Source organism: Danio aesculapii, chromosome 19, assembly GCF_903798145.1.
Source record: "Danio aesculapii chromosome 19, fDanAes4.1, whole genome shotgun sequence".
NCBI lineage: Eukaryota > Metazoa > Chordata > Actinopteri > Cypriniformes > Danionidae > Danio > Danio aesculapii.
The window spans coordinates 10483289-10544236 of NC_079453.1; the positions used below are offsets into that span (position 1 = coordinate 10483289).

A 60948-nucleotide genomic window follows, 5' to 3' on the forward strand; every position below is an offset into this window, starting at 1 on the left:
GTGAGCAGCAGTTCTGTGGGCGCAAAACCCTTGTTGATGCCAGAGGTCAGAGGAGAATGGCCAGACTGGTTCCAGCTGATAGAAAGGCAACAGTAACATAAATAACCACTCATTACAACCGAGGTCTGCAGAAGAGCATCTCTGAATGCACAGTATGAGTTTTTGTGTGAATGCGAGAGTCTATGTGTGATTCCCATTACTGGGTTGGGACAGAAAGGGTATCCGCTGCATAAAACATATGCTGAAATAATTGGCGATTCATTCTGCTGTGGCGAACTCTGGTAAATCCGAGACTAAGCCAAAGGAAAATGAATGAATGAATGAATGAATGGTTCCTGGGACCTATTGACTTTTCCCTTCCAGTGGGTGACTTTTCAATACATCAAAAACGCGAATTAATTTGATTAAAAAAAAAACATAAAAACTGCTAATCAATTTGACGTCAAAACCTTGACGTCTATTTGACATCTACACATTGATGCCATTTTGACAACCAAATTATGACAGAAGTATTATAATATAAACTTTTATGCATCTGAAAGCTTCAAGTACAAATGACAGATTTGCCCTAAATGTTGGATCATTATAATGCATGTAAACTACCTTGATGTCAAAACAACATCAAATTAACATCAAAATTGGCTTTGAAATACATAGAACTTTTTTGACGTGATGTTGTTTTAATATAACTTTGATGTTGTTTTGACATTGGGGTACACTGTAAAATAAAAATCACGTAACATTTTACGGTAAAAAAAAAACTGGCAGCTGTGTTTGCTAGAAATTTACAGTAAAAAATACAGTTAAATGTTTTTCAGTTTACGAAAGCAAAAAACGTAAAATAGCAATAAAAAATGTAAGCTATGGTTGACAGAAATCTACCGTTAAAAATACGGTAGAGAAATTATTCTGTTTATGGTATATATAAAAAAAACTGTTATATTCACAGTAAAAAAAAAACTGGCAGCTGTGGTTGCCAGAAATCTATCGTTAAAAATGCGGTAGAAATGTTTTTCAGTTTACAGTAGCAATAACCGTAAAATTTATGGGGAAAAAATATATAAGCTGTGGTTGACAGAAATCTACCATTAAAAATTCGGTAGAGATGTTTTTCAGTTTATGGTATAATTAAGAGAACTCTGAAATTCACAGTAAAATAAAAACTGGCAGCTGTAGTTGCCAGAAATCTATCATTAAAAATGCAGTAGAAATGTTTTTCAGTTTACAGTAGCAATAACCGTAAAATTTATGGAAAAAAACGTAAGCTATGGTTGACAGAAATCTACCATTAAAAAAACGGTAGAGATATTTTTCTGTAAACTGTAAAATTCACAGTAAAAAAACTGGCAGCTGTGGTTGCCAGAAATCATTAAAAATACAGTAGAAATGTTGTTCAGTTTACAGTATACTTACTGTAAGAGAATTGTAGCATGACCAAATTGTGTTTGTATGTTTTTGATGTTGTTTTATGGAAGTCAATGGGTACAATAATCAGCAATCTTGAGAAGAAACAGAAGAAAGAAACTCATAATGGTTTAAAACCCCATGAGGGAGAGTACATGGTGAGGTACTTTAACTTTTTGAGTGGACTATCCCTTTAAGTATTCAGGTTAAAAAAACAAACACACAGAATAATCAAATGTAAATGAACACTCCATAGTCTTAACTATGTAAATTAAATACACTTAATCTTTTGTAAAGTTTCAGACATTACCGTTTCTACTGCCTGAATGCTTCCAACTCGAAAGGTTTACACAGTACGGGCCTTGAAAACACGTGTAAATGATAAACTTTCACTCAACTATGATCTCTGCTTGGCATCAAACATCCTGCACCGCGACTATATTCCAGAGGTACACGTTGTGATGTTGATGTTGAAACAAAATATTATGCAGCCATAATCTGATCGGTCAACAGTTGACTTCAGTTTGTGTTTTTTTGGGTGATTGTAATCCAGTGTTAAATCTTTGTGGTCACTTGGTCAACCAGATACTAAAGAAGAACTGACTGAAAACAAACACCACACCGTAAGTATTATTTTGGTTGAGGTGATTTAGAGGAAATGTTCACCCAAATGTGACTCATATTTTACTCACCCTCAGGCCAACTGAGATGTGGGTGATTTTTTTTTTTCTTCTTCTTCTTCTGTAGAGCATTAAAGAATATTTTTAGATGAAACTGTCATCCTTAATGATTCATAAAATGCAAGTCAATGTCAAATGGCTCTTTGAGAGTGAAAACATATACAGGCAACACAGACTTAAAAACTGTGGCCCCTGACGATACACTGAGGTCTTATAACCCGAAATAAAGTTCATTTTATATGACCTCAATGTGTCATTAGGAGCCATGGGAATTCATTTTGTTTTGCGTGGATACACATGTTTTACGCAGCCTATGCCCTGCGAGCTGCAACCCATCTCTGGGAAACATCCATACACACTCATTCGCACTCATACACTACATACAATTTAGCCTACCCAATTCACCTGTTCCGCATGTCTTTAGACTGTGGGGGAATCCGGAGCACCCGAAGGAAACCTACGCGAATGCAGGGAGAACATGCAAACTCCACACAGAAACGGCAACTGACCCAGCCGATGCTCGAACCAGCGACCTTCTTGCTGTGAGGCTACAGCACTACCTACTGCACCACCGCGTCGCCCGATGTCAAAACAACATTAAAAAATATGTCAAAAATGCGAATCAATTTGATCTCCGTTAATTAACCTGATGTCAAAACGACATCATATTGACATATAACATTGTCATCCAAAAAGGGGCAAAAATCGATTACAGGACAGTCCGGTGATAGATTTTTGAAGTTTTTTTTTATTGCCAATGTTTCCCAGCAGACACACAACGTCATAATATGTTAACATAAGGTTAGACAACATTCACATGCTGAACCCCTTTCAGATTAGTTTGTAAAATCATTTACTGAAGACTCGCTCTTAACACATCCAGCAGGTACACAACGTCATAAGACGTTAATATTAGGTTAGATATAGGTCATGACATCAGGTGACCAAAATTCAACATCTAGCCAGCATCTAATGACAACTTTATTTTGACATCCATTAGCAACGTCAAATCACGTTGATATTTTGTTGATTTTAGGTCGATTTGGAAAGTGACCAAAATCCAACGTTGAGCCAACATCTTAAACCAACGTCATATTGACATCAAATACTGACATTTATTTGTATGCCAACCAAAATCCAACGTCTGATAGACATCATAGTAGTAATGTCCACACAACGTCAAGCTGTAACATCATTAGACGTTGATATTTGGTTGATTTTAGGTTGTGTTGGAAAGTAACCAAAATGCAGTGTCTGTTCGAAGTTGGACATTGATTTTGGGTTCTGACATCAACCCAATTTTCATTTCCAAACAAACTGCAACGTCCCAATTTACACGTAGTAGTTTACATGCATTTAGGCAGTGGTTCTCAATCTGTGGTACACGTACCACTGGTGGTACACGGGCTTCTTCGAGTGGTATGCAGAAGACACTTTCAACCCTTTGACGCATACAAAACACTGAGACTCATGTGATCAGACAACATTGGCTGTGTGCTGAAGCGTACGATTACACCAATGTGCTTAAAATGTTTACTTTAGTGCATCGCGCCATCAGATGTTAAAAATCAAACTGCTTGGCGCAGAGCCAGAGGAAGATGCGCGCAGCGCTTGCGGAGCAAATACACGCCAGAGAAGCCCTTCTGCAGACCAATGCTGTTGTGGTGGCAATTCAGCAGTGGTGCAAAGTAACTAATTACAAATACTCAAATTACTGTAATTGAGTAGTTTTTCTCAGGAATTGTAATTTACTAAGTAGTTTTAAAGATGTGTACTTTTACTTTCCCTTGAGTACATTTTTAGTGCAGTATTGGTTCTTTTACTCCACTACTTTCCTTCAATCTGCAGTCACTACTTTATTTTTTACTGTCTATGGGGATTAGAAAAATCAGTCCTGTGATTCCTGTCCAATCAAATCGCACATAAAAGGTAAATTACATCATAATGAACTACCTCAAGACATGGGCGATTTATAATTGCAGAAAACTGTATGGAAGCATTAAAAGTGTCCAAGAAGACGTCCAAAATATTTACATGCATTGACCCAGAAACTGTTTAGAAGCATGTCACTGATGAGAAGATCATGGATCGGGTTGAAGTCAGAACTCAACGTCAGGCCAACGTCAATGTTCAATATCCAACCTAAAACCAACCAAATATCAACGTCTGATGATGTTACAGCTTGACGTTGTGTGGATGTTACCACTATGACGTCTATCAGATGTTGGATTTTGGTTGCCATGCCTGACGAATAAATGTCAGTATTTGACATCAATATGATGATAGTTTAAGATGTTGACTCAACGTTGGATTTTGGTCAATTTCCAACACTACCTAAAAACAACCAAATATCAACGTCATTTGATGTCATTATTGGACATCAAAATAACGTTGTCCTTAGACGCTGACTAGACATTGAATTTTGGTCACCTGACATCCCAACCTAAATCTAACCTAATGTTAGCATCTTATGACGTTGTGTGTCTGCTGGGCAATAACTAGATGCACTACAGAATGTTACGTTTACACTCACACATCCACAAATTACATGTAAATGCATCAGCTTTTCCCAGAGTAATACTCACTACTCACTACTCTTGAGTACTTTTGAAAGGGCTACTTTTACTCATACTATGAGTAATATTTATAACAGATACTTTTACTCTACTTGCACTACATTTTTAGGTAAGTAATGGTACTGATTTTTCAGTACTCTTTCCACCTCTGCATTTCAGTTATTGCAAAATCAGAAATCTCCCAATTTTGCATCATTGGTAAAATAATTGTTACAAATGTGTTTAAATGTGTGCTCATAGTTGTGTAAAATAATGTGTTTTCAATATATAAAGTTATTTGTTTTGTAAAGCAGCTTGGCTTTTGGTTTAGTTTGTTACCTCAGACATGAGCTAATTAATTTGAATTTAATTCAAATGATGCGAGACTCAGAACATAGACTCAAGCAACTTTGTCATGCTTGAAGTTTAGAGGTAGAATATGATTAAAGGTAGTATCCATGTGCACAGACGGAGGAACCATGCACCATAGCCGAGTTTGTTTAAAAACAGTGGTCGGTCAAACTTCACGGTTCACTTAAGATGTGATCTCATTGCACCAAATGATGGAAATACCGCACGTATGAGTTGGTCAAGCAGTGTATTTATGCATTTAATCACTCGCCTTTCTGACACACATAGGCCTAGTGTAAATGACGAGCAGTAAGCAGATCTAATTTCTAATTTAAATGTGTAATTCCTAATCATATATTAAAAATACAAGTTAATGTTTAGATTTCAAAGATATACAAAAATGTCATATGTACGTGCAACTTATATTTCAAAATGTATAAAATTATATATATGTATCACATATAGCCTACATTCATCAGGTCCAAGCAACATTTCCCGGTTTTTATGAATAGGCTACTATACATTAATACTATTATTTTAAAAGTACAGCAGTTTTCTTTTTACTTTTTAAGAACAGTGCCATTTTTAATTAATTTTTAAAAGCACATTTTAATTTAAACGGTAAAGTTTTGTTGTTTTATTACATTTTTTTTGCAAGCACAGGTACGGTTCCAACTATTTATGTAAGTGGCTGACAATAATAGATATTCTTAATAATTGGAATTAATCTGCCTGGTTTTTGAACTGTGCAGTGCTGTAGCTGCTTAATTAGGCCTACTGTATTTCAATACTGGTCATTATGGTGGTACTTGGAGAGACCATTTTTTTCTGAGGTAATATTTGGTGAGAAAAGTTTGAGAACCGCTGACCTAAGGGAAAGAAAATCCAATGTAAATTTGTTATTTGTAATTGAATCTTTCAGATGAATAAAACGTTTCTTATATTATAATACTTTGTGTCATTATTTTGGTTGTCAAAAGAGCATCAATGTGTGGATGTCAAATAGATGTCAAAGTATTGACATCAAATCAATTAGCATTTTTAACGTTTTTTTTTTTTGGTGCCATGCTTGATGTCAATCAATTGATGTGAATTAGATTTTTGACATCGAACTGCTCGCTATGATGGTGTCAATTATAGCCACTTTTCCACAGTCAAGCTGAACCATTTTAAGGTCAATCCAGTGGTGTTTCTTTGTAAATTTGGGCATACACGGTGCCATTTTGATTGTCGTATAAGCTTGCACTTGATTTTTTCCCATTAGGACAAGTCATATAGAAATCCTTGTCATATGGCATTGGCTTGTATTATGTTAATGCTTAACGAGCTGTAGGTTTGAATTCATAGGGTGTGCGCAATACCTTTAAAGCAGGGGTGCCCTTGGAGGGCCGGTGTCCTTTAGATTTTAGCTCCAACTTGCCTCAACACACCTGCACGAATGATTCTAGAAAGCTTAGTAAGAGCTTGATTAGCTAGCCCAGGTGTGTCTGATTGGGGTTGGAACTCCAGGACCGAGTTTGGGCACCCCTGATTCAAAGTCACGTCTTCAGTTTTGCGCTCAGGCACCGATTGCACTTACACCTGTAAACTGCACCTGAGCTCAACCAGACCATGCTCTAAAATAAACCTGGCCCACTTATTCCAAGTCAAACCAACCAGGATTTGCATGTCAAATTCACTTGGACACAGTTTGGATAGCCTATTGAGTACATATTTAAAGAAAGAGGATAGGTAATGAAATAGCATCCTGGTTTCCCGATGTGGAAAAGGAACCTGTATTTGTAGCAAACATTGACTGCTCATATCATTATTAAGCTCTTATAAAAGAGCGAAAGCGCAATAGAGTAAAAGAAAGAGAGTGGCTCTAAAAGTAATGTCTTCTTCTGTCCGTGTTTATGGTGCGGAATTTATGCGATTGCTTCGGAATTTCCCAGGTCATAAATTCATGTCATATATCACTATGTCTGAACAATTTTCACATGAACTCAGTCCAACCCAGGATCATTCTGAAAATGTACCTCTATATACAATTCTGGAAGTGCCAAATACATTCCAGGTGGGTTCTTTTGCAGTTTTTGTTTTCACAAATCTACCAGAGGCCACTGAGATCTCAAATTTCCTTCGCAAGTGTCATTCGCATCTGCTATTCTCACATAAATCCACTAGAGGCCGCTGTCAACTGACTGACTGACTGACTGACTGGCTTACCAATCGACTGACCCACCCTCCTCCTTCCTTAAACCCAACCAATAGTGTTTTCAAAAGCACAGATTGTCCCGCCCACCCACTTTCCTTAAAGCCAACTCACAGTTTTATAAACCAATCCAGAAAAAGAAAAGCCCTCGCCTGATTTTTACCACGTTTTCAGATTTTACCACATTCTCACTCTGTTATTTACTTGTTTATTTCATTTTTTTGCTTCTGGTTTTTTTTTTCTGGCTTTCTGGAACCGTTCTTCACCAGACTCAAACCCTGTTGTCGTAGTCAACTCCTCTTTGCACCTTAAATCCGCCGATGTACATGGCGAGCAACTGGGCAAACTGGTAACAGCGAAAAAGCCGTCCATACTGAGGTAAGCAGTCAGCTGGAAAGTGCGGTCATACAGCCCTCTATCGTTCGTTTTAAAGATGAAATGCACCCATACGTACCTCTGGCTACATAATTTGCGCTTTCCAGAAATGTATATAGGGGTACGTTTTCAGAATGTTCAACTGTTGATGATTGAACATATGATCTTTCAACGCAGTGGCGGATTTAGGCATGGGCAATATGGGCGATCACCCAGGGCGGCATCTTGCTGGGGGCGGCATGGGGAGAAAAAAAAAAGTGCACCGGAAACAGCTTTGAGATAAGATTTACTTTATGCAAGTGTATTAATTTATAATGGTTATCCCAGAATAAAGACGTTAGGGGCTATTCACATTTGTCGTCTTTTGCACGCGCAAGTTTGTTATTCTCTATGTGCAACGTTGCAACAGAAAGAACCCCAGATGAAAACAAATTGACGCATGTGCGCAGAAAGCCATTCCCGCGCGCCTCACATTCGCTGATCCTGATCCCGGTTGTTTACATGCAAACCGATATGCGTCAACATGCAAGCCGGCAAAACTAAATCATATGACGATAATGTTACTTCGACCAAGCATAGCTATGAAGCAGAAAGGAGGAGTCAGGGAGGTAACTAAGACTTCATAACAATAATTCTTAGCCATGAGTCAGGTCTAAGACAACTGATAATTCTATAAAACACATTTTTTTTTGTCATAATTAATATTCATGTAAAAGTCTTAGAATATCACTCGTTGTGTCTTTACATCGTTTTTCAGTTACATTTAGGATTGATTTCTGTTATTTATTTAGAATAATAATTACTAATAGACAAATTCTTATATTTATTGAAAATAAATAAATATATTTAAATGTATTTAGAATAATAATTTTAAATGTACATATTTAAAATATATATTTAAATATTTAAAATATATATAAAGTCAACCACAGTGTCTTTATTTCTTGGGGGATGGGGAGGGGGTATGTTTGGGGTGGTTTCGCTCAGGGTACCATTTAAACTGGAACCGCTACTGTTCCAACCATTAGAATTCACACTGTTCCTTTAGTCTGTACACTAGCACAAAAAAATCCTAATTTTAGGTCATCTGAATTCGTTGCAGACATATAAGACAAAATTCTGCAAAAATATAAAAAAAAAAAATTGTATTTCTATTCTGAGCCACTTCCAAATGTGAATTTTAATCAGATATACAGTATCCAGACATCCAACCTATTCTTATGACACAGATGTGCATGTAAGCACTTGTGTATGAAATCAAGGCTTGTCTTGTTTAGACGGAAATTTTGTACCATTCCTTCTTGCCAAATTTGTGGAATTTTGGCTTTCAGGTCTGGTCCACAGCTGTTGTGTGTCCGATGTGGAAAACATTAAAGCTGTCTTTAAGATGGCCGTCTTTAAAACACTCTAATTTTTTGTTGTTTTAATTGTTGTCTTTTGAAAAAATGAATTATCAAAAGTGCTTCTACCATTCAAGGGTCAATCATTGTGCTCATATTGAATGACTGGAATCTTTTTGGGCTGTAGATTAATGTAAACATGGATATCGGATAGGAGTTTAAGTGTAAACAGACGGGCAGTGTTGCCAGATTGGGCAGTTTTGAATTTGATTGTGCGGGTAAAAATGGCATAGGCTGTCCCTGAACTATTCCTGATTCCAGTTTTGCCAGATGTAACTGACTTTTTCCAACTCAAAAGCTGTCCAAAACTTGCTTGAAACTTATGACTGCATTCATTGCGTTTCATCTTCTGAAGTGCAAGTCAAAAAAGTGCCAGAGTAGCTTCTCCTACCATAGACAATTACATTTTTCTTTTTGATTTTTGGTGGAAGTGTATCAAGAAGTTACGATTTTGTTTTCATTGACTTATTGGATGGAAACGGTGCTTAATTCACAAAAGTTTAAGTGATATTTTGGTTTTTTGCATAAATCTAATTCGCATCTTTGGAAGAAATATTTACAGTTGAAGTCAGAATTATTAGCCCCCCTGAATTATTAGCCCCCATGTTTATTTTTTCCCCAATTTCTGTTTAACGAAAAGAAGATTTCTTCAACATACTTCTAAACATCATAGTTTTAATAACTCATTTCTAATAACTGATTTATTTTATCTTTGCCATGATGACAGTAAATAATATTTGACTAGATATTTTTCAAGACACTTCTATACAGCTTAAAGTGACATTTAAAGTCTTAACTAGGTTAATTAGGGTAAATAGGCAGGTTATGGTAATTAGGCAAGTTATTGTATAACGATGGTTCGATCTGTGCACCATCAAAAAAAAATTGCTTAAAGGGGCAAATAATTTTGACCTTAAAAATAAAATTAAAAACTGCTTTTATTCTAGCCAAAATAAAACAAATAAGACTTTCTCCAGTCTTTCTTATAAAAATATTATCAGACATACTGTGAAAATGTCCTTGCTCTGTTAAACATCATTTGGGAAATATTTAAAAAAGAAAAAAATCAAAGGGGGGCTAATAACTGTATACATAGCTAATGGTGTATGGTATAAATGCATAGCTAATGGTGACAATTTTTGGGTGAACTATCCCCTTAAATCTTACACTGGGATCTAAATGCACCCTAACTCTAAACTTTAGAAGGTTCAGTCTGATTGGTTGCACAGGATTAATCAAATTCACTAAAATAAACTACTAGTGAGCCGTGTCTGTGAAGTCTTCTCTATAAACATTCGTGACATTCCGAGTGTGAGTTTGAACTAGATCTTCATCACTTCAGGACAAAAGTGTCTGTGTCTATACGGTCTGAAGAATGAAAAAAGGTCATCCGGGTCAAACTAGACTCTCTCCGTCTCGGTAAAATGTGTTTATGGAAATTAATAAGTGATTGATGGTTTATTGTTCAAGCTGTCCCAAAGATGTTAAAGAAGTCGTCCGGCAAAATAAAAATCAATCCTTTATGTCATTTTCTAGCGTTACTTTCTTCAGTTCACCCTGTAAATTTACTCACTCCCAATGCATTTTCTCCCTGTCCTGCTCCTTGCATCTGTCAACCTTTGACCTTTGACCCTACAGGAGTGAAAAGAAGCATGTGTCGAGCGTGAAACCGATACCATCACTATTTTCTCTCTCTTATTTTCTCCTCCTATATAAAGGTCAACTGTTCTGACCTCTCCAGCTTCATCTTATCGCCTTCTCCATCTGCTTTCTATCTCTGTGCTGATGTTTATCTCTCTCGCTCTCCGTCGTTTCGTTCCTTCTTTTCTGGATGAACCCCCCTCCCCAATATGTCTACATGACCGAGTGTCCTCAGTGTTTGCTTGTTTGTCACATCTCTTTTTGTCCTTGATTCATTCAGTGTCCCCGTGTCCATTCAGTATAGTGATGTATGCACAGCTGTTCTTGACAGAGCGAGCTTGAACAAAAAAAAACATGTGTTTTCTTTACAAACCCCCTGTTGACGATGTCTCGCCTCGCCTTGCCTTTTCACTTTTTATGGGATCTGGAATTTTTACAGCCATGGTGTCTTTGACAAGTGTTCAGAATAATGCTGAAATGTGTGGTCAGATAAGGAGAAAACATTAAATACAATAAATTCTGTACTTATGAAAATATGTATCTATTCTGTGTCTTCTAAACAGTATTGCTAGATCTAATTACATTTCTGACTTTTTAATTGATTATGTTTTTAATTATACATTATATACATTATATATATATATATATATATATATATATATATATATATATATATATATATATATATATATATACACACAACAGTTCTGTCTGGTTCTCGAATCTGACTGGCTGATATCCATGCGATTATTCCCATAATAACAGCACTCATTCAGCCTCTTCACTCTTGTGTATTACTCCGCCCACATAGAGTGGCAGCAAATGAATAGACTCTCTACAGTTTGACAAATATTTCAGCTGTTGGACAATATAATGTACTTTTGAGGCTTTCAGGTGCGCATATATTTGTTTAGATTGCAACTATGCAGTTTATTTAAGGACAGTGCCTGCTTAGGGGAGAAAAACAGCGTAAATTTCAAACCACAGCTGATCAAATCATTATAAAATAGGTAAATGACATTCTGAGTCGATTATTTGTATATTGTAGTGCTGTATTTATACCATAGTTATTGTAGTGCATTGAATGTGAGATGATGATTTTGTGTTGGCCACTCTTTGTATGACACTGAGTTAAATTTTGGTTTGGTTACGTCTGTTTTGTTTCTAACTTTCCTTTTTTTGTTGTTGCAGAGTAGTTCAGTTAAAAATAAATGCCGCATGTAAACACAACAGTAATCTGCTAGTGTTTCTGCTGCTTTGGCTTTTTCGAGGTTAATTATTGTGATATCCGGATTGCTACAGAGAAATACTGGAAAGTATTTTTGTAGACTGATGGTATTTCATGGCGTTCAGTCTTATAAACTTAAAATGTGAGCAAAATCACCTGTTTTGTCATCACTTTAGACATTACCGCTAGAGAATCAATTAAATACTAGCTCTAAAGTGACGTTGGTGAATGAGCAACGACTTCTTCTGTCCTGACGTCAGCTGCAGATGTGAATGAACGGTGGAAGAAAGTAGTTCCTCATACAAAAAGGTTTTTAGAGTCTCCGTGTTTGATTTTCTTTTTTATATACACGATTATGTCGTCGAACTGTTGTATAAACGCAGCAATATTACCCCCCTCGTAGCAGCGCGATGTAGTTGTATATCGTCACTGGTGGGACACTAAGGCACTTGGCCTGGAGCCTTGTGCCAACACGCGCCTCCCACTAGTGCCGATATACAGCTATATCGCACTGCTACTTGTGTGATATTGCTCATATATATATATATATATATATATATATATATATATATATATATATATATATATATATATATATATATATATATATATATATACACACAAGCAATTTCACACAAGTAGCAGTATACAGGGTTCATACACATTTTTACTACTAAAATTCAATTACTTTTCCATAACTTTTTGCAGGACTTTCAAGTACATTTTCATGACCTAATGTTTCATGTAATGTTTATGTATACGTGGTTAACAATAAGAAAAACATTACACATTGAAAGTTAGTACACCATATCAAAAAACATGCAACAATCTATTTAGTTTAAACGAATCTTTATATCTATGTAAAATTTATTTAGATAATGCTCACACAGCACTAATAATGTGAGAGCATGTGTTTAGCCATGGACAGAAAAGAAGTAAAGACAACTAACCCATATTTAAATATACAGATATTTATTAAACTAATTTCCATGACTTTTTCAAAATTTTGTGGTTTTTCAGATTTTCCAAAACTTTACCAGGCCTGGAAAATGCCATATCAAAATTCCATGACTTTTCCAGTTTTTTCATGACCGTATGAACCCCGAGTACGTTATACACAGTGAATGACAGTTCAATATGACCATTACTGCCGTGTGTGAGGCCGCACGGGATTACGAAAATGTTCTAACAGCAGTTTGCTACAATACTGCAAGGGGGCACAAAGGGACAGGATGTGGATGTCAGAAATATACAGTAGCTGTAAATTCCCTGCTACTTGTAAATGAAGATAAAATAAAGAAACAAAGGATTATAATTCCTTTATAAATCTTTAACTTGTTGACAAGCTTTATTATCATTGTAAACTTAAGTAGGCTACAATGAGGATTCATTTTAGAAAGCAAAACAATATGTTTATATATATTGTATTTAGATTTCTTAGCTTTGGTAAATGCTTTTATTTATAATTTCACAATAAAATAAATAAAAAAAATTTTTATTATTATTTTTAATATATAATTAATATATTATTTTTTGTATATATGTATATATATATATATATATATATATATATATATATATATATATATATATATATATATATATATATATATATATATATATATATTATATAAAGTAAACAGAATACATAATAGTGTTAGTATAAGAAATTTATATCAAGTTTATTTAATTGAAGTTATTTATTTTTTAGCACAATAATACAAATAAAAACATTTGCCAAATGATTTAATGGAAATAAAATTAATTTTAATGAAAAATAAAAAGAATTAATAATATATTAATTAAATATTAATTATTATTATTATTATAGTAAAGTTAAAATGTATTATATATAACATTTATTTTTTTTATAATTTAATTTCATTGCAAAATTATACAAATTTAAAAAGCGTTTACCAAATGATTTATTCATTTATTCATTTTTTTTTTCGGCTATATTAATCTGGGGTCGCCACAGCGGAATGAACCGCCAACTTAGCGAGCATATGTTTTATGCAGCGAATGCCCTTCTAGCTGAAACCCTTCACTGGGAAACATCCGTACACACTCATTAACACACATACACTATGGACCATTTAGCTTACCAAATTCACCTGTACCGCATGTCTTTGGAATTCTGGGGGAAACCGGAGCACCCGGAGAAAACCCACGCGAACATGGGGAGAACATGCAAACTCCACACAGAAATGCCAACTAACCCAGCCGAGGCTCGACTGTGCTGCTCACTGTGCCACTGGGCTGCCCAGAAATAATATATTAATTATATATTAAAAATAATAATAAAAAATATTTTATTTATTTTATTGTGAAATTATAAATAAAAGCATTTACCAAAGCTAAGAAATCTAAATACAATAAAAAAGAATAAACATTACACACACACATTATAAATTACATATAATTAAATATAATAACACATATGTAAAGAAGGTCAGATAAATACAGTTGAAGTCAGAAATATTAGCCCCCTTGTTTATTTTTTTCCCCAATTTCTGTTTAACAGAGACAAGCTTTTCAACACATTTCTAAACATAATAGTTTTCATAACTAATTTCTAATAACTGATTTATTTTATCTTTGCCATGATGACAGTAAATAATATTTGACTAAATATTTTTCAAGACACTTCTATACAGCCTGAAGTGACATTTAAAGGCTTAACTAGGTTAATTAGGTTAACTAGGCAAGTTAGGGTAATTAGGCAAGTTATTGTATAATGATGGTTTGTTCTGTAGACTATCGAAAACAAATATAGCTTAAAGGGGCTAATAATTTTGACCTTAAAATGGTTTTTAAAAAATTAAAAACTGCTTTTATTCTAGCCGAAATAAAACAAATAAGACTTTCTCTAGAATAAAAAAATATTATCAGACATACTGTGAAAATTTCCTTGCTCTATTAAAAAAAATTTGGGAAATAAAAAAATAATATATAAATCAATATAAAATAATAATACAAATCAAAGGGGGGCTAATAATTCTGACTTCAACTGTATGTTTGATATTATAAATATAGAAACTCCATAAGAGAGTTTTATTATTAGAAATTCAGAACAAGTATGTTATATTTTTATTACAACCGCTTCTCATATCTGCAGTTGCAAGCAGGTGAACACGACTAAACGATTGTGGTTATTTTACACCATGGGAACAGTGTTAACCTCCTCATAGTGAGTTACGGACTCCCATCAGACGTCTGTCTGAGGGTGCACCTTTACTCCATCAACAACTAAAATCCACATTTAACACTCTGAGCTGACTGTTTAACAAAACACAAACAGCAATGCAGATCAGGCTATCAATAATTAAAAGTATTTCATCTCAGTGGATCTCTACTAATTGTGAATTCAGCTCTTTACTTCAGCATCTGATGAAGGTTTATTAGCGAACCCAGCTAAAAATAAAACAGATGCGCAGCTGAAACATAACTTCAGACTCGATGCTTCCAGATGTGATCCAAGACATTAGAAGCACACTGGAAACGGCGACCAGATGCTGGTCAAGTTCCACGGGGAAGCATTATACTGTATATTTGAGATGAAGTAAAACTTACTTTTGCTAGACAGTGAATCAAGGGGGTGGTTGACACAACTGACAGGATGAGGAGCATGATATTCTAATTAAATCTGGTTGTGTTTGCTCACAATGTTTACTAGTGTGTTTGATGAGTGTTCCTGTACTGGATTGAGCTTCTGGTCTATTAAACACTCCTCTAGGGAAAGCCAGCAAAACATGGCTAATTATAATCCCCGATTCATCTACTTGATATTCACATTAAAGCACCAATCATGCTGTTTTGTGTTCTTTTGGAGGACTCCTAACAATAGGTTTACATGCATCCAGCATTGTAAAAAATGCTCGGTTCACCACAATAGATTTCAGACAACATGAAGGAATTAAGTTAACTTAGTCGTTTTTACAAATCTAAGTGGACTGAACATAAAACTAGTAAGTTGTCCCAAAACAGCCTCAAGAATTGTGTCGTTTCAGCTTATTTTACATAAGTAGTTTGAACAAACAGCAAAAGTCTTTTTTTTTTTTTGATTGAAGGTTAAAAAAAACTTTCATTTTTCCCATCATGTCTATTCTGCTTTGACAAAGTCCCTTTAAGGCAAGTAATTTCACTCGGCAGCCATCTTTGAAATGCCTTTTGGGCAGTTTGCTCAGACATTCTGTTTGAATGGGAAAACATTAAATTCTCCTAAATTGCTTGCCAAGTTTATGATTAAATTTCATATTAGAAATAACCAATAAAATTAAACAACAACCGTCTCTTTTGATTCATTTCTAAGCGGTTGAATCTGCACAAACACTAATGGCTCGTTTACACTGACTGGTACGGTACGGTTCGGGTCGGTTTGGTACGGGTCACCTTTATCAGGTTTGTGCTTCCACAACCAAGTGTACCCTTTTGGTGGGCGTGGTGTATGACAGAAAGTTTCAGAAAGTGTCTGACAGGATCGGGTTTCAAAAGCACGTCAGTAGTCAAGCGCACGTTATTATCATCAGCTCAAGAAGTTTGTTATTTCAGATATAGACGCGCGGCAAGCGCAAGCAAGAAAGCGAAACCGCTCGCGCCTCAGACTGGCTCGTAAAAAAATAGGGGGCACAGTGTAAATCTGCTCTTCTTCTTGGCTTTGTGGCTGTTCATCATGACGACGACAAGGTTTGTTTGAGCCCAGGTCGACCATGGCTCGTTATTATATGTATATATAATTCCGCTGTAATGTCTCAGCTCATTGGCTGTGTATTTTAAACATGGCGAGTTTTTTGTTTTCATTCTGGCTTGTTGCGTAAGCGAATGACGTATCTCTGTAAACCTATAGCGTCCAGCTGCACATCTAGCTCCGCCTTTTGGTACACTTTCTCGTGTTTGGTACCCTTTCGAAAGGGTGCCGAAAAAGTGGTATGGTACGGTTTGGTTCGGTACGCCTTTTGACAGTGGAAATGGCCATAAAAGCGTACCAAACCGTACCGTACCGTACCGTACCGTACCACTCAGTGGAAACAGGCCATAAGGGCCCTATCATACACCTGGCGCAATAAGGCACAATAGGGCATGATTTGCTGCTATTTTCAGACTAGCGCAACTGTAATTTTCACGTTTTGCGCCATACATTGTACATTGTATTTTCTTTTCCTTATAATGCAGAGAGTTTTGAGGTAAGGGACGTTGTCCTTTGCCATTTACTAACAGTCGGACAGGCTCATCCAGTTCATCAAACTCCATCTTTTAAAATCGAAATTGAAAGCGGAATAAAACAGTCTCCTTATAAAAGCTGGAATATCATCGCGTTGATACATTGAAAACATATGATTCGATTGGTGGCTTCTGATTGGTTCTTGGAATATAGCGGCATTTGCTGTCAAAGCAAGTGGCGTGTAGCGGTATTTGCCAACAAACTGTTATTTCTGAATGAGCTGACCCTGGGATTTGGATGATTAGAAGCAAATCTATTTGTTGATGGTGTACTACATGCCTAAAACTCAATGTCATTATCCCATTTTTGGGGAGCGTGGCGTTTAGCAGCTTTTGCATCTGAATTCTTCATTATTTTTAATAAAAACAAGTTTAGATTTGTCCACCTGTCTGGGTTTGCAGACATATGCATCACCATATGGGGCATAAGAATAGGACGTGTGTTTGGATATAACTTGGAATTTAGAAATAGTTTTGAAACAAATCTTTAAACAAACTTAACAAGCTAAATTTAAATATGTAGGCTAATGCCTTCAGTGGAGTGAGTATCCGCCATTTCCTTATTCCCGAAAGTAAAGGAGTAAAGAGTAAAAGTAAAGTAAAGAGAAAGTAAAGAGGCCGAATTAAGCTTGTTCTTTATCCTGAGGCTGCAGATGGTCTATTTAACTGTTTTCTTACTATTTAAGCATTCAGTTTTTTCTCTTAAAAAAGTCTGCCATGTACATAGCAAATGCACCATGGCATGATGGATCTGACTCTTAAAGGGAATGTGAGATGAGGCTCTGATTGGTTTAATGCACATTATGCTCAAAACACACCCATAACTCATTAAGAGAACAAGCACAGCCCTTTTAGACCATGCGCTGGGGCGCAGACTGTATTTTTTCGTCCTTAAAATAGCAAAAGTGGATTCGGACAAGCCCTTAATGCTTTTGCGTCATGGTTAGATTGTTAAAATAGAGCCCAAAGTCTGCAGAAACTCATGTCTGATCCAAGCTCCTCCCTCAGAGAATCATCAGTCTATAGCGCTTGATGATTGGCTCCTGTACTAGAGAGCAGGGCTTCATTTGCCATTTTGACCGTTACACTTTTTCCCATTCAAAACAATATGAGTGACATGTCTTGGGTATTCTATAGTCTTTAGCTTTGATTGGGCAGATGGACCACTCTGTTGGAATTGGTTTACTGCACATGTCGAGGTCCAAACATCCATTGAGATTGTTGTGTCTGAAATCGCATACTACTCAAGTAGGTACAACATTTGACTTGGAATTTACTTCATGACTATTAGAAAACGTATGTTCTATAGCATTAGTATGATGGAATTCGGAGGTATGCATCTGTCATTTTTCATTTCCACATGACCCAATCACATCAGTTACACTCAGAAAATGACTTTTGCTGCTACTTATATAAAATGATTTAAACAACACAATTCTTACGTTTTTTGGGGAGGAAAACGTAATTATTTTATGTTCAATCCACTTAAGTTCGTAAAAACAATCAAGTTAACTTAATCGATTTGTGTTGTGACCACATGAAAGAATTGTGTGGAACCCAGCATTTTTTACAGTGTGCGTCGCTTTACTCCAATTCACAACTTCTCTTGTGAGGACTCATGGAATGATATTGGCATATGGTGTAATGTCCATTAGATCCACACTTCAGAATCTTGGCAGAAGTAGTAGGCCATCCAGATACTTCTTGTCTATTTCAATTACTGAGTTCGGATATACAGTACTACTCGGCTCACATACTATTTTTCATATACTTTATAGTCAGTGGTGGAAAGAGTACTGAAAAATCATACTCAAGTAAAAGTACCATTACTTGCCTAAATTACAAAATACATAAACTGTTAATTAACAGATATTTTTTCAGCGTATATTTAAGGGATAATTAATGGATTGCCATGCATTAAAAAAAAATTTCGCATGCCACAAAGGGAACTCTTGTAAACTATTTCACCTAACATAGCTATTACATTTACCTCAGGAAAGTTATTCAGTATCCAAAATGTACTTCTTTTAGGAAACAAAATTAACTCATTTATTATGACATTTTGTATTCTGTTATGTTCTCAAGCGGCTTTTACACACTACAGTAACAGTACAAATCACAGGGGCACATAGAATAAAGTAAATTTCACAATTACACTATTAAAAAATGCCAAATGTGCTTGTTTAGGATGATTTATTTAAAGTCACAAAGACAAAAAAAAGAAACCCAAAATAATCCCACACAAAGAAGCAGACTTGAAATCAATGATTGATGCTTCATATGTGATCATAAAACCAAGGTTACGCCGGAGCCTGCAGCGTGTTTTAACATTCATGCTGTATCCAGACCATGCGTATAGCTCATTTTCAGATGTTTGAAATGGTTTATTCAGAGGAGAGAACACCTGGAAGGCTCCACACACACAGTATACCTGGACTTCTCTCGTACTATATGATCTAAAATTGATGATTAACCATGGGTCGCTTGCAATGCAGAACCAAACAGGTGCTCTTTGAAAATGACTTACATATGATGTGCTGTCTGGCTAATTCACCAGTAATTAGTTGCTCAGATGTTCTCCTAATATTAGCGTGCAAGTCGTTTTTGCACAAGATGGAGCAAGGATAAATTTTTTTTACACATACTCAGGCTGAGGGTTGGGAAGGTTCTTTTTAAATTGTATTTTTTAATATAATCAAATACATCCTTTATTAATTTTGTAACATAATTGTTTACATTACTCAAGCTTAGTAACTTTTGATACTTTGAAATAAGATAAGTAGGGTTTTCTAAATAAAAGTGGCATCCACAAAACTTTGGACTTTTTTTCATATCTATTTTAGCATCCATCCTATAAAGAAAAAATCCAGACAACTTCTAATACTTAAAAAGGCGATGAAATTAGCATTCTGATATTAATAATTGGGGTATATTACTTATTTTCGTTCTTCCTGAAACATGTATTAACAGCTGAAGGGCAGTAATAAATAATAAAATGTCATCGTTAAACAGAATAAGGAAAATGTATACATCAACCTGTTCAAAAGCTTGCACCTCCTGCTTTTAGTGCATCGTGTTTCTTCGCTGAATATGTCTGTGAATGTTTTTACTTTTAGTAAACGTTATGTTTGAGTCCCTCAATTATCCTTTGCGTGAAAAAAATGGATGTCAAAATAACCATCATTGTTGGAAAATGGTAAAATATAGGCTGTAAACTTAAGAATTTGCAAGAGCTGGGAACTTTCTGGAGAACAGCAGGCGGTTTAACTGATCAGGACAAACAAGGCAGTCATTAACAACTGTGTGGATCATACAGATAATAACAGACAGTAAATATTCAAGAGCATGTAAACTTTTAAATGGGGTCATTTTAGAAATTCAACTATTACTTTGTCATTAGGGGTTTATGCAAACATTTGTTATGTGAAATAGCTTATACAAAACATTACTAAACCAAAACTGACATGCAGTTCTATGATCATTCTTATTTTGTTGAAATAGTTTACAATATTATATACAATATGAACTATTATGAGCAGAACTGTACCTCAGGGTTGTTTGCATTGTGTCAGAGTCCGACTACATCTAATCTACCTGAATCCAGATAAATTGAATTAGCAAGTACACTATCATTTTCAATCATTTCTTCAAACTGAACTGAATGAAAACTCTTTGGTCCGTGTACTGTACATGATTTAAGGGTTAAGACACTAGACCTCGTCACTTTCGCCTGGTGTTTATTTACTTTCAGGGCCTTTAAAGATTTAGCTGAATTGGTCACGAGACTTTAAAAAATGTATCATTGTTTTTGAAAGCCTTCGTTTTAGCATTTTTGAATTTATCCACTTTGTTGTGCATGTTTAAAAAGACGTTTTTGCTATTTAAAAATGGTCTCTGTGTGGATGGAAGGACAAAACGGAGAGGAGAAAAATATTGTGTAAGAAAATCTATTAGAGGGGATGTGTCCTTAAAGATTGCAGCTGGAAGGGCATCCGCTGTGGAAAACATACGCAGGGAAAGTTGTCGGTTCATTCCGCTGTGGCGACCTTTGAAATAGAGACTAAGCTGAAGGAAAATGAATGAATAAATAAATGTCCTTAAAGAAGTCATTAATTGGCAATTACAGTTTACATTAATGTCTAAATGAAATAAATGAGTTAAAATTGAGTAAAAGTACAGATACCCTATCAAATATTACTCCAGTAAACGTATAACATTCTCCTTTTCAATACTACTTGAGTCAAAGTACAAAATGACTTGATTTTTAGTTTACTTAAGTAATAAAACTAATAAAATACTTACTGATGAATATTTATTTTGCTAGAAAACCGAATGACCAAAACATCATACTGATAACTGAACTGAAAATTCATGATAATTCAAGTGACGATGTTAAACTATATTCACACACTGAACCTCTTTCAGATCAGTTTGTAAAGTTATTTACTGGAGACTCGTTCTGAACAGACCCAGCAGACACACAACATCAAAAGACTTTAATATTAGGTTATATTTTGGTCATGATGTCAGGTGACCAAAGTTCAATGCCTAGCCAGCGTCTAAGGACAACCTCATTTTGACATCCATTAATGACGTTGATATTTTGTTGATTTTAGGTTGTTTTGGAAAGTGACCAAAATCCAACGTCATATTGACCTCAAATAGTGACCTGAATTTTTCAGGTATGGCAATCAAAATCCAACATCTGACGACATAGTGGTAACATCCACACAATGTCTAGCTGTAACATCGTTAGATGTTGTTATTTGGTTGATTTTAGGTTAGACACTGGACATTAACATCGGCCTGATGTTGGGTTTTCACATCAACCTGATTTTCAAATGAAAACAAAAAGCAACGTCCCCACGATAATGGGGTACAACGTCAATCTGACGTCATGTTGATGTCCTGTGCCTGCTGGGGATCGTTTGAATCAATAAATCGTTTTCTGAAGACATTTTGAATCAATCTGAACAGATCATTTGAGTCAATGAATTGTTCACTCGTTCACAGATGTCAGTCCAATTCTAAATCTATTCATAATTATCAATATATTAATTAATCGGTGCAAGTGTGAACCAATTTAACAGGTTAACTGATAAAATTAATCTTATTCACAAATAAAACACCACTGTCTTATATGGACAAGTGATTATTTCTGCCTTTCAAACTTTTTAGATTGCATTCAGGAAATGCAGTGAAGTATACTTAGTTACTATCCTCCCACCACTGTTCAAAAACCATCACATTGGGCATCTAAAATACTGTTGGGATTTAACTATATAACTTAATTCCTAGGGCGGCACGGTGGCTCAGTGGTTAGCACTGTGAACTCACAGCAAGCAGGTCACTGGTTTGAATCCCGGCTGGTCCAGTTGGCATTTCTGTGTAGAGTTTGCATGTTCTCCCTGTGTTCACATGGGTTTCCTCCAGGTGCACTGGTTTCTCCCACAGTGTAAAGACATGCAGTGTATAGGTGAATTGAATAAACCAAATTGTCTGTAGTGTATGAGTGTGTTTGAGTGTATGGGTGTTTCCCAATAACGGGTTGCGGCTGGAAGGGCATTTGCTGCGTAAAACATATGCTGGAATAATTGGCGGTTAATTTTCGCTGTGGCGACCTCTGAAATAGAGACTAAGCCGGAGGAAAACGAATGAATGATTGAATGAATATTATTCCTACCCATTTTAAACGTAACTGCAATGAGCACACTCACCGCTATGTTGTATTTTAAATGTGTTATTAAATGAACATATTCCGTTAGTCTCTAAAACTGCTTGGCTGATTGTGAAATGTAGCTCAAATCTGACAAATGAAACATTTCAATCGAGGTCAGCCACACTTAGCTTTGCTCAGACCGCTGAAAACCTGCCTGGGCAATGATCCTCAAAAGCTTGTATTTATCTGTGGGGATTTACTAATAGCGGGACAGATGGGATGACTGTGAGGGAGGGTGAAGAGTTGAAACATTTAAACATGGCTGTCCGGCACACGAGAGGATCCATATGGAGACAGGAGAGTATTAGTGTAGCGTTCGTGTATACAGAGGGGGGGAAGGGAGTCGGGTGACGGCTTTACCTCTCAAATCTTCTTAGCAAGTAATGAAACGGGTTGATTTTGATCACCCTGCTTCCCGTTTCGTGCAGGACGAGGATCTGTCTGGAGTTAATAGTAATGCAATTTTTTAATGCGTTGCTTCCTGTTTGATGATTGCTGGGGAGTTTAAAATATGAGGAAAAAACTTTGAGATTTACTGCTTGGCCGTTATATAAGAGATATGTTTAAGTTGTCATCATTTTTATAGGTTTATTTCCTTATAAATAGCGACACTTGTGGCCATTCATCTGTGGATCTCAAATTAAGATATTTTTAGATGAAATCAGAGAGCTCACAGACAGCAAGGATCACAACACGTTCAAAGCCCAGAAACCAACTGAATTTTTCAATTGTAAGCTTATGAATCTATGAGAATACTTGTGCACAGTGCTACTGTATAAATCAATTCCCTGTACTAACCCTGAAGAGAAGAAACTATTTAATAAAATCATTGTTTTTTGTGGGTGTGTGTGCACAAAAGTATTCTTTTAAAATGTTAGCTTGCCGGGAGCGGCAATGACGTATCAAGCAGGGTCGGTGCGAGAGGCGCGAGGGTATGTTTTCTGCGCGCATGCATCAGTTTGTTTTTGATTACATTGATTTCACTAGCGTTGGATCAGTTGCACATAGAGAGAATAACATCTTTATAAAACAATAAAAGTCTTTAGCACCGTCTTTATTATAACAGAAAAAATATTCACAGTAGGATTTTTCTGCATGAGAAAATGAATGTGTGGCGTGAGAGTGTGAGAATACTGTCAATTGCGTGACTCTCACGCCGAATGCATGAGAGTTGACAGCCCTGGTTTAACACCTGATTTTCTATTGAAACTTTGGTCTTTAGATTTGTTCTGAACAGGAATCCTATTAAACATTTGCAATGTGGGGAACAACAATTTCATTTTTATTGCGTTAATAGCTAGCTTTAGCACTCACAGTAAGTGTTGCTAGCATGTGTTTCTAGCATGTTTAGGGCTTGCTGCTAAACATGTTCCTAGGAGTGCATTACAATCTAACACCTGATTTTCTATTGACACATTTAGTCTTTATATTTGTTTTAAACAGAAATCCTATTAAACATTTGCAGTTTGTGGAACAACAATTTGTTTTTTGATGGCATTGATAGCAAGCTTTAGCACTTAGCTACAGTAAGTGTTCTTAGCATGTGTTTCTAAAATGTTTGGTGCTTGCTGCTTTATTTTAGTATGTTCCTGGAAATGCATCACAGTGTAACGCTGTGTTCACACTAGACGTGGAATGCGTAAATAAATAGATTGGTGAACATTTTGAGTTTACTCACTTCATTCGCATGTCAAATTTGCTTTATTCTTGCGTCAAATTCACTTCACAATAGACGCGGATTCGCATCATAGGCAGGGCTTTTGTGTGCCCGGTAACTCTAGCTTCGTTGCTAAATGGCTAACATGGATTTTATTGAGAGAGCTGTGCTTTATGTGCTTTAGGAAGGCTGAAAAACAGCATTGATTCGTTTGGCGCCGTGTCTGAATCCACTAGATCCTTTCAGAGGTACACCTAGCTCTGTGAGTTCATCAACTCCTCCAGAAACTATACCTGGATGATGGAGGCTCTCAGCGGTGCTTCCGACTGAACCAAGCCAAGTTTTATAAGCTGTTATCAGTGTCTGCAAGAGGATTTTCCCTCAGGACATAATGTCATAATCACTCGCCTACAAGAGCAAGCTCCTGATTGGTTAACACTGAGTTTCAGATTTTGTAACTCAAGCGTTTCACGTGAAATGCTGCTTCATTCACGCAAATCGCCTCATTTGCACGAATCGTGCCACAGGATGTCTTTTAGTGTGTTTGTATTGACAACATTTAAATCACTTGTGCTTGACGCTTTATCCATGTCTGATGTGAACGCAGCATCACACTTGATTTTTATCTGTTGACCCAGGTGGTGCTTATAACTAAACATTACCACAAATATGCCTTCGAGCTAGAAAGTTAGAGGCAGAATAGACATTGGTTGTTTAATTTTATGTATATGTTTGTAGTCATATTGATGTGGTTTAGCAATTAGCTTAGCACAATTTAGCTTAGTGCCTAGTACAGCAAACGTTTTGCAGATAGAATTAAAACTTTTTTCAGTGTTTTTAGAAGTGTTATAATTATGTGAGTGCTGTTACATCTGTTTTGCAAATTTTGCACGTGTACAGTACAAGAAGCACAATTTGTGTAACTCTTTGCTGAATTTTTGTTGGCACCATTTTGCTACACGAATTCTGCTCATTTTTGCCGTGTACTGCTGGCATGTGTGCAATGTTGGAAGCAAATTTAGTCCCTTTGAAAGGATTCATTTTAGAAAATAATTATAATTTGGTAAATGCTAATTCCAAATGGTTGCTCAATGGTTAGAAGTGTCACCTCTCAGCAAGAAGGTTGCTGGTTTGAGTCCCGGCTGGCCCAGTTGGTATTTCTTTGTGGAGTCTGAACTAGGTGAACTAAATTGGTTTTAGTGTATAAGTGGGTGTTTCCCAGTACTGGGTTGCGACTGGAAGGACATCCGCTGTGTAAAACATATGCTGGAATAGTTGGCGGTTCATTACGCTGTGGCGACCCCTGATTTATAAAGGGACTAAGCCAAAAGAAAATGAATGAATGAAATAAAAATGGCAGAATAGTTTTGTTTGTCTGTTTTTTTTGGATGACATGCTACAATAGTTTTTAATACAGTTTGATGCGAGTGTCTAAAAAAAACATAAAACATCTCTGGATTAAAAAACTATTTGTGTAATAGGTTTTTGCCAATGTATCCACATCTGTACATCGCTATCCTTTTTTTTCTTTCTTTTTTTTTTAGAAACAAACAGTTCAACTGCTCTTTGATAGCATTTTTAGATCCATCCACACTCCATGAAACTCAATCCTACAATTAGTCAATACACACTGCGGCGAGTGAAATCAAAATATGAGCGTGCAGTGGTCTGTCGAAGGTCTTTACCCTACAATAACGGAGTATTACCACCGTCTAGCCCTCCCTTCTAGTCTAGTCAGCTAGAGGCTTGGCGCAGATGGCAACAACCAGGATATAGACCTTCAACAGCTGGTACGGGTCTAAGCTCATAACGAAACGGATCAACGGGTACGACCAGCCACCGCGACTACGGACACTCTACAGATATTCTAGTCTGTGGTGCTTTGGGGAAATGGCTGGTCTTATTAAACGAAAATCACTGAAGGTTAAGCAGCTGCAAAGCTTCTGAGGTATTTAAAAATGCCCCCCCCCCCCCCCTGACTGTGCATAAGACTTCCTGGTGCGGATTAGAGGCTGCAGCTACATGTGGTGTTGTGGCTACATACCTTCAGTCAGTCAAAACCCAATCTGGTGCTGAGTTTTCCCTCTCTTCCCAGGCTGAAAAAAGTGGATGATGGAGAGTGGGAGGAAAGAGAAAGAAAGAGATCAATATGAAGATAGCAAGGAGAGGAAAACTTTTGGAAAAACGGGAGAGAATGATGGGACAGATTAGCCGTTTAGATGAAAGCAGAGATGAAAGGAGAAAATCAAGTTAGAGGACGCACAATCTTTAAGACGTATCACCCTGAGCTCTTATTGAGCATCACACATACCATGGCAGCGATTTTAATGTAGGCAGAAAAGGTGTGAGTAGCTTGTGGAGTAAAATCAGCTCGAGTAGCTTGTGTAGCTTGTATTCCTTACATTGTGGGGACCAAATTTTTGATCTGAGGGCCTTTTTTGATCTTCATAAATAAAATGGCTCATAAATAAATAAAATTAAGTGTTTTTAAAATGTTTAAATGCACATCGTCTTCTGTGAGGGATGGATTTAGGAGTAAGGGTGTAGAATATGCAGTTTCTACAGAACACAAATCATTACGTCTATGCGAAGTCCCCATAAAGATAGATATACATGTGTGTGTGTAAAAGAGAGAGAGGTGACATACTTTTGGATTTCTTTCATTAGAAATGTAAACCAAGCGAGAAATCGGTGCGTTTAAAACTGAAATATTACTGAGACTTTACATTCCACCAGAGGAACACATTGGCTAACCCCTCCTTTGGCTCATAGTCTCTCAAAGGGTCTGTCTAAGCTGAAACATACCTAACCACTCCACTTTCTGGTTTCTAACCAATATGGCAGCAATTAAAGACATATGTGGATTTTCATATATGAAGCTCTCTCTGAAGCAGCATTTACCAATGTGCATATCTGCATAGCATCAAAACTTACTGGGCATGTTTGGCTCATTTGAATTCTGGCTATTATGATATTGAAAGGAAAACTGGGTCAGATAGCATGCATGTTAAATGAAAAGCAGTGATTTAGAAGCCTCATTAGTGCTCTGTGCAGTCGAAAAATGCTCAACTGTTTCGACCCAAATATTGGGTAAATACGATTGGGTTACTCCCCGTGTTCGTGCGGGTTTCCTCCGGGTGCTCTGGTTTCCCCCACAAGTCCAAAGATAGCTGGTACAGGTTAATTGGGTAAGCTAAAGTCCTTAGTGTATGCGTGATTAAGTGTGTATGGGTGTTTCCCAGTGATGGGTTGCAGCTGGAAGGGCATCCGCTGCGTAAAACATATGCTGGATAAGTTGGTGGTTCATTCTGCTGTGGCGACCCCAGATTAATAAAGGACAAAGCCAAAAACAAAATGAATGAATGATTGAATGAACGATTGGGTTAAAAACTGACTTCAAAAATGTAACCCAACCACTGGGTTTGTCTGTATTTTTCCCAAATTTGTGCTAAAACGACCTAGAGTGTTTTTAGGTTTGGTTTGGAACCACTCAAGGGTGTGTGCACTGCCGTCTACTACACTCTGAAAAAAAAAAAAGGGGGGGGGGGGGGGGGGCTGGGGGTTATATTAGCCCAACTCTGGGTCAAATATGGACAAACTCAACAGCTGGGTTAAAATATATTTTTTTTATATGTATTGAAAAAACACCTCACAGCAAGAAGGGCTATAAGTAAATTGGGTAGGCTAAATTGTCTGTAGTGTATGTGTGTAAATGGGAGTGTGTGGGTGTTTCCCAGTGATGGGTTGCAGCTGGAAGGGCATCCGCTGAGTAAAACATGCTGGATAAGCTGGCGGTTCATTCCGCTGTGGTGACCCCAAATTAATAAAGGGACTAAGCCGAAAAGAAAATTAATGAATGAATGGACTATCCCAGTAGTTGGGTTAAAAACTGACTTCTTAATTGTAACCCAGTCACTGTGTTTGTCCATAATTTAGCAGAATGTGTGCTCAAACAACCCAGCTTGTTTTAAGGTTTTAAACCATTTAAGTGTAGGTAAATTATGAGTGAACCTACAGTCTACACTCTAAAGAGAATGTTGGGTTGTATTATCTAACAATGGGTCATATATTCACAAACCCAACAGCTGGGTCAAAAAAGGCATATTTTTCATTTAAACCAATGGTTGGATTTGTCCATAATTGACCCAATGAGTTTTTAAGAGTGTAATATTACACTAATATTCTAATTACAGTTAGTTGACATCTAGCTGCAATGTTACTTGAAGTCAGTAGGATTTTTAAAGGGTAGCACCACAATAAAGTGCAACCCAACACTGTACAATGCTGAAATTCCTGATTCTGATTGGTTGGAAGGTACACTTTTCAAATGTTGGGTTATTTCAACCAAATTCTTGGTGTAATATGGACTAAACCAATGGCTGTGTTATTCATTTAGCCATTCATTTTCCTTCAGCTTAGTCCTTTGTTTATCAGGGGTTGCCACAGCAGAATGAATCACCAACTATTCCAGCATTATGTTTTACGCAGCGGATGCCCTTACAGTGGCATTTATGTGTGGACTTTACATGTTCTCCCCCAGTGTTCGCGTGAGTTTCCTCTGGGTGCTCTGATTTCCCCCACAAGTGCAAAGACATGCACCGTAGGTGAATTGGGTAAGCTAAAGTGTCCGTAGTGTATGTGTGTGATTGAGTGTGTATGGGTGTTTCCCAGTGATGGGTTGCAACTGAAATGAATGAATGAATAACTCAATGGTTGGATTTGTCCATAATTGACTCAACGTTGGGTTAATACAACAGATAAACATCTGATTGTTACTTACAGTCAGCTGAATTTCTGAAGGGTAACAATAAACAATGACAATAAAGTGCAACCCATTGTTTTTGTGATAAGTCTATTCCATGGTCCGCTAAAATTCTTCATTCTGATTGGTTGGAAGGTGTGCAATAGAGTATTTAATGCACAGGTCATTTTTAATCGCAGTTTGAAATAACTGCGATTCGCATTAACATTCGTAGTAACCATAATAACTCAATGATAGTTGCTAGAGCCTCCATTCCTCTGTGATTGCAAAGTCAATGACATGAGCTTCACCAAGAACCCATTTTAAACGGGAATTTAAATAGGAATTAAATCAACTGTTTGAGCATATTTGCAAAGAGGTAGCTAATACATGTTACTATGAGTTATTAGTAGACATTTTTTTTGCTACTGTATTTCTGCACAGAATATTGTAAAAAATCTGCAGCTTTATGCGGAATGATTTGGGGTGCATTGTAACCAAAACCTTAATATGTTGAATAAAAAATTATACACTTTTAATTTTTATTTAATGTTTACAATGCAAATCCTATTAGATCTGTTTATTTGGTAAACAAAGCAAGTTTCTCATATAATATATCTACCATATATCTACTAAAAGACAGAAAATATTACTTTACAAACTGTATTAGAAATAAATCATATGGATGTTTTTATATTAGTCAGTAATATTACTGTAATAATTTAAAAACTAAATAAATATAAATTCACATGCAACTAAATAAATAGACTCAACGATGGGGTGAAAATCTGCGGAAATCTGCAGATTTCTGCACGCGCAGATTCCATGTGGGCCCAGTCATTAGAAATGGACACTTTGAGTCATGTGGTTCTTTGACTTTGCATCATGCATTTAAACCTCTTTATGTGCCATCCAGTACACTGCAAAGACTGTTGCTGTTGAAATGTACAGTATACATGCACTCACTGCAAATGACTTACTTAGATTTTTTTGTCTTGTTTCTAGTCCAAATATCTAAACATTTTTAAATCAAGAAGAATTTTCTAAACAAGTAAAACATATTGTCTTGTTTTAATGAATAATATGCCAAAATGAAGTGAGTTTTTCCTTAAAACAAGCAGTGGGGTAAGCAAAATAATCTTGTTTTTCTTTTTGACATAAGATTCAACCCCATTGGCAGATTAAGTTGTTTGTTTTAAGAATAAACCTGCTTAATTTTGGCATACTATTTCTTAATATAAGACAATATGTTTTGCTTGTCTAGAAAATTCTTCTTGATTTAGGAATTTTTAGATATTTGGACTGGAAACAAGGCAAAAAAATCTAAGTGAGAAAAGCTTTTTTGCAGTGCTTTTATTAGTTGCACCTTGCTATTATCAATATGGACACCCTTTACCATCAAAACTTAATTCTTAATTCTTTGTGGCACAGATTAAACAAGGTACTACAAATGTTCCTCAGAGATGTTGGTTCATATTGAACTGATGGCTGAACATCCGTGTTGTGAATCTTCCCTTCCAGCACATCCTAAAAGTGCTCTATTGAACTGAAATCTGGTGACTGTGGAGGCCATTTCACTTTAACAAACTCATTGTCATATAAAAAAAACAGTTTGAGATAATTTGCTCATTGCTAGAAGTAGCAGTCATAAGATGAGTGAACTTTGTTTAGAAAGGGTCAGCTACAATCAGTAGTGTAAAGTATCAGATACTCAAACTACTGTAATTGAGTAGTTTTCCTCAGGAATTGTAATTTACTAAGTAGTTTTAAAAATGTGTACTTTTACTTTCCCTTGAGTACATTTTAGTGCTTTTACTCCACTACTTTCCTTCAACCTGCAGTCACTACTTTATTTTTTCTTGTCTATGGGGATTAGAAAAATCAGTCCTGTGATTCCTGTCCAATCAAATCGCACATAGAAGGTAAATCACATCATAATGAACTACCTCAAGACAAGGGCGATTTATATTCACAGCATTAAAGCATTAAAATTGTCCAAGAAGATGTCCAAAATCTTTACACGCATTGACCCAGAGACTGATGAGTTTACTGATGAGAAGATCATGGATGTTTACTGTATGATGACCAAAATGGCCATTAACACCCAGCAGGCACAAGAAGTAAACATGACGTTAGATTGATGTGGTACCTCAATACTCTTGGGACGTTGCATTTTGTTTGGAAATGAAAATCAGGTTGACATCAGAACCTAACATCAGGCCGACGTCAATGTCCAACGTCCAACTTAAAATCAAGCAAATATCAACGTCTAATGATGTTACAGCTTGACGTTGTGTAGACGTTATCACTATAACATCTATCAGATGTTGGATTTTGGTTGCCATACCTGACAAATAAATGTAAGTATTTGATGTCAATTTGACGTTGGTCTAAGATGTTGGCTTGACATTGGATTTTGTTCATTTTCCAACACAACCTAAAATCAACCAAATATCAACGTCATTTGAAGTCATTATTGGAAATCAATATAACATTGTCCTTAGATGCTGGCTAGACGTTGCATTTTGGTCACCTGACGTCACGATCTAAATCTAACCTAATATTAATGTCTTATGACGTTGTGTACTTGCTGGGTAATAACTAAATGCACTACAGAATGTTACACATCCACAAATTACATGTAGATGTGTCTGCTTTTTACAACGTACTTTTACTTAAGTATGATTTTTCAGTACTCTTTCCACTACTGGCTAAAATACTCAGGTATTTTTTTAAATAAGGAGCTCAAATTGTGCAAAGCAAAACAAAATTCTACTACCCTGCCATTAGTAGCCTGAAGCATTGATACAACGCAGGATGGGCTCATGCGTTCATGTTGTTTCCTCCAATATTTGACCAACCATCTAAATGCTATAGCAGAAAAAGAGACTCAATCCTTTTCCACTCTTCTGTAGTTAAATTCTGGCGAGCCTGTATGAATTGTGACCTCCTCTGGGGGGGGGGGTTAAGCTTTAATCATTTACATTGAGGTTTGATGAATGTTCTCTCTGCTTAATGAAAATTTAACTAAAGTAATGGAAATCCCACCATATACCTGGTTTTCAGAAATGACCTGAATTCCTTTGATAGTCAAATGTTTAGCTAAAAGGGGGCATTTGCTATAGTCTAATAACCCACCTTGCAGGAGGACTAGTGCTCTGTTTGAATAAGATGCTGCCCCCTACTGATAAAAAACAATAACACACTTTAGTATATTATTTTGAGTGACATTAAGACTAGAATAGGGTTCATTTTCAGAGAATTATTATTTATTATAATTATTTATCACCAGCAGGCAAAAGCCACGACTCTCTCCAGCCAAGCTGCACTCTTTTAAAGCCATTCCAAGGGAAGCGCACGAGTCAAACTCTTAAAAAATATTCTCTACAAAGCTTCAGTGTGAATTTGCATAAGGTGATTTATAATGGTGGGGTTAGTGCACACATACACACACATCCAATCGCGTTAATATTGAGCAAAACGGTGCACTTCCAACCTATTGCATTGAAGATTTCGGTTCTTCACTTAATTTAAGCTTTCGATATTTTCTTAGCATATGGGAATTCAAAACAACAAATTGTATAAGCTATACGGTGAGTGTGCCTCAATATATTACTCAGAAAAAAGTACCAACTGCAGTCTAGAAGCCACTTTTTTTCAACAAATCAAAAACTCTTCCTAACCATCTAAGGCAAAACAGCAGCGAGAAGCATTTGGTCTGGCATGAGACGCATGTTGAGTAAATATCTTTGTAAATGCTCTACTTGACAGCGGAAAGAGTTTGACAGATCTGTCCTGAAAGCACATGGCTAGAGGTTAAAAGAGCAGATGTTTACAATAGTATTGTGGGTTATAAAATTAGGCCTTGTATAACAGTCTGGAATTTCTGCTCTGTTAAGAGATTAATAAACAAAAATCACTTTAATACAAGGTATATTATATCACTATAATATACATCAAGTGGGAGGAATCTAGTATGAAAAAACTTTGAGGCACAATTTTCTACATTGGAACACAGATGTCACTGCTTATGAATTGGGAAATATATATTTTTGCATATAGTGTGTGTTTATATAAGTGAGTATGCTGTTTAAATAGCTTTCATGGGTATATACACTCACCGGCCACTTTATTAGGTACACCTTACAAGTACCGGGTTGGACCTCCTTTTGCCCTCAGAACTGCCTTAATCCTTTGTGGCATAGATTCAATTTCCGGGACTGGAAATATTCCTTAAAGATTTTGGTCCATATTGACATGACAGCATCACGCAGTTGCTGCAGATTTGTCGGCTGCACATCTATGATGTGAATCTCTCTTTCCACCACATCCCAATGATGCTCTATTGGATTGAGATCTGGTGACTGTGGAGGCCATTTGAGTACAGTGAACTCATTTTCATGTTCCAGAAATCAGTCTGAGATGATTTGTGCTATATGATGCGTTATCCTTTTGAATTACTATCAGAAGATAGATACACTGTAAGAGATGGACATGGTCAGCAACAATACTAAGGTAAGCTCTGGCTTTGACACAATGATCAATTAGTACTATTAGGCCCAAAGTGTGCCAAGAAAGTATCCCCCACACCATTACACCACCACCAGCAGCCTGAACTGTTAATACAAGGCAGAATGGATTCATACTTTCATGATGTTGACCAGGCAACATTTTTCCAATCTTCTATTGTCCAATTTTGGTGAGCCTGTGTGAATTGTAACCTTTCCTGTTCTTAGCTGACAGGAGTGACACCTAGTGTGCTCTTCAGCTGCTGTAGCCCATCTGCCTTAAAGTTGGATGTGTTGTGTGTACAGAGATGCTCTTCTGCATACCTCAACTGTAGCGAGTGGTTATTTGAGTTACTGGAACCAGTCTGGCCATTCACCTCTGACGTCTGGCATCAAGAAGGCATTTGCCCCAACAGAACTGCCGCTCACTGGATATTTTCTCTTTTTCAGACCATTCTCTGTAAACCCTAGAGATGGTTGTGCGTGAAAATCCCAGCAGATCAGCAGTTTCTGAAATACTCAGACCAGCCCGTCTCGCACCAACAACCATGCCATGTTCAGTCACTTAAATCTCCTTTCTTCCCCATTCTGATCCTCGGTTTGAACTGCAGGCGATCATCTTGACCATGTCTACATCTCTAAATGCAGTGAGTTGCTGCAATGTGATTGGCTGATTAGAAATTTGCGTTAAAGAGCAGTTGGACAGGTGTACCTAATAAAGTGGCCAGTAAGTGTAGGTGACAGCAAATTAATTGTATTCATTTTTAAAGGTTTAAAATTCAGCAAGCAGTGCCAGCAATAAAGGCCTCTCAAAACCAAAAGAAACATCAGCAGAGGTTTTACGTTGGGTGCAATTAAAAACTTAAAATCGAGTCTCTTAAAATCGAATTATAAAAATCAAGGTCAGTTCAGTTTTGTGACACGTGATTGTATGGTGACTCGTCTCACAGGGGTTTGATTTGCGTTACGATTGGCTACGAGCTCCTGTAGCTGCAGAGCCCCGCCTCCGATGAAACAGAACGCAGGGCACACTGGGGCAGAGCAGTCCACAGGCCCCTCCCATAGTGGGCGGAGCGAATGGGCATCGTAAAATGTGACACGCCCCTTCTCAAAGTCGAGACACACTCCTAGTCTCGGTGGCAAAGGATAAGTGACGCCGGTTGGCGAGGAAGGGCCGTTGCCATTAGTGAAGCCAGACTCTCTGTAATTAGTGTTGCAGTGATGGGAGTTGACGGAAGAAGGCAGGTAGATCTTTCCCATACCCATTGTGAGGAAAGCGAAAGGGGGAGGAGAATCTGATGAATCTTCAGCTCCACTGTCATGACCGCTGTCTGGATCATATCTGTAAAATGGAGTAGATTTGAATTTAGTGAGGTTATTCTCACTTGGAGATACTGTGCTCTTCAAGTGGAGTAACCCTGTTTACACCCATGTCCTCTATGCATCATATGTAGATGATGAAGACAGATTCTCATTTACACCTGTTGTTTTAATCCATCGCTCTTTTCTTTTTTGGTGTAATCATTCTGATTACATACCGCTGGAGACAGCAAAATATGTCCCAGGAGCTACGTTATTTTGCTTTTTTTTTTGTGAATCCACCTGTGGCCGCTTTATACACTTTTTGCGATATCTATTTTCTCTTGTGAGTGCCATCCGCGCCTGCTGTTCTCACATAAATCCAGCAGAGGCCGCTGTTTACTGACTGACTTTCTGGCTGACCAATTCCCCCTTTCCTAAAACCAACCAATGGCATTTTAAAAAGCAAACCAGAAAAAGAAAAGCCCCCCAGATTCTCACCCTGTTATTTACTTGCTTATTTAATTTTTTTAGCATTTGTTTTTGTCCTACCTGCTTTCTGGAACCGTTCTTTACCGGACTCCAACCTCATTGTCGCGGTCAACTCCTTTCTGCATCTCAAGTCTGCCAACGTACATGGCTAGCTAACTAGACAACTGGTAACAGCAGAAAAGCCGTCCATAACGAGGTAAGCGGTCAGCTGGTAAGCATGAAAAGAAACGGTATCATACCGCCTCGTAGCCTTCGATGCAGCCATCCTTAGCCCTGGTTACATAATTCACGGTCTCCAGAAACGTAAATAGGGCTACGTTTTCAGAATAAGCCTATGTTGGGTGGTTGTGTGAGTTTGTGTATAAATCAGAACTAAAAATAAAATAAATTTTTTTTCACCTTCAAATTAAGCTTGATCTTTGAACAAATCCATGCTTTCAAATGTAATGCTTTCATGCAATTGGTTACGTTAAACATTATAATTGAAAGAAACACAATATTTTAAAGTCAACCATTTACCTTAATAGATCGTGAGACTTGATAATTGGACTAACTAGAGGACTTATCTCAACACTCTAGGGTTGCACCGAACTTTTGGCTACCAGAATTTTTTAAAAGCAAGAGCAGCAGAGTGCAAGAAGGTGGATATTCCATTCATGAACTTGTATATTTATCTATGCATGAACCGCAAAGTGCGATGCGATCCTGAATTAACATCTATGTTGATCCTGGAACATTATTTTTGTTTGAAAATGTAATCCATACCTATCCGCTTGTTAAGTGTGACATCACGCAAAGCGGCTTCCGGGTCCAAGTCCTCTATCAAACTGTATGGGGAGACTCATTAAATGGTTATAACAAAGCGCTGTAATACTTTCGAAAATCATGATCACAATGTCCATGCCTAATATCTGATGGCAAGAAAGTGATTCATATTTTAAAATTGTTAAAATTTTGGTATTTGTGATGCACTTTAAAGTGTGATATGACTAAAAAGTGGCCATAAATGAATATTTTCTCAATTCAAATGAGTAGCGGCTTGAACCCTGAAACAGTATTCAATATGTCACTGATACATCACGACTTAACAAGCGGATTCCCTACCACTAAACCCAACCATTACTGTAAATTATTCCCAAAATCAGAGGGGAATAATAGTTGGATAACACTCATGTAGAGGTGCATAACCCTAACTGTAAACATAACATAAACTGTAAACGCATCCCTTAATTCTAATTGGCTGATTGGAATGTTGTTCCAGGATCAGCATAGACGTTAATCCGGGAACACGTCCTACTTGGTGAAATCATGTTAAGGTGAACGGCTCAAAATAAACACAAAATAACACAATGACAGGACATTTCTATGTAGTATAATTGTTCCTGCTGCTTGCAATAGTGCTACTGTGCTGTCATGGCAACAGTGGTAAAATCTCTCGACCTGTTCGTGTTTTTTTTTTACTGGCTTAAGTTTTGAATCTGTATAATCTACTATCAGTATAATCTGTTTAGTTCAGTTCTAAAATATTATGAAATTATATTATTTAATAAACTAATAATAATTATTACAAAGCAGTTTCGGTTTTCGGCCAAGTGCCTCCAGATTTTTTGGTTTCAGTTTTGGTCCAGAATATTAATAATAATAATAATAATAATAATAATAATAATAATAATTTCTTACATTTATATAGCGCTTTTCTGGCCACTCAAAGCACTTTACACATAGGGGGAATCTCCTCATCCACCACCAGTGTGCAGCATCCACTTGGATGACGCGACGGCAGCCATTTTGCACTAGACCGCACACCAGCTGATTGGTGGAGAGGAGACAGAGTGATTAAGCCAATTATGATATGGCAACGGTTAGGAGACCATGATGGACAGAAGCCAGTGGGCAGATTTGGCCGGGATGCTGGGGTTAAACCCCTACTCTTTTTCGAAGGACAACCTGGGATTTTTAATGACCACAGAGAGTCGGGACCTCGGTTTAACTTCTCATCCAAAAGACAGCGCTCACTGAGCAGTATAAAGTCCTTGTCACTATACTGGGGCATTAGGACCCACACAGACCACAGGTATGGCACCCCCTGCTGGCCTCACTCACACCACTTCCGGCAACAACCTAGCATTCCCATGTGGTCTCCCATCCAGGTATTGACCGGGCGTAGCCTTGCTTAGCTTTAGTGGGCGACCATGTGGGAGTTGCAGAGAGCTAGCTGCTAGCAATATTCAATTTAGTATATCCCTACACACCATATCAAAGTAGGTTTTAGTTATATGGAAATGCCATACAAACACCAAAGCAGTGTGCGACCCCCTAAAGATCAAAAGTTTTGGGTAAATGACCCATGACTCCCACAACCCATAAGACTGAGTTCCCAAACATCAGATACAGTGCGTATTGAATATCCTCATACCCTGTGAAAATCTATACCTTTACTCACATAAAATCCTGCTTTCAGAAGACCTTCGGGATAAAGTAGAAAGGCACAGTTTAGGAGAAGGCTACAAAGCATTTCAAAGGCTTATTTGGAATGTAATGGAATTGATTTCAGGCTTTTTGTCAAATAAAGTAATCATTTCAAAGGGCTATGATGATTTCATAAAGGCACTGTATCTGTCTCTGAACAGACATGATAGTGTTCGTAACTGCAACTCCTTGCTTAAGTTAGCATAAAGAGCTACAGTGTTTTCTCTGGTTGCAGCAACTTCTATTTTTCTAACAGATAATTCTTGTCCCTTGATTATTAGAGTGGGTTTTTTCTGTCTTCTTCCTTTATTCACTTCTGAAATTGAGTTAGTACCTTGGACTAGCCATGTCTTGAGGAAGATGAAACCACTCTTGAAGTTTTGACTCCAGGCCGACACCAACCTGAGAGAAACCCAAAGACAAAAGAAAAAGACAAATTTAGACAAAGACAAAAGTACAGAGGAGACGCTTATACATACAGCTGAAGTCAGAATTATTAGCCCCCCTGAATACTTTTTTTCCTCAATTTCTGTTTAACGGAATGAATATTTTTTTCAGCACATTTCTAAACATAATTGAATTGAATTGAATTGAATTGAATTGAATTGAATTGAATTGAAATGAATTGAATTGAATTGAATTGAATTGAATTGAATTGAATTGAATTGAATTGAATTGACCTGACTTGACTTGACTTGACTTGACTTGACTTGACTTGAATTGAATTGAATTGAATTGAATTAACAGTTTCAATAACTAATTTCTAATAACTGATTTATTTTATCTTTGCCACGATGACAGAGCATCATATTTTACTAGATAGTAGTATTCTGCTTAAAGTGTGATTTAAAGGCTTAACTAGGTTAATCAGGCAAGTTAGGGTAATTAGAAATGTTGCCTACTATTTTCAATGAAAAGGCGCTAAGCTCTGCTTGAAAAGTCGCTAAATGTCCATTTATTACATCATACATTAATTCATTTGCATATTACTGACATCATTACATCCAGCAGTTTTTGTTTGTTTAACAGCTATGGTTAATAAAGCGGTGTTTACATTTGCACTTTGCTTTATATATGCATGTCAATTTGATTAAATGTATTGTTGTTTAAATACAATATATTAGTATAGATGTATAAGGAATTTGTAGTAATCTCCCAGACATAATAAACAAGTTCTGAAACTCACTAAAGTCACTAAAATCTCTCTGATTGTAAACAGCCAAATTAAATTGTTAAATTTAAAACAAAGGAGAAGCAGATCGGCTTGACTGTAATGTTACAAGGAAAATACGTCAAGTTCCAGGTGCTAAATAATTTGCCGTTGGTATGCAGAGGATCGAGCTGCTCTTAGACTGCATGTATGTGACTGACTGCTGTATCAGGCTTGCGTTTCCACTGCCTAAAGGGTACCAAGGGTACAGAAAGGGGACCAAAAGTTTCAGTCACGGTCATTCTCGCTCGAGGAAATCTCCCTTAAAGTAAGGCAAGGCAAGGCAAGGCAAGTTTATTTATATAGCACATTTCATACACAGTGGCAATTCAAAGTGCTTTACATAAACAGGAATAAAAGAAACAAGTATAAGAGAAATAAAAAACAAATAATAGAAATGGTAAAAATAGAAATAAAATAAAATAAAAGCTGATAAAATGTGTTATAAAAGAATTAAAAAGAAGAGAAAAACATAGTAGTTCGATCTGTCGGACGTAGCACAGTGCTCATTCAGTAAAGGCACAGCTAAACAGATGTGTTTTCAGTCTTGATTTGAACGTGCCTAATGTTGGAGCACATCTGATCATTTCTGGAAGCTGATTCCAGCAGCAAGGGGCATAATAGCTGAACGCTGATTCACCCTGCTTTGACTGAACTCTTGGGATTTCTAATCTATTTGATCCTAAAGATCTGAGTGATCTGTTAGGTTTGTATTCAGTGAGCATATCTATAATGTATTGAGGTCCTAGGCCATTTAGTGATTTATAGACCAGTAATAATACTTTAAAATCTATTCTGAATGTAACTGGGAGCCAGTGTAAAGACCTGAGGACAGGTGTGATGTGCTCTGATTTCCTGGTTCTGGTCAGAATTCTGGCCGCAGCGTTCTGGATGAGCTGCAACTGTCTGACTGTCTTTTTGGGAAGGCCAGTGAGGAGGCCATTACAGTAATCCACCCTGCTGCTGATAAAAGCATGAACAAGTTTCTCTAAGTCTTCACTGGAAACAAAGCATCTAATTCTTGCAATGTTTTTGTAAACATTAAAGTAAAGCTGTACAGGTCGTTCACATATCATATGAGAAGCACTTTTCACAAAACAGATGCTGTACACACATAAATACTTGTGTATAAATGTTCATCACTAACCTTTCTATGAACATGATTTAATTAGAACTGTAGATCAATGATGTGAAACAGCCGACTGTAACGTCTGCAATTATATAAAATAAATAAATGCAACATATATGAACACATACAGCCCCTTACAGTCTCCGATGTTTCCAATTACAGAAAAACTAAACACAACACACATTTAGGCCTAATTTGAGTACAAAAACAACACAAAATATAGCCCACAGTCAGAGCAAACCTCTCATCTGTATCTTCAATCTTCAGCAGCACATGTAGCCTCTGTTAGAAAGTAATTCCGTCATTCTGAGTCCATAATAGTCCAAAAGGTGATGATAATAGTTAAACATGGCAGTTTGTTCATGTTTTAGGTTGCTGAAAGAATAATTTGCTCCTTTTTTCGGGCTTCATTCGGATTTTGTCAGTTTCTGAAAGGATCGGATGTCAAAAGCACTTCAATAATCATGCGCACGTTATTATCATCAGCTCAAGAAGTTCGGTATTTCAAATATAGACGTGCACACAAGCGATGGTGAGCTGCCTGGACGGCCTTTTAGATGGCCTCCTAAAACAAAAACAGGACTCAGCAGATTTTATTCTTCTTGGTTTTGTGGCTGTACATCAAGACAACGACAAGGTTTGTTTGAGCACAAGTAAACCACGGTTCGTTATTGGTTCCTTTGTATTAATTCTCCTGCTTGTGTATGCGCGAGTGACACTTCACTGCAAACTAATAGCCTTCAGCTGCGAGTCTAGCTCCACCTTTTGGTACCCTTTTGTCATGCTAGGTACCCGTTGCACAGGGTGCCCAAAAAGGGGTATGATACGGTTCACTTTTAGGTACCTTTTGAGAGTGGAAACGGCCATAAAAGCGTACCGTACCGTACCACTCAGGGACTGGGTCGCCTGTGAATGCTCTGAGGTGGCTGATGACATAACCCTCAGCTCGTTAAGAAGAGTAGAAAAGGTGCAGTACAGACACATGAAAGTCTATAAAAATCTCCAGTAACACCCAAAAAGTCGCTAGATTTGTCGCTAGCCGGTTTTTTGAAAATGTGTCCTGTGTTTTTTGAATAACGATGGTTTGTTCTGTAGACGAAAAAATATATAGCTTAAGGGGGCTAATAATATTGACCTTAAAATGTTTTTTAAAAAATTAAAAACTGCTATTTATCCTAGCCGAAATAAAACAAATCAGACTTTCTCCAGAATAAATGATATTATCGAAAATTCCTTGCTCTGTTAAACATCATTTGGGAAATATTTGAAAAAGAAAATAATAATAATAATAATTTTAACTTCTACTTTATATATTTTTCTTCTTCCAGAACTTGCCTTGACCAGATATGAGCCGGGCTCCACTGAGCATGCCCAGTAGTGCCGTCCCTGTGTTATGGCCACATCACCCACCAGCAGATCTGCTGTCAGGTGGCAGGAGGTCAGTGCCCGATCAGCGGCCTGCAGCAGAGAGAGACCGGGCACACTGCGGGCACATCGCTGCTCCTTACTCACCACCAGTCTGTCCGCGTGCAGACCCCAGCGAGAATCCAGGTAAAAATTCAACACTGTCGGAGAGGCCAAGGAAGACAACAGCAAGGGAACATGGGAGGAATTTGGAGGAGGACAGAAGAAGAGGGGAAAGAGGGACATAGAATTAAGGCACCAAACAAAGGGAGTTAAGGGTGGAAAAAGGAGAAGAGAAGTATAGAATAGGAGATATACTGTATATGCAGAGGGAGGACATAGCATATAAAACAGCAATCAGGAAAACAGTAAACAAGGAAAGAAGACAAAGAAATGCAGTAGGGCTGGGCTGATAAACGATATTATATCGAAACGCGATACAACTTACTTTACTCTATATTGATCTAAGAGCCAATCACACAGCAGAAATGTACAATATGGAAAATAATTAATCGAGATTGCATTATTTACGTATCACCCAGCCCTTAAATGCAGTCTCGGAATAGCAGGGAGATTTAAGACTGCAAAGGGGGAAACGGTTTGCATTCCAGCAGAAAGGCAGAATTTGTTCAAAAATAAATGTTCACATCATCCTAAAATATATACTTACTATTAAATAATATATTGTTTGTAAGACTTTTTTAAAATCCCTAATACTAATAATGCGTTTTTTTCATGATTGTATTTTAAATAGAAATTTATTAATTTAAAAATCTATTAATCTTATCATAATTTCATTTTCAAAAACATTTAATAATCACAAACCTTTGAATAATTCTGTATTTATTCAGTAATGCAAATTTTTCAAGCGTTTTCATTAAATAACTTATTATTCTATGTAATATAAATAAATGAATAGAGTTATCTACTCTTAGAAATGTTTGGAACAAGCTAATGTTGACATTTAACTGGGAACACATCTGCCTTCTGTTTGGAAGTTGCAAACCTTGGATTATTATTTGCAACATGGGCCTCAGTTTAAAGTGTTAATAAGCATTATGCAGCGTTAAAGATGCTTCTGGCCACATTTACAAAGCGGATGGGTTGACAGTCACATCAGAACAGAATATGTCACTACATCAAGGGTTTGCATGGAAAATAAACATAGAAGTGGTGTAAATAATAAATGACTCAAATAAAGCAAATATGAGGGAAATACACTCACTGGCCACTTTATTAGGAACACTCTCTTTTGCCTTCAGAACTGCCTTAATCCTTTGTGGCATAGATTCAACAATGTACTGGAAATATTCCTCAGAGATTTTGGTTCATGTTGACAAGATAGCATCACGCAGTTGCTGCCGATTTGTCGGCTGCACATCTATGATGTGAATCTCCCATTCCACCACATCCTAAAGGTGCTCTATTGGATTGAGCTTTGGTGACTGTTGACACCAAATTCTGACCCTACCATCTGAATGTCACAGCAGAAATCGAGACTCATCAAACCAGGCAACATTTTTTCAATCTTCAATTGTCCAATTTTGGTGAACCTATGTGAATTGTAACTTCAGTTTTCTGTTCTTAGCTGACAGGAGTGGCACCTGGTGTGGTCTTCTGCTGCTGTAGCCCATCTGCCTCAAGGTTGGACGTGTTCAGAGATGCTCTTCTGCATACCTCAGTTATAATGAGTGGTTATTTGAGTTACTGTTGCCTTTCTATCAGCTGGAACCAGTCTGGCCATTCTCCTATGACATCTGGCATTTGCGTCCACAGAACTGCCACTAACGGGATATTTTCTCTTTTTCAGACCATTCTCTGTAAAGCCTAGAGATGGTTGTGCATGAAAATCCCAGTAGATCAGCAGTTTCTGAAATACTCAGACGAGCCCGTCTGGCACCAACAACCATGCCATGTTCAAAGTCACTTAAATCACCTTTCTTCCCCATCCTGATGCTCGGTTTGAACTGCAGCAGATGGTCTAGACTATGTCTACATGCCTAAATGCATTGAGTTGCTGCAATGTGAATGGCTGATTAGAAATTTGCATTAACGAGCAGTTGGACAGGTGTACCTAATAGAGTGGCCAGTGAGTGTATAAACGAGAACAAAGCTACATTGACATAAAGAGTTTTAAGGGCTATAAAACGGGAACATTGAAGTTGGCAGAATAGCGCTGTTGTCAATAAAGCTGGGAAACAAAACATGGGAAAACCGAAAGCTGTAGAGACAAAAGACAAGATGGGGATGGATAAAAATAGAAAAAAAAAGAGAATAGAAGAAAGATGAGCAGATGATTATCATTTGGGAATGAGTTCTGCTTCTACTATGTCTTGTGTTAAAGAGAAAAGTCTTACCTGGAGCTGGTGGTGTGTGTAAATATACTTCCTCGCTGTATTCTCCAAAGCCAGCCTTATTGCAGCCTCTCACTCTGAGCACATACACACTGTCCATCTCCAACCTGTCAATCACAGCGCAGGTCCCGGTCACCTCCTCCAATCTCTGCCAGCCCCAGCGAGCAGCAGCCAATCCCCCGCGAATTCCCCCTCTTGCCCCACCCCCTGGCACTACCCCTCGCCGTCGGAATTCCACTGAGAAATGCCAGGCGGGAGTGGAGTCTTGAGGCAACCGCCAACACAGGAAGAGCTGGTCATAGGCAAGAGTCCGCTGGGTGTCAATTACAGGTGCGAGAGGGGCTGATGGGATATGTCATATTGATTAGTTTGCAAACTGAGTTGGAGATAAATAAGATTACATTTTATTTTCAACATATCTTATTGCTTACATTTCAGTTTATATAATCACTGATAAATACAACTGAAACATTGTGGCATTTGAGGAATATCATACTATTTGGACATTATACTAGATGTATACCTGCATACTTCTGCACAGTCAAATTTAAATCATATTTAAGACCTGCAGGATAAAATGAATGTAAATAAATGTACTCTGAGTGTCCCTATAGAGTAAATAAAAATAAAATAAACTGGATAAAGTTATTCAAGACAAACCTGGTTGATTTAAGACAACCAGTGTGTTTCTAGGAAGCTACAACACATTGTCAGCATGTTACTGGAATCTTTTTGCATGTTATTAGCATGTTAACACATTGTTAGCTTGTTTGTAGCATATTTCAACACATTGGTAATGTATTACTTGCGTGTTTTTACACGTTGTTTGCATGTTAGCATATTGTTATCAGGTTTCTGTAATATTTCAACACATTGGTAATGTGTTGCTAGCCTAGTTTTGCATGTTGTTAGCATTAGCGCATTGTTAGCATGTTTCTAACATATTTCAACACATTGGTAATGTGTTGCTATCTTGTTTTTGCATGTTGCTAGCATGTTAACACATTGTTAGCTTGTTTGTAGCATATTTCAACATGTGATCCGTCCCCCTCACATTTAGAGACAGACCAATTAGAAACAGGTGATTAATAACTGTGATCTTCAAGCTTATTTCAATTCATTGGTAATGTGATGTTTCCTGTTGTTAGCATGTTATCATGTTTCAGGCAAATTTCAACACATGGGTAATATGTTGGTAGTTATTTCAGCATATCTGTATTATGTTTAACACATTATTTTCATGCTTCTAACATATCACAGCGCATTAATAACATGTAGCTAGCTTATTTTCTCGTCGCTGGCATGTTATCACATTGTTAGAATGTTTCTAACATGTTGGTAATGTGTCACTAGTGTGTTTTACAAGTTGTTGGCATGTTAGGATTTTGTTATCAGGTTTAACATATTTCAACACACTGGTAATGTGTTGCTAGCCTAGTTTTGCACGTTGTTAGCATTAGCACATTGCTAGCATGTTTCTAACATATTTTAACACATTGGTAACCTGTTGCTAGCTTGTTTTTGCATGTTGCTAGCATGTTAACATATTGTTAGCTTGTTTGTAGCACATTTCAACATGTTGGTAATGTGTTACGAGTGTGTTTTTACATGTTGTTTGCATGTTAGCATATTGTTATCAGGTTTAACATATTTCAACACACTGGTAATGTTTTGCTAGCCTAGTTTTGCATGTTGTTAACATTAGCACATTACTAGCATGTTTCTAACATATTTCAACACCTTGGTAATGTGTTACTAGCTTGTTATTGCATGTTGATAGCATGTTAACACATTATTAGCTTGTTTGTAGCATATTCCAACAAGTTGGTAATGTATTAATAGTGTGTTTTTACACATTGTTTGCACGTTAGCATATTGTTATCAGGTTTCAATGTGTTTCTCAACACATTGGTAATGTGTTGCTAGCTTGTTTATGCAAGTTGTTATCATGTTTAACATTGATAGCCTGTTTCTAGCATATTGAAACACACTGATAATGTGTTGCTAGGGTGTTTTGCATGTTGTTAGCATGTTAATACATTGTAAGCATGTTTCTAGCATATTTTAACATAATGTGTTGCTAGCTTGTTTTTGCATGTTGTTAGCATATCAACAGATTGTTAGCATGTTTTAAGCTTATTTCAACCCATTGGTAATGTGATGTTATCTTGTGTTTCCTGTTGTTAGCATGTTATCATGTTTCAGGCAAATTTCAACACATGGGTAATATGTTGGTAGTTATTTCAGCATATCTGTATTATGTTTAACACATTATTTTCATGCTTCTAACATATCACAGCGCATCGATAGCATGTAGCGAGCTCATTTTCTGGTTGCTGGCTTGTTTTCACATTGTTAGAATGTTTCTAACATGGTTCAGCACAATCTTAACATGTAGCTAGATTGATTTAGCATGATGATATAACGTTATAATTGTTGGTATGCTTCTAGTATATTTCAACACATGGTATGTTTTGGCATGCGGCTAGTATGCTTCAGCACACTGTTAGCATGTTTCTAATAAGATTCAACATGTTACTAACTGGTTTTTAGTATGTTGCTAGCATATTTTAGCTCATTGCTAACATGTTTCCTGCAAGCTTTGCTCTCATAGGACTCATACATTGTGGAGATGCTTGTTTCATGTGCTTCTTTTACCTTATAACACCATATGATGCACAGTGTTTAGGTAGTTTTTATAAACTGTTCATGTGTATTTGTTATTTTTCTTACCCTGAAGGAAGTTCAGGTCAGTGAGGAGTTTGAGCTCTCTGGAAATATCAAGCTGGAAGTGACGAAATGAGGGATCAGCAGAGAGAGAGAAATGCTGCATAGATTCAATAGACTGGGCCAATCTGTGGAAAAGAGAGACGACGGTCCAGCATTCTCAGAATTGGGGAACAGACACCAGTATTATCAGCAAACAGTGGGTCAGTCAGTGGGGACGCACCTGTTGTGTGTTATTCTAGCTGCGTGAACAAAGCTCGATGGGTCATTTTCTTTGAGCAACTCTTGGGTGAATGCCATCAGTCCGGCATGCTCCAGCAGGCTGCGTTTTTCAGCCACCTGACTGGACAAAGCATCTGCCCTTCTCTGCCGTGAGCCTTCCAGAGCCTGCGCCAGCATTGTCTGCCTCTCGGTTAGCAGCGCCATTATCTCCTTCACACAGTGAGAGAGCTGCTCTTTGGCCGATACGCTGTTCACCTGCATTCATGCACACAGACAAGTGCTCAGTGCATCAAACACCTGCTTTGCTTTTGTGTGAGATGATGGAAAAGGTGGATGTACCTCAGTTTGAGTGACAGCGTTCTCCAGTTGTGTGATCTGAGTCAACACCATGTCCTGATTGGACAGGATGTAGTTCAGCTCCTTGGTGATCTTGTCCTGGAGTTTACAAAAAAATAAAATTTTAGAAATTGCATTTGTGTGTGTGTGTGTGTGTGTGTGTCTACATTTTTTATTACATTTACAAAAGATATTAAATTAACTGGTGACGCGGTGGGTAGCTCTGCCGCCTCACAGCAAGAAGGTTGCTGGTTCGAGCCTCGGCTGGATCAGTTGGCATTTCTGTGTGGAGTTTGCATGTTCTTATGTGTGTGAATGAGAGTGTATGGTGTTTCCCAGTGATGGGTTGCAGCTGGAAGGGCATCTGCTGCGTAAAACATGTGCTGGATAAGTTGGCGGTTCATTCCACTGTGGCCACCCCAGATTAATTAATAAAGAGACTAAGCCGAAAAGAAAATGAATGAATTAATTAATTTAATTTAATTATCTTAATCGTAGAGTTGACCCAAAACCGCTGTAATCATTTACTCACCCTTCACTTGTTCCAAAAGTAAATGAGTATCTTTTTTTCTGTTAAACACTCAAGAACATATTTTGAAGAATGTTAGAAAACAGTAGTCATTGACTTTCATTGTATTTTTCCACAGAAGTCAGTGGTTACTGGTTTACAACATTCTTCAAAATATCTTCTTTCAAGAGTTCATACTTAGCTGATGATTGATAATAAAGCGTGTTTGGCATGCTGTCACAGGAGAGAGACTTCGGTGGGTCTGGAGAGCTCCCCCGAATCTGTTCTCTCAGCCTATTCCTTGATTATTAGGGGTTACCACGGCAGAATGAACCGCCAACTATACCAGCATATGACTATGCGGTGAATGCCCAGTACTAAAACACTTTAATACTGTGCCAATTTGGTTTATTCAATTCACTTATACGACATGTCTTTGGACTGTGGGAGGAAACCGAAGTACCCAAGGGAAACCCATGCAAGCAAGGGGAGAGCATGTAAACTCCGCACAGAACTGGCCCAAATCAGTGACCTTCTTGGTGTGAGGTGACAGTGCTAACCATGGAGCCACCGTACCGCTCTGTTTTAATCTGGGAAAGAGGGGTGAGGATGACTAAGGTAGGAATATCTTGTTATTTATCTGGTTAAGCATGTGATCCTCTTGAAATTAGTTTATAAATACACTTCACTTTGTGATCAAAAGAAGAAAGATACTCATAAAGGCTTGGAACCCCTTAAGGGTGAATAAATGTTAAATGCATTTTAATTTTCGGGTGAACTGTCCCTTTAAATGTAAATAATTCATCTACCTTAATGGTTGTAAATATAAAATATTGGTGAAATGATGTTCCATGGTCATTTAGTGAGCAATATATTCTGAAAAATACTCAAGTATTAATATATTTTTTAATAAGTGATCATAAAAATATTACACATAATTTATATTATTTAAAACATCTTGCTTTCAAATGGGTAAAATCACATGGATAAAATGCATTGTTGCCATTTTCAACAGATTTCAAAAACCATCGTGAATGTAAATTGTTTTATGCTCATTAGATTAAAGAAAAAACATCTTATTAGTGAAAAATATCTCACTTGCTTAAAGATAACCCACAATTGATTGTGTTTACCTGTAATGTCCAAGCTTTTGTAGTAAACTGAGTAGTGGAACTGAATAACACTAATATTACAGTTTTATACAATTAGTTACTGCTTGTGTAATGCATTGGTCCAGCCAAAGGGTGGCAGTGTTGTTGCATTTAAAAGAAAATATGAAATATCTCGCACTACTTTTTCTCCACATTTGCAAATACAAGAAAAATGACATTCATTTTGATGTATGTTTAAAATAAAGGTGAAATTATAAACTAACCTTGAGAGTCTGGTAGGCTTGGGTGACGGGTGCAATTTTGTGACCAGCATGGACTCGACGCAGTTTACAGAGAGAGCAGAGAAGCATCTGACATGACTTACAGTAATACTGCAGCCGCTCCTGATCATGTTCTGGGCATGTCAGCACCTACAGAGACAGAGACAATTCATGATCATCTGTTGATGATAGCATCTCATCTGCATATACAACTGACTTATTGGTAAGCCCCTCCCCTATGCATGCAGATGGAAGTTGCATCAGTTGCATGGGGAGCTGAACTGGGACATCTTTTTCATGGCCAAAATCAAAAAGATGGTGATCGTACGTCAAAAATGTCAACAACAAAAAAGCATCATGGTTTTTAGACTTGCTAGGTTTTTATCAATCTGTTAATGCCCATTTTGAAATGCCAAAGTGGTAGTGTAAATGCCAAAGTTGAGTCAAAATCTCTTAATTCACAAAAAAAATAGCTTTTACACTTGCATGAGGTGATTTTGGACTTGGTAAAAAAGGCTTAATAAACTGACGTAGCATAGTGAGCTGTTTCCATTATGCTTGCGATGTTTTACTTTTGGTTACTAGGTTACCAATACTACAGTCAGCCACTCTAACAACTATGTAGATGGAAACGTACCTAGTTCACATTTGCGATTTTTAATTTTTGTGTGAACTTCACCTCATGTTAGGATGGAAACCTGGCTACCTGTCATTTTGAGAGAGTTAGCAACAGTAACTAGGGGCTTACAGATAGCTCAATTCTTGTAAGTAAATGCAGCTTCATGTTGAATCATTTTTGTCGAATCCTGGACCTCAAGGAATGAGAGGTAATCGGGTATTAATGGTTGATGCACACCTTTGGTCTGAAGTTGAGTGTGGGCTGGACATGTTCGTGCTGGGCGCGAGGAGTGCCCCAGGGGTGGTAGAGTTTGAAGCACTCATTGCAGAAGCTGGCTCTGCAGTCTGCGCAGCCTTTAGTGGCCTCCAGGGCCTGTGGGGGTTTGCAAAACTGACACATCACAGCCACGCTGCCCAGACTCACTGTGTGTCTGTACCTACAGTCAGAAGAGACAGAAAGACAAAGAGATCCTTTAGTGAAGTATTCTTTTGTTTTTGTTTTTTTCTGTAAGTACTGTATGTGGTTTTAATCACACTATATATATTTTATTATTTTATTTTTTATTATTTATTTTTATTCCTACGACTTTATTCAGATTAAAATAACCACACTGGATTAATTGTGTTTTTAATATTCTATTTGCAAATACCATGTTGGTAATCAAATATGTAAAAATTTTATATAAATGTTGAAATTACATTTCATTAAAAGTAAGTAATATAAACAAGTATAAACTGAAGATATTATATTATATTATATTATATTATATTATATTATATTATATTATATTATATTATATTATATTATTCATTTTCTTTTCGGCTTAGTTCCTTTATTAATCCAGGGTCGCCACAGTGGAATGAACCGTCAACTTATCCAGCACATGTTTTACGCAGCGGATGCCCTTCCAGCTGAAACCCATCTCTAGTGTACATTCATACACACTCATACACTACGGACAATTTAGCCTACCCAATTCACCTGTACCGCATGTCTTTGGACTGTGAGGGAAACCGGAGCACCCGGAGGAAACCCACGCGAAAGCAGGGAGAACATGCAAACTCCACACAGAAACACCAACTGACCCAGCCTAGGCTTGAACCAGCGACCTTCTTGCTGTGAGGCGACAGCACTACCTACTGCGCCACTGCGTCGCCCCTTATTATATTATATTATATTATATTATATTATATTATATTATATTATATTATATTATATTATATTATATTATATTATATTATATTATTTTATATTATATTATATTATATTATATTATATTATTTTATATTATATTATATTATATTATATTATATTATATTATATTATATTAAAATAATAATAAATTTAACAATTAGGTTATCAAATTTGGAAATTAATATAAATACTAAAAATATAATTATAAATTTTATATTTATTACACTGTATTATTTCTTTACAGACGAACATAATGCAACATTATAATAACATTGAACATAAAACATTGTGTTTGTAAGAGGCAATAGATAAATAAAAAGAGTTTAAATGATGAAATTCTATGTATAATATAATATAATATAATATAATATAATATAATATAATATAATATAATATAATATAATATAATATAATATAATATAATATAATATAATATAATATAATATAATACAGGGGCGTAGCAACTGGGAGGGACGGGGGGATCCGTCCCCCTCACTTTTAGAGACAGACCATTTAGAAACAGCTGATTAATAATTATATGAACATATGATCTCATACAGCCGTCCCCCCACTTTTAAAATGTCCGCTACGCCCCTGATATAATATAATATAATATAATATAATATAATATAATATAATATAATATAATATAATATAATATAATATAATATAATATAATATATGCATGAATGTATGTATTTGGATATGTATTATTACCTTTCCACAATTCTCTCCAGTGCAAGGTTCCTCATGCACTCAGCCAGTCCTCTCTCACCTAGTTCTACATCTCGCCCACAGGGAGCGCAAGGGAACAGCATAAGAGGTGGAGGGCCGTCCTTTCGCCTGCGACCCGGGTATGTCCCAGAGCCTAAACACAAACACACAGTGACATTACATGAACATATCAGCCTGTTTACATGGAACTGACTATGTGTCCAATTAATGTTGCGAATTTATAAACACTGTAAGAAAAATCTTGCTGCCTTCATTTTTTTAGTTGAATCAAGTGAACTTTCATGGTCATCTCAAAACTTAAAATAGTTTATATAATCAAATAATACTTTGTATAACTTAAATTTGTTTGTTGAATCCTGATTAACTTCAAAATCAAAATAAGCTAAAGCGATCATTGTAGTTTTGACTTTAAACATTAAAATTTATTTATTCATTCATTTTCATTCGGCTTAGTTCTTTTATTCATCAGGGGTCGCCACAGCGGAATGAACCGCCTAAAATGTATTTATTGTTATTAAAATATGTCATTACATTTTTCACAGTGCAGTTATCCAATCACATCACCGTGCAAAATCACTTTATATCACATTTTATTTGTTTCCATATTCATTTATATGCATTTCTTTTTATCTGATTAAAATTTGAGCACATAGCCTGATCATGTGCATTTACATTTAGTGTTTTTCTTAATGCGGTATCCTACTAAAATGAGTGGGTGAGATGACACTCTTTACGTACCTGAGCGCAACAGGCGGTCCACGCGGTCAGATTTAGGCATAGGTCTGCGCATCTGCCGCGGAGAACGCATGTTTGGTGTGGAAGCGGGTGAGTTGGGCTCCGGCGGGAGCTCGGGTTGAGGGTACCCGCTTTGAATCAGCACCTCTGAGGCACACATCAGACACACGCTGTGCAGACACGGAAGTACAATAGGCTGCTTGACAATGTCCTTGCAGACGGGACACTGCAGCTCCAGCTCCATACTCTTCATAGTGAACTGAAAACAAAAAAGAGAATGAGTGAAAGACAACATGGGGGACAGATCTTACAAGTGTTGTTGACTACAGAAAAACAGTAACATTATATTTAAATATCAAGGACAACGTGGGCTGCAAAAATATTATCTATTAAGATGAGATAATATTAAAAAATGAAGCAAATATTCTTCTGTTCACAGGAAGATTTAAAATGCTTTTGAGAATATTGTTACACAGTTACAATTCAGTATAGCTATTTTCATTCATTCATTCGTTCATTCATTATCCTTTGGCTAAGGCCCAACCCAATTCTATTTTGTACCCCTACCCCTTCCCCAAATCTTTGTTCGAAGGGCTATTCGCTCCTAGCCCTTAGCCCTACGCCTTCAAGCTAAAGAGAATCAGGACACCCCTACCCCTTGACGTGAACACGCAAAATGAGGGGTAGGGGTAAGGGGAAGGGCTAAGGGATAGCATTGTGATTGGGCCTAAGTGCGCTATAAGTGAATTGGATTAACTAAATCAGCCGTAGTGTATGAGTGTGTGTGTGAATGTGAGAGTGTATGGGTGTTTCCCAATACTGGGTTGTAGATGGAAGGGCATCCGCTGCATAAAACATATGCCAGAATAGTTGGTGGTTCATTCCGTTGTGTGTACTTCTGATAAATAAGGGACTTAGGCCCATTCCCAATTCTACCCTTTAGCCCTTCCCCTTACCCCTACCCCTCATTTTGCGCGTTAACTTCAAGGGGTAGGGGTGTCCCGATTCTCTTCGCATAGGCCTAAGTGCAAGGAGTGAATAGCCCTTCGAACAAAGATTTTTCAGGACCACACTTGAAACCAAGGTATAAGAAAATTTCCCTGAATACACCAGCCACAGCGGCAGCATTGCTGAACCCGGAAGTAAAGAGATTCACAAATTAGTTTTTTTTTGTTATTATTACAAATTTTTAGTATAGTTACAATCTAATAGCCACATTAGATGGTCATTATAACATAATATATGCCTTCAGTGATTTCCTGAAGATAAATACCAAAAAATAACACAACTGGAATAACTACAGCAGTCTCAATCGTCTGATCTCATATGAAGCTAGAGATCGCGATGACATTTGATGACATGTGCAGGTGCTGTAGTGCTGTCCCAATTCTTAGGGGTACATTTTGAAGCCCTTCCCCTTCACACTTGGTTTTAAGGGCCAAGGGGTAGGGGTACAAAAATAGAATTGGGATTAGGCCTTATACAAACATTTTCTGTAGATAAAAAGATATATTTAATTAGGAGCAGCTACTGGCCAGAAATTTGCAGCTTATTAGCTTATATACACACTATCTGAATAAGCATACACTTGTAGTTGAACTACAGGGGAAAAAACTTTACTTAAAAAAAAAAAAACATTGTCCATTGAATTGATATAGGTTGTTTTCAATCACGCAGTTGTGGTGACTAGCGAAATTCAGATGGAGGGCAGGAAGTAAAAAACTGAATGGGAGATATAGAGGAAAGTCAGTATTTTTGCAATTTATACCATATTACATTGGAGATATAAATAGAAAATAACCACATATGTTTGGCATGATCCTTATATCATGAAGAGGGCTGAGTCTTCTACTGAACTAAAATATATTCGCCTGTCAACGAAGCATATACTGTATAAGATATTACGCTACATGAAAAAGCTGTAGTAAATACTATAGTGTTTGGAAGCATAATATAAATAATTACTTGAATTAAACAGTTGTAGTAATTATATTGGTGTCTTGGTATACGACTTAACTGTAGTACGAAACAAATTAGGCTATTCAATAGGCTTCAGTTTTCTTTGCTTCAACTATACACCATTACACTGCACCACAGTTTACACTAATGTTATTTGTTACAGTTTATCAGTTTACTATACAACAGTATTCTGTAGCATTCATTAACATAGAGTTGTACACATTAAACACTTTACTATGTGCTTCAAAAACATTTTTATTATAAATTACTATAACGTTGGTTTTATTTCCCCCATGCGGATATCTTCCAGACATTACGAAATAACAGATGAAAGTATACAAAATTATGTCATGTGAAAACAACCTATACTAAAAATTCAGAGCAAATCAAGGCCAGATAATCCCTTCATTTAAGAGGTGTTTACAATCCAAATGCAAATCTGTTGTGTATTTTGACCATTCATTTACAACACAATAGTAAATGACACCATTATGGTTTTGCTTGTTAGATTATTTGCACTTTGTGTCAACAGTCATGTCATGTCATCCACTGTTGTTTAGGTGACGTTTTTGTGCATGCCTGTACAATGAACATTAAACCAACATAGGCTCATTCTGAAGACGTAGCCCTATATACGTTTAGCCAGATATACATAGCCAGAAGTATGTACAGTATGGCTCCATTTCGTCTTTAAAACAGATGCTACAGGGCGGTATGATGCTGTTCCTTTTTGCGTTTACCAGCTGACCGCTTACCTACGGCTTTCCCGCTGTTACCAGTTTGTGCAGTGGCTCGCTGTGCACGTCATGGACTTCAGAGGCAGAGAGGAGTTAACCACAATGATGGGGTTTAAGTCCGGCGAAATACGGTTCCGGAAAGCAGGCAAGACGAAAACAGAATCCAAAAAATAAAATAAAAATGTAAATAACAGGGTGAGAATGTGGTAAAATCTGAAAACGTGGTAGTGGATTGCTTTTTTTAATCTATCGGTTGGGTTTAGGGAAGGAGGAAGGTGGGTCAGTCGATCGGTCAGTCATTCAGGCAATCAAACAGTCAGTCGAGAGCGGCCTCTGGTAAATTTACGCGAGAAGAGCAGGTGCGAATGCCACTTGCGAGAGAAATTTGAGATCTCAAAAAGCATACACAGCGGCCTCTGGTGGATTCGCAAAAACAAAAATTACAAAAGAAGTAGCTCCTGGGACATATTTGCCGCTCTCCAGAAATGTATATAGAGGTACATTTTCAGAATGAGCCTGGGTTGCATAAAACATATGTGGGTGGTGCCATCATTTTCACAAAACCATGTATTTTACACAGTTTCTCACAATATAATTTTGAAATAAAAGGATGCATTCTCAGACCCCTAAAGAGCATTGAAAATAGTGTCATGTAAATGCACCCTCTGTTGCACATAGAGAAAGAGGAAGGGGGATTAAGATGAGTAAAGAAATGAAACTTTCATGCTGTCTGCATGGTTGCTATGAGAGATTCGCACACCTTTTATAAATAGCTGTCTCTGGTGCACACACTGCGACGCTCTTTAAAAATGGATAGTGACCTGTTAATGATTTATACGGACAGCTGGGTGACATTGGACGCTATGCGAAGGCCACATCAGCTAAAGAATGACCTTGTCCATCACACAAACACAAAGTGACATGTTTCTGGTGACTCCTTTATGCACTAAGCAACGGATCTCACACCTGTTTTTTTCTAAGTTTGTTTTTACAGACACACACAAACACAGCACATTGCAAATACAGTAGGCTGGTTATAAATATTAAAACGCTAGTTATTATAACCACTGTCCTCCTATACAATGGCTTTGCAGTCTTGTATCTTTCCATTTAACAAGCATTTTACCTCCTATATAAAACGCATGCGTTAGCAAGGCCTTACTTAGCTCGTAAAACATTATTGGTGTTTTTTTTTTCACGTCGCGGTCATTCAGCAATGTCAACCAGCTCTACACGTCACCCCATCCAACAGAAAACACAGATTCAACGTTAATTTACATCATATAAAGCGACTAAATGTTTGACCTACAGGCAGGACTATATAATCAGTCCAAACGAGCTGAGTTCGGCAGCGCCCTAGCTTACCTTCACCTGAAATCTGGGCGCCATTACGTGATGCTGCTGCATGTGTTTAATCTATACGACACTGAGAACTACTGCACATTGCACGCGTTTAATCACAACAAATGTAAACCCTGCTTGCAGTTTTGCAGCCAGCTACATTAATTACATCAATAAAACACCACACGCCGTCGAAGCTCCACGTTACGACGCGGATTTATATTCATTCTGTTCCAATCGCACAACACCTACCGTTTATGTTCCGCTTCGCCGCAGTAGATCATCATATGTCAGTGCAGAAATGTTCCTTTGGCCGCCATTGCGTGTTTCAGGTTGGTATGTAGGTTAGTAGGATGTCGCTGCATCCGCACGCAGCTGGAGATGCTTTTAAACGCTCTCCGACTCCAGCCCGCATCCCGTTTCCGTGGAAACAAACACGTCCGCTTCATCAGCAGCACGCCGCACCATTACTGCTGCCAGTGGACAACATCACAGCACAGCTCTAACGTGTAGCCTATTGGTATTTAACAGTGTCTTTTGATCAAACTCACTGTCTTTTATAATCAGGGTGAAGTTAAAAAGGGCCAAACACCTTAAAGGGACAGTTCACACAAAAGATTTTGTTCAAACCATTTATTACATTTCTAAATGGAGCCCAATTTGTGAAGTAAACCCGAATCTTGTTCAGAGTCACTGGTTTATGGTCAGTATGTATCAGTCTTCTGTCAGAATGGATGTGCCTGTTTGATCTTGTGGCTTTCGTTGAAGTATTGTTATAGGCTATTGTTATTTAATTGTTATAAAATTGTGTGTTTTTTTTTTTAAACAGTTTATATGAAATGTGTTCCTCTGACTGCATTTGTATTGTTAAGTATTTAATCTTTGATTAAAGCAGTGTTGGGTAAGTTACCTCAAAATTTTAATTTATTAATTACTAATTACAACATTAAAATTGTAGGTTGCAACATAGGTTCATTCTGAAAACGTAGCCCTATATACATTTCTGGAGATCACGCATTATGTAGCCAGAGGTAGGTATGGCTGCATTTCATTTTTAAAACCAACGCTAAGGGGCGGAATGACACTGTTCATTTTCACGCTTACTAGCTGACCGCTTACCTCCGTATGGACGGCTTTCCCGCTGTTACCAGTTTGTCCAGTTAGCTCGCCATGTATGTCGTTGGACTTGAGATGCAGAGAGGAGTTGAACACAACGGAGTTTGAGTCCGGTGAAGAACGGTTCAACAGCCTATACGTGTATATTATTATTATTTCTCTATGTGAAATTTACCAATTAGAACATGGATTTTAATGGTATTGTCCACCAAATTTAAAATAATTTAGTCATTAATCCAGTTTAGATTATCGTAATGCTGTAAGTGTTGTTGTACAATCAATTCCAGCTCATAGAAAGTATACACTCACAGGCCACTTTATTAGGTACACCTGTCCAACTGTTCGTTAACGCAAATATCTATCAGCCAATCACATGGCAGCAATTCAATGCATTTAGGCATGTAGACATGGTTAAGATGATCTGCTGCAGTTCAAACCGAGCATCAGAATGGGGAAGAAAGGTGATTTAAGTGACTTTGAATGTGGCATGGTTGATGGTGCCAGAAGGGCTGGTCTGAGTATTTCAGAAACTGCTGATCTACTGGGATTTTAACACACAACCATTTCTAGCGTTTACAGAGAATGGTCCGAAAAAGAGAAAATATCCAGTGAGCGACAGTTCTGTGGGTGCAAACGCCTTGTTGATGCCAGAGGTCAGATGAGAATGGCCAGACTTGTTCCAGCTGATAGAAAGGCAACAGTAACTCAAATAACCACTTGTTACAACCGAGGTCTGCAGAAGAGCATCTCTTAATGCACAACATGTCCAACCTTGAGGCAGATGGGCTACAGCAGCAGAAGATCACACTGGGTGCCACTCCTGTCTGCTAAGAACAGGAAACAATTTGCACAGGCTCACAAATTTTGGACAATAGAAGATTGGAAAAATGTTGCCTGACCTGATGAGTATTGATTTCTGCTGCGACATTCGGACAGTAGGGTCATAATTTGGCATCAACAACATGAAAGCATGGTTCCATCCTGCCTTGTAGTTCAGGCTGCTGGTGGTGGTGTAATGGTGTGGGGGATATTTTCTTGGCACACTTTGGGCCCATTAGTACCAATTGAGCCTACCTGAGTACTGTTGCTGACCATGTCCATCCCTTTACGACCATAGTGTACCCGTCTTCTCAGCAGGATAACCGCCATGTCAAAAGCATGAATCATCTCAGACTGGTTTCTTCAACATGACAATGAGTTCACTGTACTCAAATGTCCTCCACAGTCACCAGATCTCAATCCAACAGAGCACCTTTGGGATGTGGTGGAACAGGAGATTTGCATCATGGATGTGCAGATGACAAATATATGTAGCAACTGCATGATGCTTTCATGTCAATATGGACGAAAATCTCAAAGGGATATTTCCAGTGCCTTGTTGAATCTATGCTGTAAAGGATTAAGGCAAAAGGGGGTCCAACCTGGTACTAATAAGTTGTACCTAATAAAGTGGCCGGTGAGTGTATATTGTGCAATTTCTGATGCTTCATTGGTGTGCATCATTTTGAGATCATCAATCTGTATTGAACAGACAAAGTCCGAGTAACTCACACACTATGGTTTGCTGTGCTTTAATCACTGAGTTGCTCAATATCCCTGATAAGACTCATGGGTGCGGCTATAGCCTATAAAGTCTTCAGAAAGATAACCAGCATTTCTCAAATATTTCACTCATTCGCCTAAACGGTAAGCCTTCATTCTGATTTATCTTAGCATTTGTAAAGCCTGTTTTGTTAATATTAGATTAATATTGATCTTCTATAGTGCTTGACCTGAGCATCGCACAGCCATGCCATCCGAACTAGAGACCGCCATGGAGTCCCTCATCATGGTTTTCCACCGATATGCTGGAAAAGAGGGCAGGAGCGGCACCCTGACCCGACGGGAACTCCGAATACTAATGGAGAACGAGCTCTCTGGGTTCCTTAAGGTGAAGATCTTCTCGGAGATGCTCGACTCTTATCTAAAACTTAATTTTCTAAAGAGATAGTTCACACAAAAATGAAAATTCTGGCATCATTTACTCAGCCTTTACTTATTTCAAACCTTTGAAAACATTAGAAGATATCTTGAAATATGTTGGAAACCTGTAACCATTGACTTCCATAGATTTAGTTTTTCCTACTATGGAAGTCAGTGGTTTTCAGCATTCTTCAAAATATCTTCTTTTGTGTTCAACAGACGAAAGAAACTCACTAATGTTTGGATCCATTCGGTGTAAATATATATTGAGTAAATTGTCATAATTTGGGTGAACTATTTCTCAAGAAACACACTCTTACGTTTCTTCAACTTGCTTTAACTCTTCCTGCAGTCTCAAAAGGATCCGACCACCATCGACAGAATCATGAAAGATCTGGATGCCAACGGGGACGGCGAGGTGAACTTTGAGGAGTTTGTGTCTTTGGTTCTGGGATTGTCCATCGCCTGCGAGGCTTGCTACAGGATGGATTTAAGGAAGACGCAAAGCTGGAACCTTTAAGTTTGTGTATATGAGTGTGTTTGTGTGTGTGTTAGTATCGGATGAACACCATAAAAACTTCCTTTGCCGCGAGGTTAAAGTACAGTGGGTGTGTAGGACAGGTCTTAACATTCTTTGACATACAGTATTTTTTTCTTGAGCTTGTCCGTGCTAAAAACAGTGGATGTTTTTATTTAAAATAAAGCTTAAACATTCGGAAGCCTTCATGTGTGCAATTGTTTTATTGAAATGCAGTTAAAGACAAAATTATTAGCCCTCCTGTCAACTATTTATCTATTTAAAATATTTTTAACAGAGCAGGGATATTTTTCGAAATTATTTCATAATTTGTCTTCAACTGTACGGTAGTAGAGCACAGTAAAGTACAGTAGCAGTGTGTTATTCTCCCTCTTTCTCTCTTTTCCTTATTGAATCTAAAGTTAATGATTAATTCAAAACCCCACTTGTTATTATTGAAGTTAGAATGTAATAAAATGTTTATAACAGACTAAACATTTTAATCCAAAAGAGTAAGTACTTTAAATATTAAAATAATCATGAAATGGGAGTTGCTGTTTTCTACCCAATTATGGATATTTGAGTGAAATTGCCTCTCGAACAAGAAACAATGTATAACAGGACTTGATATTGTGGATTTCTATGGATTTTATGTGTGACAGATTGCCCTGCCCACCTGTAAACATGTCACAAAATCACATACTCAATGGATTATTAATTTAATATGGACATACAGTACTACATTGACCATGTTGTTACTGTTAAAAGACTTATGAAGATCATCCTCTTCTATGGCTTTATGGGATATTATATCAAGTAGTGTACTTCAGAATTTAGC

The 60948-nt window shown here is 37.2% G+C and overlaps 2 protein-coding genes across 3 annotated transcripts; one reads left to right on the forward strand and one right to left on the reverse strand.

Annotated features, from left to right (window-relative positions):
* Positions 1–32457: 32457 nt before the first annotated feature.
* trim46b (tripartite motif containing 46b) lies at positions 32458–56985 on the reverse strand. The gene is made up of 12 exons (XM_056480368.1): positions 56768–56985; positions 52482–52737; positions 51726–51876; positions 50052–50250; positions 49199–49345; positions 47319–47414; positions 46981–47234; positions 46764–46885; positions 44034–44372; positions 41608–41837; positions 38268–38335; positions 32458–35015 (listed from the first exon to the last, which is right to left on the reverse strand). The coding sequence occupies exons 2-12, from the start codon at positions 52729–52731 to the stop codon at positions 34577–34579; spliced, it is 2295 nt and encodes a 764-aa protein (XP_056336343.1). The 5' UTR covers positions 52732–52737; positions 56768–56985; the 3' UTR covers positions 32458–34576.
* Positions 56986–59212: 2227 nt separating this feature from the next.
* s100a10a (S100 calcium binding protein A10a) lies at positions 59213–60312 on the forward strand. Of its 2 annotated transcripts, XM_056479859.1 has the most exons (3): positions 59213–59317; positions 59396–59561; positions 59946–60312. In XM_056479859.1, exons 2-3 carry the CDS (start codon positions 59421–59423, stop codon positions 60111–60113), a joined length of 309 nt encoding a protein of 102 aa, XP_056335834.1. In that variant the 5' UTR covers positions 59213–59317; positions 59396–59420; the 3' UTR covers positions 60114–60312. The 2 variants fall into 2 exon arrangements, with proteins under 2 accessions (XP_056335834.1, XP_056335833.1); XM_056479858.1 differs by lacking the exon at positions 59213–59317 and having other exon boundaries at positions 59328–59561.
* Positions 60313–60948: the final 636 nt, after the last annotated feature.

Bases quoted from the DNA above. Each gene is read 5' to 3' on its own strand.
- trim46b (XM_056480368.1), bottom strand. From the start codon at position 52,731: ATGAAGAGTATGGAGCTGGAGCTGCAGTGTCCCGTCTGCAAGGACATT. The intron at 51,877-52,481 runs GTACGTAAAGAG...GTTTGTGTTTAG, and splicing joins GGACCGCCTGTTGCGCTCAG to GCTCTGGGACATACCCGGGT. The intron at 49,346-50,051 runs GTGTGCATCAAC...CTGTCTCTGTAG, and splicing joins CACTCAACTTCAGACCAAAG to GTGCTGACATGCCCAGAACA.
- s100a10a (XM_056479859.1), top strand. From the start codon at position 59,421: ATGCCATCCGAACTAGAGACCGCCATGGAGTCCCTCATCATGGTTTTC. The intron at 59,562-59,945 runs GTGAAGATCTTC...CTCTTCCTGCAG, and splicing joins AGCTCTCTGGGTTCCTTAAG to TCTCAAAAGGATCCGACCAC.